Here is a 59,434-nt window from a genome sequence, read left to right as displayed (position 1 = left end):
TAGGAGAACATTTTTCTAGGAAAACCTTTTCCTATAAATTGTTTTCTGGGAAAACATTTTCCAGGAAATTATTTTATAGGAAATTGCTTTCTAGGAAAACATTTCTCTAAAAAGTGTTTTCTAGAAAATGTTTTCTAAGAAAGTGCTTTACAAGAAAATATTTTCCAAGTGTTTTCCAAGAAAGTGCTTTCTTGGAGAACCTTTTCTAAGAAAAGGAAAATGTTTTACTAAGAAAGTGTTTTCTAGGAAAATGTTTTCCATGAAATTGTTTTCTAAGTAGACCTTTTCCAAGAAAGTGTTTTCTAGGAAAACGTTTTCCTAAAAAGTGTTTTCTAAAAAATGTTTTTTAGGAAAATGTTTTACAAGAAAACATTTTCTAAGAAAGTGTTTTCTAGGAAATTGCTTTCTAAGAGAACCTTTTCTAGGAAAATGTTTTCTAGGAAAATGTTTTTTCAGAAAACTTTTTCCAAAAAATATTTACTAAAAAAACTTTTTCCAAAAAATATTTTCTAGAAAATGTTTCATGTGAGAAATTATGTTCTAGATGAAAATATTTTCATATGAAAATGTTTTCTCTATAAAATATTTTCTAAAGAAAACATTTTCTAGAAATCATTGTCAAAAATGTTTTCTAGAAAATATATAAAAATGTTTTCTAAGAAAGTATTTTAATAAACCCAATCACGAGGATAAATATACAGTTTAAGGGAAAAAAAATAATAGAGCATAACTTAATTCATCCACTAAGTGTTGTGAGACAAGACTACTTGACACAATTAGTAACTTCGATGAACATTTCAACTAATTTAATGCCCAAGAACATACAAATTACCGGTTCATTGGCAGCTTGTGACTGTATTGATTTAATGCCCAAGAACGTCCAATTTTTAGAGGATAAGATTTAAGTGTTAGAAAACTCAAATTTCAAATTTGTTTTTTTTTAAATAATCATCCAAAATTTTAGATTGAAAAAATCCTCCTTAGTAGGTCATCTGACCAAGGTTGAAGAAGTAAACTATACTCCTGAGGAAGCACCCCGAAAATATTGTCAAAATAATTTGGATGTTGAGAACTCCAGCAGAGCACTTTAGAAAGAATATACAGAAAAATATTTTTTAATGGTCAAACCATTTCAAAAATCCCCACTAAAGTGTCCTAATAAACTTATCAATTAGGAGCATATTTTTCTTTCGCTCAAAGTAGAAACTATTTTTTTATTTAAAAGTAAAAGAAAATGTTCTGTTTTTAGGTTTTCGATACATTATAATTTGAGAAAAGTTTATATAGAGCCGAGGCTCTAAACAATCAAATTTGAGCCTACCTAAAAAATTTTACTCGAAGAAGTTGTTTTGATGCCCACATATCATCAAATTGATCACCTCGAGATCAAGATGCATGGACATCAAAAGAAAATGAATTTCAAGTTTTGAAAATAGTGTATTCCATAATGCATTTTTGGAACATCAATTTTCAAGATTTTCAAGTTTCATAAATCTAACGCCTACACTATTTTTGAAGCTTTAAACTTTATAAATAAAAATGAAAATATATTTTAAGGCATTCACAAAGATTTTAAGTATTGAAACCCTAGTCTCCATACTATTTGAAGATATGATCTAATTTGATTGTTTAGAGCCTAGGCTCTTTACAAACCACCCCCTTATAATTTTCATAATTATTTTCTAAAACAAATAATATAAGATCAAATATTTCTTGCATCGGAAATTATCAGGGACAAACAGTTCTATGAAAATATGGAGGGCCACTTCTTGCAAGGTCTTTTTCAAATTAACTATGTAGATAGTCTACTTCCCAGTAAAAAAATGTCAAGAAATGGGGAGAAAGAAGGATTTTAAGTAAAAACAACGGGTATTGGCACGAGAGAGAAGAGAGAGAGAGGGAGTTTGGGCGAGAGAGAGGGCGGGTATTGGGATAAAAGAGAAAAGAGAGGAAGGACAGGGGAGAGAGGGAGTTTGGACTGAAAGAGAAATAGAAATAGCAGGTAGAGAGAGGGAGTTTGGGCTAAAAAAGAAAGAGAGAAAAATTGGGTAAAGAGAGGAAATGACAATTGAGTCTTATTTTTTTTTTACTTTTTTATTTGAGAATAAATATAAGAAAAATAATATTAGGTCTGATATTAAAAAGTATTGGATAAACGATGTATAAAAAATTAAAAGCATCAATAATTTTTCGTGGGTGCAAACATATTTGAAATATACACTTCATATGTAAATTAATTTATTTGGCTATTTAAATTTTCAGTAAGCGATTTGGCCATGTGAATGACATTTTCTGTAAAAATGTGTTGTCCGCTTCTGTATCCCACCTGCCACACTCTCTCTCCAACTCTGCCAGCTCACGGACTCTCTCTCTCTAACTTTCCAACCCTTTCCCTCCCCCACATTTCTCATATAACACCCACACTTTCTATCAAGCATCCCCCAAGCCTATAACCTCTCTCTCTCCCTCTCTCTCTCTCTTTCTCTCTGCAAGGAAACTGTGATTGTATCTTGGACGCAGTAGCCACCAGCAATGGCAAGGGAGCCAGAAGCACAAAAGCCGGTGGAGCACTGGTTATCCTTGGCCAAGGCTGCCTTCAAGTTCAAGTCCTTCGACGTGATGGTTGATTTCATGAAGAAAGCAGTGCAGACCATAGAGAAAGGAGGCGACGAGGCCCGGCGCCTAAACGAAGAAGAGCGCAGACTCCTGTGCACTTCGTACATGATGTCTGTGTATGAACGCTTGATTTCATGGCAGAACGAAATGTCAAGACCTCACGGTGAGGTCGATCCAGAACAGTTGGAAGCCATCAAGCACAAAATTTCCACTATCGAGTCCGAGATTGTGTCCATTTGCTCCGAATTTCATGTTCTCATCGACAAGCATTTCATTCTCACCGATAACTCGGTTGAGGAAGATGTCATTGCCTACTCTTTAAAGGGCGACTTAGATTGCTATGTTGCCGAGGTCAGGCCTGATGCAATGCGAAAGTTCACAGCCGCTTGTGAAGCTCGTCTTTCCTTCCAGATTGCCGCTGTAATAAAATCTGATAACTTCTTTCTACTTTCTTGTGTTATCTTTTCTTTTCTTGACGCTCTTTCCCTCTCTATTTTTCACAAGAACGGAAAATTCCTACCAAATTTCCACTAATTCCTACCAAATTTCCACTGTAACAGAAAATCTGATAACTTCTTTTTACTTTCTTCTGTTATCTTTTCTTTTCTTGTTCTCTTTCTCTCTTTAGTTTTCACGAGAAAAGAAAATGCAGAGGATTTCATGGATGGGTGTTCTTTGTTTCTTCAGAATATTGCGACAGCAGCAGGACCCATTATCAGTGGCTCCACGAGCATGTGGCTCGATAACAACTTCTCACTTCTCACAGCCAAGTTCTTCAACACCAAGGATGCCAAGAGGGTAGGGTCAATCATGCGGTGCCCTTCTACGATTCTTTTTACTGAATTTGTGGTTCTAGAATTATATGAGATAGTTGATTGAAAGAAAGCTTATCTGTATTTGGTTGAGCTTTCGTCATCAACCTTATAAAGAAGAAGCAAATTGGAGATACTGTTGATAGCTAGAGAGCTCTGGTTTCTGCCCATCGTGTTTTGTTTCGTGAAATCATTTCTTGGCCTGTCAAGAAAATTATTTCTTACCAAAAGAAAAAAAAAAGAAAATTATGAGATACGCATTTCAAAGACGAAGTTTTTTAGATTTCTGTGGAATTTATTAGAAGTCAGTTTTTGGTTTTCATTTGGAAACGCAGGATTTCCGTGAGTACGTACTTAACTGGTGTGAGATCAACAAGGAAGCCTCCGAGGGCAATGAACTCGACTTGGACAATCTTCCAAAAAGCGAGATAAAACGCAATTTATATCGATTTATGGTCTCGCACTCAAATCTCCATTTGTATTTTCCTTTTTTCTTTTTTAACTGGTTTGGTTACTGTTCCTCAATCTTGTTATAAATTTGTTTTTTCTGTTTGTTTCAGGTGGTAAAGGCTATTCTCGATGAGGTACTGCGAGAGAACGTGTCACCCTCTTTACATTCTCATTACACAAACGTGGAGTGATCCTCCTTTATAACTTCTTTCTTTTGAATGGTTAATGATTTACTCTCAGAATTATGTCGAGGAGGAAGTCCAAGAAGATGTACCAGTGCCAGTGCCACCACCCGAGAATGTAAGTTCGTTACCCACTTCCCTGAATCTTGTTATCTGGCGGGTTATATCTCGTTTGGTGAATCAATTCTTGGCCAGTGAACTAAATTATCTAACATGGATGGAACACTCCTTGATTTTTGTGGAATTCAATAGAAGTGCGTTTTTGGTTTCGATTTTCGAATGCAGGAACTCCATGACTCCATGGCTGAACTGCGAGAGATGGAAAAGGAAGGAAGCGACCGCCTCATGGGCGTCCTTGATGAAAACTTTAAAAAATTGAGATTGGATCCATCTATGGTCTCTCTCGCAACCTCTTTACCCCCTGCTCCATTTCTTTTCTCTTTCATTTTTTTTCTTTTTCTTTTTGGGTGAGTGATCCTTAATCTTGTTATAAACTTCTCACTGCTTGTTTCTCGATTGGTCTCAGGTGCTAAAGAGCCTTCCATCCGCTCCACCTTTTCTTAATTCATTTGAGGATTTGGACTCAGGAGATAAGGGGGACAAAGTCTGAGAAGATTTCACCATCTCTACATATCTAATCTTTTTTGTTCTGTTAGTAACTGTTTAGTTTGCGTCTGGACTGTGAGCATGGTCGATGAGGCACTCCCCGCGTCCACCGATGGCTAGTAGTTGAGCCTTTTTTTTCCTGAGAAATGGTGGCCATTATTCAATGGTCTTCTTTGGTTTTTCTTCTTTGGTGTTATACTTCTCCGTTAGTAACTGTTTAGTTTCCTGATGAGCTGGGTTTCCATGCAACGCCACCATCGAGCTCGGTTACTGTACAAACTCTCATTCACCGTGTCAAATTACAGTGTACATTCATTTTCTGTTTCTGATTGTGTTTGGAGCCTCATGTTTTTTAATTGATTTAGACTCGTTTTAAATGTGTATTTGTAGCTCTGATTACCACACCAGGACACCCGCTTACATCTAGAGAGAGAGAGAGAGAGAAGGAGCAGAGAACGGGTAAGCCGTAGTGAAATTACTAGTTCAATTGTAGAAATGAGGGGTGGATTTGTGATGGTTGACAGTAAGATTGACAAATTCCAGTTTTGGAGAAGAAATAATAAATATGGTAAGAACATCTGTTCGAGTGGAGCATGCATTCTGAATATTACCTCGTGATTTTCGAAATATTGCTGGTATGGAACGGGTTCTCATGTTACAAGGTTGTAATCATCCGGACAATACTTTTTGTTTAGAAAGTGGGTATACTATGTTCCTCAGGAGCATAGTGTGCATCTACTCCTTCGGTTAAAGATCCATTTGGAAGAATATTTTATTATGAAATTTTGGGAACAATTGGGAACAACTGAGAATCATTATTTTCAATAATATCTTCTGAATACATAAGTTTCTTTTCTTTGTTTTTCTTTTTTTTTTCTTTTTTTTTTCTGGTAAGCCAGTGAGGAGCAGGCCCCTTACCTAGACATTCTTGTAATAGGGTTGTTTATGATGTAAAATCTGACAGATCTTCCAATGAAGATCTCTCGGATTTGACACCTTAACATTGATGAAAAATGAAAGAAATGCAGTGGTAAAGAAAGTGGGACAAATCGAATTCAGATTTAAGGTCAAATCTACCTAGAAGCAAGCAGATCTGCTCTCAGATCTGTGGCAGGGCAGCATGATCCAAAATATCCAAAATACGATTTTTAAGCAAATTAACTAAAACATAGCAAAATAAAATTAAAGTAACAAAATAAGAATAAAAAGAAGAAGGAAGAAAGTGATATCGAACTGGGCCAGATGGCCAAGGACGCCCGAGCCCTTTGGGACCAGTGTGTATCATAACCGGTCCTCTGTTCTCTTTCTGATCCGGATATTAGCCAGCAAGTCCCTTCATTATAGGGTGGTTGTGTCCTATAAATGGTTCTAGGCTCTCTCAGGCTTAAGGATTGAAGTTCTAGGAGGCTAGCTCTAGGGTTTCTAATCTTTATCTCTCAAGGTTTTTCTCTCTCTCCCTCTAATCCTTTTCTCTGTCTCTCTCTACTCCTTTTCTTTCTCCTCCCAAATGACCACAAAAAGAGGCCTTATAGGGGTCAAAGCTTGTTGAGAAGGATATGCACACATGCCTCATATAAGCATTTGTGGAAGAGTTGTTCCATCTCTCGCCAGGAGTGGACCGAGTTGGGCGGCAGGCGGGCGCACCATTTGAAGACGGGCCTGATAAGAGTCACCACGAATTGTTAGAGCAACAACCTAGGGTCTGAGGCTGACTCTTGGTAGGCAGACATGAAGTGGGCTATGTGCTGATGACGCGAGTCTATACCGTCAAAGATCGACAATCTCTCTTTTTGGTACTCAACGAGGAATGGAACTCAATCAATAGATGGCGGGTAGGGCTTTTGGTACGGGACATTGTACCGCGTCCTTGACACCTGTAGCTTGTGGATGCTTTTATTGATCATGCGCAACATGTTCTCCTGTGTGAACATCAATGGTGATGCTTGAGGGGCTGTGTTGGGCTGGACGTCAAAAGACGGAAGAGAATCTGGAGATCTCGGTGCTGAAGCCGGAGGGGGGGTTGAGGACTTTCCTCCTCTCTGAGTGGCGGTTCGGGTGTAGAGTTAGTCTCTTGATGGGAGGAGAGCGTTGACAACACGTCCTTGAGCCCTTTGAGTCTGTCCAGGCAATTGTTCAGGACATTCCCGAAGTGAGTCGTGGGGTTTTCGAGCTCCCCTCCTTCCTAGCTCACTTTCATTACCTCGATGGGCCGGTCCGAGCTCAGTGGGAGGGGTGACCACGGTCCTCTTTGTGCTCTGATCGGGGACCCTGTAGAGTAAGGACTGAGCGTGCCCCATCTGAGATCAGGCTTGTTTCATGGACGGGGTGAGCACGGGCTCCGGGTGACGTTGAGTATCATTGTCGAGCTTGGCGCTTGAAGGCCTTGGGACCAAATCTAGTTTGTCAGCTCACAGCCTTGGGGCCGAGGGTCAGGCGAAGCAGGGTCGCCCTCCTGTGTTTCGACTACATTTGAGTAGACGACGTTGTCGTCTTCGGGCTCGTTCATGTCCCGTAGGGGGTGGCACCGATTTTGGTCGGGGAGGTCTTCTGTGACGGAATACGTCACCTTTCGTCAGAGGAGGGGAACCTCTATTCCCCTTGCCTGCTTGAGCCGCAGGTTCCGGTAGACCTTCCCCCAGAATCGAAAGGGGGTCCAGTCCCCTTCCTAGTAGGCCCGTTCTACTGATGCTTCAGATAGCCGGAACAGCCCCCTAGGGGAGGCAACACCGGAAGACTATAAGATTATGGAGTGGTTCCCTCCCCCTTGCTTTCATCACTCATTTTCCTTCCTCTTTTGTTACTACTTCATGAAGAGGCCCGTGCACTAGGTCAACCTTGGGGCTCTTGAGTGCACAAGAAGGGTATTTGGCTTATGCCTAGTAGCTTTCTTCAGATAACAGGAATAATAACCTAGGTGAGGCGACGGCAAAAGGCTGCAAGATCATCAGGTAATTCTCTCCCTCTTTTCCTTCTTACCTTATATCTCTTCTATCCCTTTCTTTCATCTATCCTTTTCTACCCCCGTTTCCCCCATTTAAACTTGAACTTAGCCCCCTAAACCTATTACCTAAACCATCCAAGTGCCGAACTAAGGGCTCTCAACCCCAGATACACATACGAGGGCGTGTGAAACAAAGGCAGTATGTGAGCGGCAAGGGAGCCGGGTCCAAACCAAGCCAAGAGGTCGGGGGGCTTTCTTCATGATCTAAGAGGGATCACAAGCCTAGGTGTGTCTCGACCCCAATCCTGTGAGGTAGGTGCATTCTGCCTCGCCACTAAAATCTTTCTCTCTTTGTTTGTTCCTATCCACACATCGCGCATGCGCCACACACACACACATCGCACATGCACGGGTGTGCGTTTTTTTTGAAAAAGGGATCTTGAGCCGAACCCCACATCAAGCCCCTAGCCGGGACGAGATCTAGGCTGACCACACCTATTAGGAGGTGTGAGTTAGTTCAACTAAAAGGACTGAAAAGGGCAAGGGTAGGCCCAAAAGGATGTGCTTGGAAGTATTCTGAAAAGATATGGGGACATATAGCTTTACTGAGAGTTTGTCTTTTAATATAATAGAATGGGCAAGGATTTAAATAGCCAACCTCAATTAATAAAGAAAAAGCTATGATGATGATGATGATGAGGATGATAGGAGCACTTGATGATGAAGAAGTTTAGGCCAGAAGTTGCAATCATATGGGAATACATAATTAAGGAAAGTTAAAATGTTTAATAAACAATTATTATTTCAATAATAAATATTTTAAATAATAACACTAATGCATATACACATAAATAGTATAATTATATAATGATATAAAATTTCTCGTAAAGAAGTTTAACCGCCTCACATAAATTATGTTGATTTTTTTGGCAAGAATCAATGGATGAAACCATAGTTTTGTTCTTTCGTGGATTGCTTCAATAGATCTATGATTTTCATAATATTATATTCTTTAAATTTTATATCCAAATGGTAGCACGTGAGGTTGAAGAAGTTTAGGCCAAAAGTTGAAGTAAGTGTAGGCCAAAATTTGCAATCGTTTGAGAATACGTTAAAATTTTAAATAATCATTATTTCAATAATAAACACTTCAAATAATAATACTAATACAGGTACACATGAATACTATAATTATATAATAATATTATTATCAAGATAATTAGATAGTATTATAACACTCTATGTTAATATAATACTATAATATTAGTAAAAGATAAAGAAGTATATAATATTATAATATTTATATAATGTGACATTAATACATCAAGATAATGATATTAGGAAAAAGTTTATATTAGTTATCAACTTTATACTGTTGAAGAAAGGTGCACATAAAATATCTACCAAAAAAGATTTTGTCATTGACAAACTCTCCAATTGATCATCTCGAATTTAATATGTATGGACATAGAAGAAAAAAAATGACTTTCAAGCCTTAAAAATAGTATCTTGTAACACATTATCTAGACCATCCATTTTCAAGATTTTCGAGTGTCCATATCTTTAAAACTTAAGTCTTAAAATCCATCTCAAAAATAGATTTATTAATAGGCTCAGTGCATCCCAAAAATCTCTAAAATGGAGATCATGAATATGAATAAATAAATAAATTTTAAAAACTAAAAATAATAATTTTAATAAAAAAACATTTCAACCGTTAATTTTCGTTGTGTTTAGATAAAACACCTGCTTGCATCCATCTTTAAGATGGATGCTTTACTCTTTTTATATTAAGAAATAAGGTCTAGCCCGCGTGAACAATTTTCCTAATAGTAGTTGTGATATTTCTATGTCCTTACGTCATCTACTTTTTAACAAGTGTAGGAATATATTTGAACCCGTCAACCTCATACAAACCTCACCCATAATATTATACTCCAATAATGATATATAATAATTGCGATATTTCTCTCTGTCCTTACGTCATCTACTTTTTAACAACTCTATAAAAATGTTGGAAATATATTTGAGCAGGTCGTCTCTGTCCGTCAGAAATAGAATGCTTCATGAGCAATTTCTGGATTCCTACAAATGAATAAATTTAAAATAAAGTTTTGCTTTACTTTCTACCGCTATACGAGAAGTACGAAATTATATGAACTACCGTAAACGTAAGACTGCCGGGTTCAGTAGAAGTTTTATGATTGATGACCAATCTTGTGATTTTTTATTAAAATTATTGGATTTTGAAGCAAACCAAACCCTTTGTGCGTCTGTTATGTAATATTTTAAAACTCCGATGCTTTGAACATAAAGCATAAATTGCCTGTGATGGATAATTTATGTTTTAAATTGATTATTGGGTTTATGTGGCCATTAAAAACCTGATGAGAGTTTGTATTCAAATATTTGATAAAATAAAACATAAATTCAGTAGGAATATGGTCTTTTGTAAACCGAGATAGGCAAATGTCATTTGCCGATACTTGGACTTAGTTTGACGTGCTAGGCTAGTCAAATTGGAAAACACGTATTGCTTGAGCATAGAGCACAAACGAACAAGGGTTAGCAGGGTCATCCCTTGATGAGGTCAGAGATGTCCAAGAGAGTGAGCTAAGGGACTGTGTGATCCTTCTGCATGATGGTAGGCCTCTAGGGATGAAGGTCAAGGCCTCATCACTGAATCATCACACGACATGTATATGTAATAGCCATATCGGAAAAGCGAGTCATCATTGAGAGTGAAACATATACATGTACGAAAGATTACCCATATACACCATAAAACTGTGGTTGTATCAGGTCTATGTAATCTTGGACTCATCTCTAGGGGAGAACTTGTAATCTATAGACTGTAATTATGTTACCTTGTTTATTGGCTGACTTTAGTGGCCCAATCATAAACTTTTGTAGTGGCCTGTGGATCATGGAACCGCTGGGTCAGCTTGAGAAAACAAGTGTGGACTATGATCCATAGTAAAAGTTGGATTTCTTTAGCGATATTATAATTCCTAAGCATAGTTGGATCTGATTCCCATCAAAATTATTTAGAATTAACTATTTTGATGTTACATGATTTTTAGATTGATTATTAGAATTTTTATCAATCTCTGGATATTTTATTTTTGCAAAATAGATTTATAAATTAAGAGATATTGCACCCCACATAATGGGGGATCTTTCCTTATTGAAATGCCTTGTTAATCAAGTCTATCAAATTTCTTTTGATTTTGGAAAACTTTGACGTTTAAGAAGTTTGAAAAGTCAAGATGGAATGAATGAGAAATCTATTCATGAAAAAGGAAAGTCTGATATTATTTTCATATTTTGATTATTTGATGAGATTAGGTTTAAGAAGTCGATTGATAAAATTCTAACACATTCGTTTGAATCATGATGGCTAATCAAATGATTGGATGACTCAGATCTCTTACCCCACATGTCTCTTATGATCAATGGTTGATCAAATCTTCATAAGAATGTCTAACACTAAGAAACCCTAACCCTTGAAAGTATTTATAAATAAGAGCCCTCCCATCTCTAAATATCTTCGCCTCTCACTATATCTTTCTATCTTAAGATGGAATGCAATCCCCTAGGGCTTCATCTAAGATCTCTCTCTTAGAAGTTTAGTAAGAGAAGGGGCACACACCAACCTAGGCTCCCTCTCTCATCTCTATCTCCATTAGAATGCTGAAAGGGGGACACACCCTACCTAGATTTAAAAGAGGGTCGTGCCCCACCTAGGTAGGTATTGAGATCTAGTGCTAGTACCTTCACAAAGTTCCCCCATTGTTCTCATATGATTAAGGGTTATAGCCTAGGCTTTTCTATACTTCAAGGATCTAATATTGACTATTAATCACGTGCGCCACTGAAGGAGGAGAGTCGGTTTGGGGTGTACTAAGTTTAGTTGAGGTAATATTTCGGCATCTTGCTTTGTGTTTTGCAGTTCTATTATTTTTTATGCTTTCTTATTCCGTGAAGCATTTTTTTTATTGAATAAAAGAAGTTGTAATTAGTGGTAGTAAGTGGGAACCTCTTTTGGTTGTTTAGTTATTTATTTCGAGTTGAATTATGGGAAAATATCTCCATATCCTCTATTTTTAAGTTTCATTTCTTGATAAACTCAATATTTCAAAAGATATCTTATAACCCGCTGGCCACTTTAAACATATTTTTTAACCTAAATAAATGCGAGAAAGACATGTTCTTTCTAAACCCAGTCCTTTTTATCTCTTCACTTATATACCCCATAGTTCTTAATTTCTCTCTCTTCCTGAGTCTTTCACTCTCTCTCCTCCCATGTTTCTCCAAAGACCTCTCTTTCCTCCTGATAACTTCTCACCTCGAGAGGATGGCTTTTAGAAAAAGCATGTCTTTTTAGATTTGTTTTGGCTAAAAAATAAGTTTAAATTAGCTCAAGGGGTTAGAAAAAATAAAATCTATAATTTTTATGGCTTAAGATATCTTTTAAAACCTTGAGTCTATTGTGAAGTGAAACCTAAAAATAAGGGGTATGGAGATATTTTCCCTTGAATTAATTATTTGGATCCATTATAAGTGTTCTAGTCGGTGAGAAAAAGAAAAATTAAAAACTATATACACCGTACTAGATCACTTTATCCAACTTTCATTAATTACATATACATAGATTGAAACTAATTTATGAAAAAAAATTTTATGCGGCCTTGACTGCATTTCTACAATACGCAGTCTAGAGGTATAAAGCATCCATCTTAAAGATAGACACAATAGGTAGTCCATCTAAAAACTCGTAACTAACGGTCCAAATGTTTTCTTAATATAATTATTATTTCTAGCTTTCAAATTTTATTTTTTTCCTATTCATGATGTCCATGTTAATTATTATATATTCTCTAAAAATTAAGATCAAATTATATGGAAAAATATATTTATTTCGAAGCCCATATTTCTACAATATCGGGCTGGTTGCATTCTAACCACGTCCATAATTTATTCATTTGTTTACTGTGATTGTTACATTTATACGAGCCATTAAATATACTAGTTTATTTGTTCTGTGAGGGGCATTATTAGATGGGAAAGATTTGTATAGTCTCCCTACATCATAGAAGTTCTATGTTGCCCCACCTTTTTAGCCGTTGATTTAAAAGGGCAAACATTCAGTCACTCAATTTGTCACAAAATGGGGGCACGGGTCAATCGGCAACCCATTTTGAAATAAGTCCGCACTAGAGAGAGAGAAACCCATTTTTAGGGAGAGAGAGAGCATGCGGGAGAAGAAGGGAACAAAGGGTTTCTTGGAGGAGAGAGAGAACACGTGGGAGAAGAAGGGAACAAAGGGTTTCTTGGAGGAGAGAGAGAACACGCAGATCAGAGGGAGAGAGGGTTTCTTGGAGGAAAGAGAGAGCACACAGATCATAGGGATTAAAACCCACCTCCAAAAAGTTGTTATCTCCATTACCCATTCTCCATTACCAGTACCCCATGGCCTCATTTTCTCTGTCTTGAAGAAATGCTTGAAAATACCCCAATCGAAGGGTTTCTTGGAGGAGAGAGAGCACGCAGATTAGAGGGAGAGAAGGCTTCTTGGAGAGAAGAGAGAGCCCGCACCATTAAAAGAGGGAGAGAGAAGTTCTTGGAGAGAGATTTTTTTTCAGACGATGAGGGCAGGAAGATCTTAGAGAGAGAGAGAGTCCAATGGCAGGCAAGACGGAACACGGTCATCTCGAAAATAGGGTATGCTCTTCGTCGTGCCTAGGCCTCTAGGTCAGCACCCAAGGCTCTCATCTTCGCCGTTATTTTGTAGATCCCAGATTTGATATTTTTCAATTTTCTTTTTTATTTAATTTTAGATGTGTGCTTGCCTGTGTGTATGTTTTAAAGTAATTTATAGCATCATTTGTGAAATTTATAGCTTTTTTCTCTCTCTCTCTTTCTAGCATTATTTATAAAATTTGGAGTTGTTTGTTATCACTCTCTCTATCTTTGTTTCTTGAATGATACTAATTTTGTGAATTTTGTGAAATGGGATTTGAATTCTAAGGTCTTTGTTGGAACTGTGCGGATCGATTTGTACTTAAATTGTAGCGAGATTGGAAATGCTCGTAAGGTGTTTGATGAAATGGAGGTTAAGGATGCAATCACTTTTACCCCGATGATTTCAGGTCATTGCAGAATTGGTGAATTGAGTTTTTCTCAAGAACTCTTTGATGTCATGCCTGAGATAAACACAGCTTCATGGAATGCTTTGATTGATGGCTATTTAAAGGGTGGTGATATAGAAAAGGCCGCTTCGCTCTTTGATGAAATGAGTCATAAGGATTTGGTTTCTTGGACCACCATGACCTCGAGATTTTCAAAAAATGGAAGGTTTAAAGAGGCAGCTGTGTTCAAAGAGATGGAGGCCCAAGTTGTGAGCCCTGATGCAGTAACCATGGCTACAATGATCTAAGCTTGCGCACACCTAGAGGGCCTTGATTTAGGGAGAGAGATACATAAATATGTTAGCTGAAATGGTTTCAATCTTGATGTCTTTATAGGATCCTCTTTGATCGATACGTATGCAAAACATTCTCAGGCGTAAGAATTGTATCTCATTGTCTGCAATGCTAGTCTTTTTTACTTTCTTGTGATCATAATAACAATTATGTTTTTCTTACTTTTAATCTCTTGAAACACCAAGGTGCAAGCACCATAGAGTAGTATTCTACTTTGCATCAGATGATCCCTTACATCCTGACTCATTGCTCTATAAATTTGTGCATGGCGACGACTCATCCGGAATGCATCCTAGGGCTGCTTTAGATTTTATCAACCCCCCAAGTCACTTAAGAATGGAATTTAACACGAAAATACCCCTCCTCAAACAATGATTAGAAATAATTAAAACATTTATTTTCTCTCCATATTGTTTCTTTTTTCTTCTCTCTCTATACTCTCTTCCCTGCATAAGCGGAAGCTTGGGTGATGCTGGTGGTAGCAATGCCTCTTGGGTCTCGCCCATTGTATATTTCTTCTTGAACCGGGGGCTCTGTTTTGAGGGTGGAGGGAAATTTGTTTGAAGATGCTTTTCAATGTTGTACTTTGTATGATTAAGATTAGAGTCATCATAATTTGATTTTTGAGACTGACCAGTTCGTTTTGATTTGGGGAATACAATTTTTTTTTGTTGTAATTTGGGGAAGGGACTTGTGGCGTGTCAATAACATGTCTTCCTCATTTCCCCAAAGCTTGGCGCATCAGTAATGCCTCTTCTTTGTAATTTAAGGAAAGAAGGAACCTATGGAGTCGCAGCAATGCTTCCATCCTTTGTAATCGAGGGAATTAATAGTCAATTGTTGCAGACTTATTTTTTTTCTCTCTCTCTAAAATTGCTCTTTGTATCTGTAAAACCAGCTAGAAGAAAAACCAAAAATTGACTTTTTGACCTATAAGACCTTTACTTTGTTTCTCTCTCTACCATGGCAGTGGTTGAAAATCTCAGCTTTCCTCATTCAAATTTCAAAAAAATATCTCTATGTCTCTAGCTGTCGCTTGCGTAATTGTAATTTTCTCTCTCTATATTTCTTACCATCTAGTTTGGTCTCTCATCACATGACTTCTTCACAAGATGTAGTTGGGAAATCCATTTTTTCTTACCTTCATATCTAAATAAATTGCTCTCTCTCTCTCTCTCTCTCTCTCTCTCTCTCTCTCTCTCTCTCTCTCTCTCTCTCTCTCTCTCTCTCTCTCTCTCTCTCTCTCTCTCTCTCTCTCTCTCTCTCTCTCTCTCTCTCTCTCTCTCTCTCTCTGATGAATGACCTATTGGGTGTGACCATCTCTCTTTCTAAATTTCTGCATTTTCACTCTCTAAATAGGTGGGCACATCAATCCTATTGTGAACCTTAGTCTGTATTTGGCAAAGAGGATGTCCCTAATAGGGGCAATGATGAACATGGTCACCCAATACTTGGATGCAATGCATAGTATCAGCTGGTTAAAGGATTTTAGAAATCATATTATCATGGTTATGGAGGACAGGCTTATGAATTGGCCTCAGGTTGCAATAAGGGAGTTGGGTTAGGAGAGATTACTGGGACTTTCCTGCTGGTTCACAGAGAGAAGAGATATTAGAGAGAATAAAGCTTTGGTTCAATTGGCTCTCAAAAGTATCCTTTCCCATCAACCATTCCACCACAAAGTCCCCACCAAAACTATAATCTGAGTATTGGAAAGCATAGAAACAAAAATATAGATTTCATCAATCAATTTCGCAATGTCTTCATTAATTCCAATTTAAAAAATTGCAAAAGATGTCAAGCCCAAAAAATATCACCCAGATTAAATTTCTTGAATGAGTGGATAGCATGTTCTGGTCTAAGAAGTGTGAGGAACTTAAGCTATACAAAAATTCCATTTGAAGATATTCAACATGCACTTTGAAACTATACAAAATTCTACTTGCAACATGAATTTGCAATATATGGAAGCTATACAAAAATTCCATTCCGAACCTCCATTCCAAGATAAAGTTTTCTCCACTAGCATTGGGGTTACAAAAGATTTCTATGATGATGAGCTTGATTGTTGAGCATTGGGCTTGCAAAAATTTCTAAGATGATGAGCTTGATTGTTGAGCATTAGGCTTGCAAAACATTTCTAAGATGATGAGCTTGATTGTTGAGTATTGGGCTTGCAAAAAATTTTTGAGATGATGAGCTTGAGGGTTAACCACTGGGCTTGTACAAAAAACTCCAGTCTTGTTCTTAAAGTTATGGCCTCTGCTTTGACTTCTTGCATTGTCATCCAAACTGATATAGTCATTGAAAATTTAGGATATATATTAGCTTGGTAACCAATTGAAAATTGAAACCAATTGAAAATAGAAAGAACTAAGCATTTAACATAAAACACATGCCATTATATCCTAATACATTTAATAGATAACAATAAATTAGTGCAAATGTATCAATATACCATCACAAAAGCGAATGGTGTACATAGCGAAGTCTACATATTGTTTCACTCAGCTTCAGGCTCCATTGTGGGAATTTCCATGTCAGACCTGCATAAGTTGCAAAATAGTGATTAGTTGATGGATTATTTCAAATTCACAAGAAAATATTAAAGTATAACAATATTAAATTATAATTGTAAGCATAATTATAATTTTACCCTTGAGTTCTAAATGTTGGACATGTTCGCCTATCATGCCCTACATTTTAGCAAACAGAACACTTCTTCGTGCTTGTTTTCTTTTCCCATTGTGCTTTCTTTCTTACAGTGCTAAGCCGCCCTTTTGTTCGAGCACATTGTGATTCAAGAATAATGATGTTTGGGTTAGTCCATGGTAAGTAATTATGACTAAACATGACATCCTTTAAATTGCTACCTTGATTCGAACAAGTTGCCTCTTTTTCATACTCCAATCTCTTCCTCTCTATTTTTTCGTTACACTCTATAAGAATATTTTTTGTAAATTCTCAGAGTCTTTCACTATCTGATTCGTTTGATACAACTTTAAAGGTGACTCTACTTAAATCATCGTAACGAGCAGTTTGAGACTCCTTATAGTCAGCTTTAATTTGAACACCATCGTCATCTAATACTATCCCTTTGTTTCCTTCCTTAGTCCATCTTCTCATGATGTAGTGCTCGGGGATGAGCATAACATTATTATAATAGAATACATTTAAGACGTGCACAAAGAATACCATCATGTTCATACAAGCAACATGAACAAGTTGTTGTGATTTCTGATTCATTGAATACCACTTTATATTGTGGTCGATTGACATCATATTTATACACCCTATATGTGGTATTTGGTCCCTCAACTTCGAAAGACACTGCAACCATGGGAGGTATCTTTTGAATTTCCTCAACAAACTTCCTAAATACACTATGAGTATACAACTTAGCAGCTTGTTTTTCATAGGGGAATGTCATTGTCATCACTGGAATACCTTCAATGCTCTTGAAGTCCATCATATTTTCTTTCTCATATAGATGATCATTTGATTTATGGCAATGCTTTGCAAATCCTGAAAAATTTGTGTTGAATTGACATACTGTTTAATAAAATTATTCATAGATTCACTCTGTTGACTAGACCGTGCATCAGTAAGAAATGTATCCTACATAGACACGTCAACCCACTGAGAAAGACATCCATATATTGTGTTAAACCATTCATTCCCATCGAGCTCATATTTTTGGAGCATTCTGGACCAACGATCCTCAAAATCATTAATTGTCTCATTATAATCAGTAGTGATTCTATGCAGCTCATGTATGAACCATGGGTGCTTCCGCTCAACATGGCCTAATTTTTCTTAAAACTTTCGTAAAATATGTCATCTACATAATCAATGTCGTGCATTGGAAGAACTTCTTTAATTGCAGCAGTCATGACTGCATCTGGAACAGTAATGATGCAACCCGGTTCTCGACTCTGCATAGCTTCTAGTCAATGCCCAAACCACCAACTAAAAGACTATGTTGTCTCATGCCTAATTAGTGTACAACATAAGACTGTATTGTTTCCATGGTGGTTTGCTCCAATAATGGTGGCAAAAGGTATGTAATATGCATTTGTCTTATATGTTGTATAAAAAATAACTACATCACCAAAATATTCATATGATATCCTTGATCGCGAGTCGAGTCAATCCATAACACATTACAGACTTGACCTACCTCGTCAAGCTGTATTTTATAAAAAAACCATGGATTCGCCTCAATACGCTCACGAAAGTAGGCCAAAAGAGCCTCCTCATCCCTCCCTCTAACACTCACCTTCCTATGGGTGCTATGGATAAAGTTTTCGACATCTACGTGAGTGAAGCCCAGAGCATTTGACCCATTCACATGTTTAGTTAAAATTTGCATAATTTTATGCACACAAAACCTTGCTGAAGACATCGCTTTAATCAAGTTCATGGTAGCTATTAAGATGGCCCGATATGATCTCAAATTATGTATACTTGTGGGAGTGCTCCTCAACAAATTTCGTTACAACCCACTTTCCCTCTTTCATTCTGTGTACCCTTAACATTGCTTTGCATCCTTCCCTTGTTATTGGTAGAGGATGAATTTTTGCCATCTTTTAAACAAACATAATCTCGCTTCCTCAAATTGTTATCCTTGTCCTTCCTTGGCCTCACAAGACGAATGCTAAAGCCTTTTCGTTCGGCATATGCATTGTAAAATTTATTCACAACATCCTCATATTCAAAGTCCATTCCTATAAATAAGTCCTTTTGATGCTCACTATTGTTTTGTTGATCACAAAATAGTGGGACCTCAATGTCTTCACCATCCCCAGTTGCTATGACATTATCATAACTCACATCCATAAATTTGTTTTTATAGAACTCATCCTGGTCCATCCTTATAGAAAAAACAGTATTTGGATGTTATGAAAGAAGCTAAAGAAGTAACATTCAATTGAGCAGTATTAGGCAGTGAATTGAACACTGAGAAAAAAGAATTCGATTAAGTAATTCATTGAGATAAGCAGCCACCATTCAATAAAAAAAGGCCAATTTAACGGGGTGCCGTGTTTTTTCTTTATCTCTTCCTTTTTCTTTTTTTTTTTGAGCAAGGTTTAAAACCAGTAGCCACTTTTGCAAACTCGGAACTTGTGTGCCACTCATTGATCAAAGACAAGAATCCCCTATCAACATGGATCCTTAAAATGGCAAAAGAAATACTATTAGTTCAAAGCTTCAACAAAAAAAATGCAGGAACCACAATTTCAAAGGATTCACAAATTAACTAAAAGATATAGCTTAGCCCTGATATTTATAAAAAATGGCACGGATAATCAGTTCAAAATTCAAAAAAGGAATTTCCCCTCAATGGGTCCAAAAAACAAACGTGAAACCATTACCTCGACTTTCATATTCAACAAAGAATGGAAGCAATCCTATGCCTAATGGATTCTAAAAATTGCATAGAAACACTACTAATCTCCAAATTTCACAAAAAAAACAACAATCCAAAAATTTCATAAAAAGCAACAAGCCCTCCCAAAATGGATTAAAAAAAGTAACATAGAAAACAACACTCAAGTCCAAATTTCCATAAAATGGCATGAACTACTAAGCTCCAAGCAATCTTAAAAATAAAAAAGACACCACTTTTAACAAATTTCACAAAAAAACAGCTATCAAATCTTCATAGCTCTAAATTTCATAAAATTACTATCATTCAAGAAACAAAGATAGAGAGAGTTATAATAAGGTGGGGGAACATAGAGCGTTTTCCCCTTATGAGGGGAAAGCTTTCTATGCTTCCCCTCCATTTCATCAAACACCTTACGAGCATTTCCAATCTCTCTACAAATTGAGTACAAATCAATCAGCACAATTTCAACAAAGACCTTAGAATTCAAACCCCATTCCACAAAATTCACAAAATTAGTATCATTCAAGAAACAAAGATAGAAAGAGTGATAATAAATAGCTCTAAATTTTACAAATAATGCTAGAGAGAGAGAACAAAAGGCTATAAATATCACAAATGATGCTACAGAGATTACTTTAAAACATACACACAGGCAAACACACATCTAAAATTAAACAAAAAAGAAAATTGAAAAATATCAAACCTAGGTTCTGCAAATTAGCGGCGACGATGAGAACCTTGGGTGCTGACCTAGAGGCCTCGGCACGACGAAAAGCAAACCCTGTTTTCGGGATGACCGTATTGCCTCTTGCCTGGCTTTGGACTCTCTCTCTTTAGGATCTTCCTGCCTAATCCTCTATAAAAAAGAATTTCTCCCCAAGAACCCCTCTCTCCCTCTTTTAATGGTGCGTGCTCTCTCTGCTCTCCAAGAAACCCTTTCTCCCTCTAATCTATGTGCTCTCTCTCTCCTCCAAGAAACCCTTCGGTTAGGGTGCTTTCAAGCATTTCTTCAAGAGAGAGAAAATGAGGTCATGGGGTGGTGGTAATGGAGAATGGGTAATGGAGATAACAACTTTTTGGAGGTGGGTTTTAGTCCCTCTGACCTGCGTGCTCTCTCTCTCCTCCAAAAAACCCTCTCTCCCTCTAATTTGCATGCTCTATCTCTCCTCCAAGAAATCTTCTTCTCCCCTGCTCTCTCTCTCCTTAAAATAGGTTACTCTCTCTCTAGTACAGACTTATTTCAAAATGGGTTACCAGTTGACCTCATACCGCCATTTTTTGACAACTTGAGTAAATGAATGTCAGCTCTCCATTTTAAATCAACAACTAAAAAGGTTGAAAACATAAAACTTCTATGAAATCAACATCTAAAAAAGTGGGGGAACATAAAACTTCTCTGATATGGGGAATATAGAAAGCTTTCCCTTATTAGATACCCGACTACACTACTCTTGCTGAAGATAAGGTAACGTATCCGATGCACGTGTATCGCCCATATTGGAAATTTAAGGATAAAGCATGGGCAGTTCTTGATGTTGGTGGAAACTACAACTTCCACATGCATTTAGTAGGGGTTTGGTTGGGGTTCCAAACGCACCACGTAAATCTCTTCCTTTCCGCTCTCTCTTTCCCTCTCTAAGGGGTAAAGAATCTCTCTCTCTAAGGTTCAAGTTCTCCAGTTTGGTAGAAAGCCGAGCCCACCACGTAGACCTCCTCCTCTCCACTATCTCTCTCTCGTAAACCGCCTCTTTCTCTCCAACCACTGCTATAAAACTCTCCCTCTCCCTCCCTAACTTCATCACTGCCATAAAGCCCACGCCACTGTCCTGTCCTCCTCCCCACTACAAAGCTTTAAACAAGGAAGCAAGAGGAGAGAGATATGGAGGTGCTAAGAGTCCAATCCATTGCATCAAGAACCGTAGACACAATTCCCAGCAAGTTCATCAGGCCCGAAAGCGAGAGGCCAGATGTAGGCCGCATCGGCCGGGCCCCTCAACTCCCTGTTATCGACCTCTCTAACCCAGACCAAGAATCCTTGGTCCAAGACATGGCGAAAGCAGCTCAAGAATGGGGCATTTTCCAGATCATAAATCATGGTATTCCACAACAAGTTGTCGAGGAGCTTCAGAGGGTTGGAAAAGAGTTCTTCGAGCTCCCTCAGGTGGAGAAAGAGCGGATTGCTCGCAACTCGGCCTCTCCCTCCCTCGAAGGCTATGGCACCCAGCTTCAGAAGGACCTTCAAGGGAAGCTATCATGGGTCGACTTCCTCTTCCACAACATTTGGCCGCCTTCTCGAATCAACTTCGACAAATGGCCGAAGAAACCTGCCAGCTACACCGCTTCAAATGAGGAGTATGCTAAGCATTTGCAGAATGTCGTTGACAAGCTTCTGGGTACTCTCTCTCTCGGGCTGGGGATCGAGGAGGAAGTTTTGAAGAAATCATTGGGTGGTGATGAGTTCGTATATCTCCTGAAAATCAACTATTACCCTCCATGTCCGAGGCCTGATCTCACCCTCGGCGTGGTGGCTCACACAGACATGTCCGCTCTTACCGTCCTAGTGCCCAACGACGTGCCCGGCCTTCAGGTCTGCAAGGATGACCAATGGTTCATTGCCGACTATATTCCCAACGCCCTTGTCGTGCACATCGGTGACCAGATAGAGGTATCCAAATCTCTCTCTCAAAAGACTTTCAAACAAGAAATCCATGTTTCTTTTCACTTTCTTTTTAGAATTTGGGCCATGGCAAATGCAAGATGATCCCTCCTCCGATCAACCCCCTATTTTTATTTTTGTCAAACTTACCTTTTGTCAACCTGAATTTCATTTTTTTTATTTTTTCGTTAGTAGTAAATTTCAATTTTTTTATTTTTTATTTTTGTTTTTTCGTAGGGCAGTGGCCCAAGTTTTAATGTACTGCCCTTCAAAAAAGACAAAAAAAAAAAAAAAAAACCAAAAATTTGGGTGGACCAAAAAGTAATTTTAAAAAAAATAAGTTGACCAACCATTATAATTTACGCATATAAGCGGAGCATTTCACATTTTACCTAAAATTTCAAGGGGCCGTAAATAAATCGCTCATTCATGAATAGTGATTAGGCTCCTAATGGACAACGTTCTCTAATTTTGTTGTTATTTGGGTGTATAGATTTTGAGCAATGGCAAGTATAAGAGCGTTTTGCATAGAACAACCGTTAACAAGGAGAAGGCAAGGATGTCATGGCCCGTGTTTTGCAGTCCACCCGACGAATGCATGATCGGCCCTCTACCACACCTCACGGACGAAACCAACAACCCGCCCAAGTACAAGACCAAAAGTTTCAAAGATTATGCTTATTGCAAACTAAATAAACTCCCTCAGTAATATTATTTAGCAAAAACTGTTTTGTGTTTTTTTTGGGTAATACAATGAGGATGACTGCCCATGCTTGTTTTTTAAATCATTAGTTGTTTTTTAAGGTACTAAGTGAGAATAAAAGCTAGGGCCACGACCCTAACCCCATTCTCAAACTGTTTTGTGATTGATGCAAAGGGATCCACATGCCTCGCTCCCACGGACATCTGAAATTGGATTTCTTTGAGCATGAGCACTGGAAGTGCCACAACACAATTTCACATTTCACAAGGAAGGAGTAATTGTGCACTCTGTGCGCCATATCTGAACGGTGTTGTTGCGTGATTTCTCTTTAAATAAAGCTATTACTTGCTCATATGTGGAGTAATTGTGCACTCTGTGCTCCATACCTAAACAGTGTTGTTGCGTTATTTCTCTTTAAAGAAAGCTATTACTTGCTCATGTGTAAGGCGGTTGCTGAATTTTAAGATGTGCGCCTTTCACCACACGTGACCGTGTTTATTATTTTAAGGTTCCCTGTTTTTTTCTTTATTCATTGTGTTGTCGTCATGCAACGAAATAATTTAGGTACCATATTTTGGGGCGCATTTTTATGTGTTGTCGCGACGTAGGTTAATAAATTGAGTCCTAATTTTTGTTTTTTTTTACAAATGCGTTAGATTCCCTATGGGCTCCTTGTTACCCTTGTTTTATTGTGTTGTCACGATGTAGGTTAATAAATTGGGTCCTAAGGTTGCGTTAGAATTCCTTCTTATTTATTTATTTATTTATTTATTTAAATTTTTTTTTTTTTTTTAAACAAATGCGTTAGATTCCCTACGGGCTCCTTGTTACTCTTGTTTTATTGTGTTGTCGCGACGTAGGTTAATAAATTGGGTCCTAAGGTTGCGTTAGATTTCCTCTTTTTTTTTTTTTTTTTTTTTTTTTTTTTTTTTTTTTTTTTTTTTTTTTTTTTTTTTTTTTTAACAAATGCCGTAGATTCCCTACTTTCGTAAATGATATATTATAGTTTTGCGAAAGGGAAATGTTTCTATCTTACCCGAATAACATATAAATGACATGTGACCCAATTTCTTAGCCGTTTGATTAAGATTAGACGGCTACGATTGTTCATACTACAATGTCACGGCGAATTTTTTCGACAAAACATTTTTGAAATGAAATTTTGAACGTCGCATCATAAAATTAGGGCAAGAAAAATAATGATCAAAATGTCCTGAAATTTTCAAAGGTATTTTAATAATTTTTTTATCACCAGAAATATTTTTTATTATTGTTATCATGTACGCCCCTGTCAGATCTGTGCATGCACCAAATTTTTTGTTAAAACTATTTATTGAAGAAAAAAAAATATATGAGTTGTATGATCTAGATCTAACAGTTAGACACAAGTCCCCCATCAGGAAGGTTCTGCATATTAAAACCAAGGGCATTGAAACTGAAAAAAATACACATTGTATTGCATTAAACCATTTACTGAGAAAAGAAACCAAACGGGTATTGAGTTACAATTTCATACAAGACTTACTATACTACCTCATGACTTAAGCATGAGAATGCTGAGAATATATATGTTATATATGCTATAATTGAGTGGAAACTGCTACAGTTCCACGATTCTTTTTAGCTACTTAGATATTAATATATATGGGTACTCTATTATAAAAGATCCAGATAAACTCAATATTCCAGTGGGAGCACCCATTTGTGTTTAACAGACCAGTTACAACAACATACTATAATGTTGTTCACCCATAGAACCCGAATATGGGGCACTAGTTGTATAGCTAGAGAAGGGAGTAGCTTGATTGCAGAACTCTTGCCTCTGAAGATACGACCGCATGAGATGAGAATACGTGATGAACTTATACGACAACAGGTCCATGATTCGCGATGCGACATAAAAAATGGACTATGACTACGTTTAGGATGAGATCCAAGCAGCAAAGAAAAAGATGTGTTGTCTTCATAAATCCTTTGTGAAATGATTGATAACGAAAGCCATGATTAATGTAATAAGCGAGAATAAGTGAAAAATACTTGAGAGAGATTGTAATCTGGGGAAGAGAATATCAAGAAGAGAGATTGTAATGCTATCAAATGACAAGTGGGAGATGTTGGGTTTACATGGTCATTAAAGGCCTTATAAGAGTTTGTATAATCATTTTATACAGTGAAACATAAACTCAATGGGAGTGTGGTCCTCTTGTGGACTATATTAGAATTATTATTTGCCGATACTTGGACTTGACTTGACGTGTTAGGCCAATCCAGATGGAAAACCCAAGGTACTTGGGCATAGAGTTAAACTGATGAGGGTTCAGTGGGTCATTCCTTGATGAGATCAAAGTTGCCCGGATAAGTGAGCTAAGGGACTATATGGCTCTTGTGTGTGATGGTTGACTTTTAGAGATTGGGCTAAAGCCTCATCCTTGAACCATCACACGTCATGTATGTAGACAGCCATATCGAGATAGCAATCCACCATTGAGGGTGAAGCATGTACATGTGCGAGAGATTACCCCTATCTATTATGGAGTTGTGGTTGCATCATGGTCTGGGGGACCAAGGATTTATCTCTATGGGAGAATGGTCCATAGATTGGGATTACATCCCCTAGCCTATTGGCTTACTTTGGTGGCCTAATCATGAAACCTTGCAGTGAATTGTGGGTCTTACAGGAACCGCTAGGTCAGTTTGAGAAATCTAGTGTGTATTATAGTCCACAATTGCAGGTGGAGTGCTCCATTATATTCATAATTTATAGACTTATTCTCATCAAAATTGATTAATTTTAATTATTCTTATTTTATATAATTTTTAGAATGATTATTTTCAATGTTTTAAATAATCAAAGAGAAATAAATTTTATTCTAAATTATAAAAATCAATTTAAATATTCACTAAACTATGAGGGACCCACGATAAGATATGAGGCTTATTTAAATTGTCGTCACATGATAGAATTGGATAGGGCCCACTTGGAGCCACCTAGGGTGGCACACCCCACCCATAGGAGGTTGGCTTTCTATTTTGTGGATTGAAGTCTCATGCTAAGTTGACTTTCTAATTTTATGTTAAGCATTTTTTGATTTATGAATTAAGATAATAAAATTTGATGTCTCGTGAATCAAGATATTTTGATTGAATGAATAAGAAATAAATATTCATAAAAAAAGAATGTATGACTATATTTTCATTATTTGAATATTTGATAGGAATAGGTTTAAAAAATGGAAGATATGGTTTTAACACATTCAATTGAATCTTGATGGCAGATCTAAGGAACGGATGGTTCACATCTCTCACCCCACAAGTCTCTTTAGATCAATGATCTATATTTGATCTCACTAAAGATGACAAAGCTTAATAATTAAAAATATTAATAAGTAGGAGCTCTCTCTCCCTAAATCTCTACCTCTATCCTCTTCTCTCTCCTCTCTCTAAAAGTATCATTTATAGAAGGTAGAAAGGGACACACCCCACATAAGAAAGAAAATAAAAATTTAAAATTCATATAAAATTTAAAATTTATATATACCGTCCTTTATCACATAGTCTAACTTTTATCCATATGCATGCAATTATATCAATCATAGTTTTAAAATTCGACGATCTAGATTGGAAAGAATCCATCGGGCTGATTTGGATCCCAAAAACTATTGAAACATGGCAGGATCTCCCCACTGGCCACTTGGTTCCTACCGGTTCTCTAATAAACAGGCTTCCAATAGAACCGGCCGGTTCTCGACCGGGTTTGTCAAGAGAACCAACGACTTCGTCCTAAACCGGTGGCACAATATAATATTATTTTGTTATTTATTTATCTAATTTTTTACTTAAGAGCAGCAGCCCACCCCACCATGCAAATACATGGTCCCAGCCACGTCATTGACTCACACCTTTAAGCCTTTCACACCTCATACCTCAATGCCCTCAACATCTTTTTTATAGCCCCACCCAACCTCGTTACTCTTGAATTTGCCGGGTGTGGGACTAAGCAAGATTTCCCCACGTTTAGACTTCGAGATATAAAAAAAATCATCTCCAACGCTTTCTACCATGAAACATTATGGAAATTTCAAAAAGGGTAATCTCAAGTCATTGATCATTCACAAGTTTCTAAACCCTAAAGCCTAAAACCCCAAAACCCTAAACCCTAAACCCTAAAACCCTAAACCCCAAGAAAGTGCTTTCTAGGAAAACCTTTTCCTGAAAATTGTATTTTATTTTCCAGAAAAGTATTTTCTGGGGAAATCTTCTCCTGGAAATTGTCCGTTTTCCAAGAAAGTGTTTTCTGGGAAGTCCTTTTCCAGGAAATTGTTTTCCTTGAAAGTGTTTTCTAGAAAATGTTTTCTAGAAAATGTTTTCCAGGAAAGTATTTATCTAAGAAAGTGCTTTCTAGGAAACCCTTTTCCAAGAGAGTGTTTTTTGGGAAAACCTTTTCCAGAAAATTTTTTTTTTAGGAAAACCTTTTCCAAGAAAGTGTTTTCTTGGAAAACCATTTTGTAGAAATTGTCTAGGAAAATGTTTTCCTTGAAAGTGTTTTCTAGATAATGTTTTCTAGGAAAACATTTAGAAAAATATTTTTCTAAGAAAGTGCTTTCTAGGAAAACCTTTTCCAGTAGAGTGTTTTCTTGGAAAACCTTTTCCAGGAAAATATTTTCTGGGAAAACCTTTTCCAGGAAAGTGTTTTCTGGGAAAACCATTTCCTGAATATTGTCTAGGGAAATGTTTTCCGTGAAAGTGTTTTCTAGGAAGTGTTTTCTAGATAATGTTTTCTAGGAATACATTTTCCAGGAAAATATTTTTCTAAGAAAGTGCTTTCTAGGAAAACCTTTTCCATAAAAGTGCTTTCTGGGAAAATCTTTTCTTGGAAAGTGCTTTCTGGGAAAACGTTTTCCAGGAAAGTGTTTTTTGGGAAAACCTTTTCCAGGAAATTATCTAGGATAATGTTTTCTAGGATTATATTTTCCTAAGAATTTTTTTTCTGGGAAAACCTTTTCCAGGAAAGTTTCTTCTGGGAAAAAACTTTTCCAAGAAATTGTCCCTTTCCAGGAAAGTGTTTTCTGGGAAAAACCTTTTCCAAGAAATTGTCTCAAAAGATGTTTTCCTTGAAAGTGTTTTCAAGAAAATGTTTTCTAAGAAAATGTTTTCCTGGAAAATATTTTCCTAAGAAAGTGCTTTCTAGGAATACCTTTTCCAAGAAAGTGTTTTCTAAGAAAATGTTTTCCAGGAAAGTGTTTTCTGGGAAAACCTTTCCAAGAAATTGTCTTGGAAAATGTTTTCTTTAAAAGTGTTTTCTTGAAAATATTTTTTAAGAAAATGTTTTACTAGAAAATGTTTTCTATGAAAACGTTTTACAGGAAAATATTTTCTTTTTCCATGAAAGTGCTTTCTAGGAGAACATTTTTCTAGGAAAACCTTTTCCTATAAATTGTTTTCTGGGAAAACATTTTCCAGGAAATTATTTTATAGGAAATTGCTTTCTAGGAAAACATTTTCCTAGAAAGTGTTTTCTAAAAAATGTTTTCTAAGAAAGTGCTTTACAAGAAAATATTTTCCAAGTGTTTTCCAAGAAAGTGCTTTCTAGGAGAACCTTTTCTAAGAAAAGGAAAATGTTTTACTAAGAAAGTGTTTTCTAGGAAAATGTTTTCCATGAAATTGTTTTCTAAGTAAACCTTTTCCAAGAAAGTATTTTCTAGGAAAATGTTTTCCTAAAAAGTGTTTTCTAAAAAATGTTTTTTAGGAAAATGTTTTACAAGAAAACATTTTCTAAGAAAGTGTTTTCTAGGAAATTGCTTTCTAGGAAAACCTTTTCTAGGAAAATGTTTTCTAGGAAAATGTTTTTTCAGAAAACGTTTTCCAAAAAATATTTTCTAAAAAAACTTTTTCCAAAAAATATTTTCTAGAAAATGTTTCATGTGAGAAATTATTTTCTAGATGAAAATATTTTCATATGAAAATGTTTTCTCTATAAAATATTTTCTAAAGAAAACATTTTCTAGAAATCATTGTCAAAAATGTTTTCTAGAAAATATATAAAAATGTTTTCTAAAAAAGTATTTTAATAAACCCAATCACGAGAATAAATATACAATTTAAGGAAAAAAAAATAATAGAGCATAACTTAATTCATCCACTAAGTGTTGTAAGACAAGACTACTTGACACAATTAGTAACTTCGATGAACATTTCAACTAATTTAATGCCCAAGAACATACAAATTATCGATTCATTGGCAGCTTGTGACTGTATTGCTTTAATGCCCAAGAACCTCCAATTTTTAGAGGATAAGATTTAAGTGTTAGAAAACTCAAATTTCAAATTTGTTTTTTTTTAAATAATCATCCAAAATTTTAGATTGAAAAAATCCTCCTTAGTAGGTCATCTGACCAAGGTTGAAGAAGTAAACTATATTCCTGAGGAAGCATAGTATACGTGCTCTTCATTGAATCCCCTTCCACCGCAATGGAGGGGCCCCATCTCTAATCATACAATTTCAGCCCCTCCAACAGTGCAAAGACTTAGCTTTGTAGAATTTGTATGGTCCAATTCCAATCCAATAACCTCTCATGGTCCATACCTATTTTACATGAATAATACATTTGCCCTTCAGAAATTGCGAAAACAAAACTTTTACAATGTTCATTGCTATAGAAGCAAATTGAACATCAACAACTAAAAATTTAAGAGACATTCACGCTCATCAATCACAAAAAAAGATGACACATCTTATATCCCTTACTTTTAAAATTTATGCTACCTTCATAAAAAACTCATCCCATTTCTGTGGCACCATCTTATATCCAAATAGAGGCCATAACAGCTAAAAATAAAAAAACCATATCGAAATAAGAGGAAATAAATATGGCAAATTGAGCTACAAACCATTTTCCAGGCATAGCCAATGCATGTTAAATGAGAAGGATGTTAGAATTCAAATTTGATTTAGAAAAGTATTAACATGGCTACTCCATAGTTGACTGCGAGCACTTCAGCTAAGCATGCATAAGAATTGTTTAGATATTGCCTGGTGTAAATAGAAATTGCCTAGGTACATTCAACTCTTTATCTTTTCTTTTTTTTTTTAGGAAGTTTATATCGAAAGAGAAAGATAAAACAAAGAGAAAGAGAATGAATTTCAAAAACTCATCCCATGTCTGTGGCATCATCTTATATCCAAATAGAGGCCATAACAGCTAAAAAAAAGAAACCATATTGGAATAAGAAGAAATAAATATAGCAGATTGGGCTACAAACCATTTTCCATGCATAGCCAATCCATGCTTAAATGAGAAGGATGTTAGAATTCAAATTTGATTTAGAAAAGTATTAACATGACTACTCTATGTTGACCGCGAGCACTTCAGCTAAGCATGCATAAGAATTGTTTAGATATTGCCTGGTGTAAATGGAAATTGCCTAGGTACATTCAGCTCTTTATCTTTTCTTTTTTTTTTGAAGAAGTTTATATTGGAAGATAAAGAGAAAACAAAGAGAAAGAGAATGAATTTCACTCAACAAAATGCAACCATGCTAATGCAAATAAAAAATGAAGAATGTATATAATAGAAAGAAACTCCACCTTAATCCCAGAGGGACTCTCTATAAAGCTCAGTATGTATGTATTTGTTCGAAAGCTATGAAAAGAGCATCCATGACCTGGTAATGGGGGGAACCCAAGATTTCCTTATTTAGCACTGCAAGAAAGAAGTTGTCAAATCCCAATTCACAAAAGCTATCTTACAAATATAAATAAAAATTAATAATGATAAAAAAATGCAAGAGACACACTATCTACTATAATTGAAAACTAAATAAAAGCTATGCCCCCAAACAGTCACAACATTTGGCGTTAAAACCAATACACATCAGAATAACATAAGCCACATTGGAATAAGAGGAAATAAATATGGCAGATTGGGCCACAAACCACTTTCCATGCATAACAGCTAAAAAACAGAAGCCATATTGGAATAAGAGGAAATAAATATGGCAGATTGGGCCACAAACCACTTTCCATGCATAACCAATCCATGCTTAAATGAGAAGGATGTTAGAATTCAAATTTGATTTAGAAAAGCATTCACATGGCTACTCCATAGTCGATTGAGACCAATACACATTAGAATAACTTAAGCCATATTGGAATAAAAGGAAATAAATGTGGCTGATTGGGCCACAAACCACTTTTCATACATAACAGCTAAAAAACAGAAGCCATACTGGAATAAGAGGAAATAAATATGGCAGATTGGGCCACAAACCACTTTCCATGCATAGTCAATCCATGCTTAAATGAGAAGGATGTTAGAATTCAAATTTGATTTAGAAAAGTATTTACATGGCTACTCCATAGTCGACTGAGAGCACTTCAGCTAAGCATGTCTAAGAATTGTTTAGATATTGCCAGGTGTAAATGGAAATTTCCTAGAGACATTCAGCTCTATATCTTTTTTCTTTGTTTGAGGAAGTTTATATCGGAAAAGAAGGAGAAAACAAAGAGGAGAAAAAGAATGAATTTCACTCAACAAAATGCAACCATGTTAATGCAAATAAAAAATGAAGAATGCATATAATAGAAAGAAACTCCACCTTAATATTAGAGGGACTCTCCTTAAAGATCAGTTTGTATGTGCTTGTTCGAAAGCTATGAAAGAGCATCATTGACCTGGTAAAGGGTGGAACCCAAGATTTCCTTCATCAGCATTACAAGAAAGAAGAAGACAGAGATTGTCAAACCTCAAATCTCAAAAGTTATCTCAAATATAAATAAAAATCAATAATGATAAAAATTACAAGAGACACACACTATCTACTATAATTGAGAAATAAATAAAAGCTATGCCCCCAAACAGTCACAACATATGGCGTTAAAACCAATACACATAACAGCTAAAAACAAGAAGCCATATTGGAATAGGAGGAAATAAATGTGGCAGATGGGACCACAAACCATTTTCCATGCATAGCCAATCCATGCTCAAATGAGAAGGATGTTAGAATTCAAATTTGATTTAGAAAAGCATTAACATGGCTACTCCGTAGTTGATTGAGAGCACTTCAGCTAAGCATGTCTAAGAATTGTTTAGATATTGCCTAGTGTAAATGGAAATAGCCTAGGTACATTCAGCTCTTTATGTTTTTTCTTTTTTTGGGGAAGTTTGTATCGGAAGAGACAGAGAAAACAAAGAGGAGAAAGAGAATGAATTTCACTCAACAAAATGCAACCATGTTAATGCAAATAAAACATGAAGAATGCATATAATAGAAAAAGAAGAAGACAGAGATTGTCAAACCCCAAATCTCAAAAGCTATCTTACAAATATAAATAAAAATCAATAATGATAAAAAATTACATGAGACACACATTATCTACTATAATTGAGAAATAAATAAAAGTTATGCCCCCAAACAGTCACAACATATGGCGTTAAAACCAATACGCATAACAGCTAAAAAAAAGAATCCATATTTGAATAGGAGGAAATAAATATGTCAGATTGGGCCACAAACCATTTTCCATGCATTAGCCAATCCATGCTTAAATGAGAAGGATGTTAGAATTCAATTTTGAATTAGAAAAGCATTCCCATGGCTACTCCATAGTTGACTGAGAGCATTTCAACTAAGCATGTCTAAGAATTGTTTAGATTGCTTGGTGGAAACGGAAATTGCCTAGGTACATTCAGCACTTTATCTTTTTTCTTTTTTTGAGGAAGTTTATATCGGAAGAGAAAGATGAAACAAATAGGAGAAAGAGAATGAATTTCACTTAACAAAATGCAACCATGTTAATGCAAATAAAAACTGAAGAATGCATATAATAGAAAGAAACTCCACCTTAATCCCGGAGGGACTCTCCATAAAGCTCAATTTGTATGTGTTTGTTCGAAAGCTATGAAAAGAGCATCCTCGACCTGGTAATTGGGGGAACCCAAGATTTCCTCCACCAGTACTATAAAAAAGAAGAAGACAGAGATTGTCAAACCCCAATTCTCAAAAGCTATCTTACAAATATAAATAAAAATCAATAATGATAAAAAATTGCAAGAGACACACTATCTACTATAATTGAGAAATAAATAAAAGCAAAGCCCCCAAACAGTCACAACATTTAGCGTTAAAACCAATACACATAACAGCTAAAAAAAAGACGCCACATTGGCATAAGAGGAAATAAATATGGCAGATTGGGCCACAAACCGTTTTCCATGCAAAGCCAATCCATGCTTAACTGAGAAGGATGTTAGAATTCAAATTTGACTAAGAGCACTTCAGCTAAGCATGTCTAAGAATTGTTTAGATATTGCCTGGGTACATTCAGCTCTTTATCTTTTTTCTTTTTTTGAGGAAGTTTGTATCTAAAGAAACAGAGAAAACAAAAAGAGGAGAAAGAAAATGAATTTCACTCAACAAAATACAACCATGTTAATGCAAATAAAAAATGAAGAATGCATATAATAGAAAGAAACTCCACCTTAATCCCAGAGGGACCCTCCAAAAAGCTCAGTTTGTATGTGTTTGTTCAAAAGCTATGGAAAGAGCATTCTTGACCTGGTGGTAAAATGGGGAACCCAAGATTTCATTCATTAGCACTGCAAGAAAGAAGAAGACAGAGATTGTAAAACCCCAATTCTGTAAAGCTATCTTACAAATATAAATAAAAATCAATAATGATAAAAAATTAAAAGAGACACACACTATCTACTATAATTAAGAAATAAATAAAAGTTATGCCCCCAAACAGTCACAACATTTGGCGTTAAAACCAATACATATAACAACTAAAAAAAAGAAGCCATATTGGAATAAGAGGAAATAAATATGGCAAATTGGGCCACAAACAGTTTTCCATGCATAGCCAATTCATGCTTAAATGAGAAGGATGTTAGAATTCAAATTTGATTTAGAAAAGCATTAACATGGCTACTAAATAGTTGACTGAGGGCACTTCAGCTAAGCATGTCTAAGAATTGTTTAGATATTGCCTCCTGTAAATGGAAATTGCCTAGGTACATTCAGCTCTTTATCTTTTTTCTTTTTTTGAAGAAGTTTATATCGGAAGAGAAAGATAACACAAAGAGGAAAAAGAGAATGAATTTCACTCAACAAAATGTAACCATGTTAATGCAAATAAAAACTGAAGAATGCATATAATAGAAAGAAACTCCACATTAATCCCAAAGGGACTCTCCATAAAGCTCAGTTTGTATGTGTTTCTTCAAAAGCTATGAAAGAGCCCAAGATTTCCTCCATCAGCACTGTAAGAAAGAAGAAGACAGAGATTATCAAACCCCAATTCTCAAAAGCTATCTTACAAATATAAATATAAATCAATAATGATAAAAAATTGCAAGAGACACACACTATCTACTATAATTGAGAAATAAATAAAAAGCTATGCCCCCAAACAGTCACAACAATTGGCGTTACAACCAATACACAAAACAGCTAAAAAAAAGAAGCCATATTGGAATAAGGGGAAATAAATATGGCAGATTGGGCCACAAACCATTTTCCATGCATAGTCAATCCATGCTTAACTGAGAAGGATATTAGAATTCAAATTTGATTTAGAAAAGCATTCACATGGCTACTCCATAGTTGATTGAGAGCTCTTCAGCTAAGCATGTTTAAGAAATGTTTAGATATTGCCTGGTGTAAATGGAAATTGCCAAGGTACATTTCAGCTCTTCATCTTTTTTCATTTTTAGAGGAAGTTTATATTGGAAGAGAGAGAGAAAACAAAGGGGAGAAAGGGAATGAATTTCACTCAACAAAATTCAAGCATGTTAATGCAAATAAAAACTGAAGAATGCATATAATAGAAAGAAACTCTACCTTAATCCTCGAGGGACTCTCCATAAAGCTCAGTTTGTATGTGTTTGTTTGAAAGCTATGAAAAGAGCATCCTTGACTTGGTAATGGGGGGAACCCAAGATTTCCTCATTCAGCACTGCAAGAAGTAAGAAGACAGAGATTGTCAAAGCCCAATTCTCAAAATCTATCTTACAAATATAAATAACAATCAATAATGATAAAAAATTGCAAGAGACACACATTATCTACTATAATTGAGAAATAAATAAAAAGGTATGCCCCCAAACAGTTGCAACATTTGGCGTTAAAACCAATACACATAACAGCTAAAAAAAAGAAGCCATATTGGAATAAGAGGAAATAAATATGGCAAATTTGGCCACAAACAGTTTTCCATGCATAGCCAATCCATGCTTAAATGAGAAGGATGTTAGAATTCAAATTTGATTTAAAAAAGCATTAACATGGCTACTCCATAGTTGACTGAGGGCACTTCAGCTAAGCATGTCTAAGAATTGTTTAGATATTGCCTAGTGTAAATGGAATTTACCTAGGTACACTTCAGCTAACCATGTCTAAGAATTGTTTTGATATTGCCTAGTGTAAATAGAAATTGCCTAGATACATTCAACTCTTTATCTTTTTTCTTTTTTTGAGGAAGTTTATATCGTAATAGAGAGAAAACGAAGAGGAGAAAGAGATGAATTTCACTCAACAAAATGCAACCATGTTAATGCAAATAAAAAATGAAGAATGCATATAATAGAAAGAAACTGCACCTTAATCCTAAAGGGACTCTCCATAAAGCTCAGTTTTTATGTGATTGTTCGAAAGCTATGAAAAGAGCATCCTTGGGGGAACCCAAACTTTCCTTCATCAGCACTGCAAGAAAGAAGAAGACAGAGATTGTCAAACCCCAATTCTCAAAAGCTATCTTACAAATATAAATAAAAATCAATAATGATAAAAATTTGCAAGAGACACACACTATCTACTATGATTGAGAAATAAATAGTTATGCCCCCAAACAGTCAAAACATTTGGCGTTAAAACCAATACACATAATATTACAATTAAACACGAACAAAATTACAAAAAGGAGATGTGTAAATTTGTATACCTCTCTCTCTCCAATCATATATTAATGAGCACATAGCAAGGTTAAGTGTATCTCAATCTCTCACCATCCATGCTATCTCCTATATAAACAATTAAAGATAAATTTTATGGGCTTTTTGAGACCAAGACTACATACAACTAGGTTCATCGCATCTACAGAAAAATAATGGAATTTTTTCACCCTAAAAAGGAAAACTTAGAAAGGCAAAGACACCTTGGTGGAACCTAGTTGATAAACTGGATAGACATAAAGTGAAATACAATATTGCATGACTGTCAAATATTTAACAAAATATGGTGATGTGTTCAAATGGTTCGAGATGCTAGGGACAGGGTACTTGATTGAGGCCAATCTAATAACATTCATTGAAGCCAAAAGATATTCTACTCCCTCAGGAGTATACAGTCCATTTACTCCCTCGGAAAAAACCCCACCTAAGACTAGTTTTAGGGAATATAACCTCTTTAACACATAGATTAGCATCAATAGAAGAAATTTCCTAATTGCACCATCAAAGCACTTGAAAAAAAAAAATGTCTCAAGCTTGAATAGAAACCGTCTAATTTTTAGAGGATGAGATTTAAGTGTTAGAAAATTCAAATTTCAATTTTTTGTTTTTAAATAATCATCTAGTGATTCTAAGGTGGTTATCAAAATTTTAGATTGAAAAAATCCTCCTAGTAGGTCATCTGACAGAGGGAGAAGAAGTAAACTATGCTCCTGAGGGAGTGTAGTATACGTGTTCTTCATTGTATCCCCTTCCACTGCAACGGAGGGCCCCATCTATAATCATACAAATTCAGCCTCTCCAACAGAGCAAAGACTCAGCTTTGTAGAATTTATATGGTCCAGTTCCAATCCAATAACCTCTCAAGGTCCATACCTTTTGACATGAAATACATTTGACCATCTATTAAGGATCTGATACCCTTCAGAAATAGCGAAAACAAAACTTTTACAAAGTTCATTGCTATAGAAGCAAACTGAACAGTGGCACATCAAAACTAAAATTTGAGAGATACCCCTATCCCTTACTTTGAAAATTTATGCCACTCCACAAAAAACTCATGCCATGTCTGTGTCTATACCCAAATAGAGGCATCCATAACAGCTAAAAAAAGAAGCCATATTACAATAAGAGGAAATAAATATGGCAGATTGGGCCAGCAAACCATCTTCCATGCATACCCATCCATGCAAAAGCTTAAATGAGAAGGATGTTAGAATTTAAATTTGATGTAAGAAATGTGGAGAGAGAAAGTAGGAGAAGAGAGAGATTAGGTTTTCGATCTTACGTGACGGATCCATCTTGGTAGTGAAGGACTTGACGAAGAAAACGAGACCAAACATGAGCTTGTGATCTTGTTGTGGACTAAGGGTTTTGAGGGGATGAAGCCATTCCCTGTAAAAGAGGCAAAGGCCATTCCGATTTGATTTAGAAGGATACAAGAACATGCTAAAATACAATAATTAAATTCTCGATAATTTTTAATTTATACTTCAAATATATTGGACGAATTACCCTTCAACATCATCACAAGAAAAAAATCAACACCACACTTCATACATATTAAAAAAATGGGGAGCGTAGAGAGAGAAGCAAACACAATTATCAGACAAAGATCAAGCAGAGACTAATGACAACTAAGGATACAAGAATTAAATTCTCGATAATTTTTAATTTATATTTCAAATATATTGGACGAATTACCCTTCAACATCATCACAAGAAAAAAATCAACACCACACTTCATACATATTAAAAAAATGGGGAGCGTAGAGAGAGAAGCAAACACAATTATCAGACTAAGATCAAGCAGAGACTAATGACAACTAAGGATTATGTTTAAGTTTTCAAGTTTTCAAGTTTCTAAGAAAGTTGAGAAGATTGCTTCCCTGCTTGTGTTAGAGTGAGAATTGGGACCATCTTGATCTCGATGAGCTCTTCTCTTGTAAAAGCCACATAAATAGTTTCTTCTTTTTGGGTTGCTCTCGTTGTTGAGCTCGTCATCTTCGCTTGAAGTACCCTGCGCCATTTTCTTGATTGTAAAAGTAGAAGAAAAAGATTAATGGATTTCTGATCAATGACTAATGAAGCCTTATGGTCTAAACTACAGCAAGATATTTGAAAAGATTCATGCCTGCTAGCTCTGTGATCAAGAAATGCATTGAGAGATATAGATCGGTTTATGATCAAGATACACAGAGAGAGAAAAGAGAGTAGATCAGTAGATTGTTAATAAGGACATGAATCAATGAAATATGGATTGGCCCTCATCGAGAACTTGAGTAAGGAGTAGTTTTGAGATTTATCTAGAGAAAAATTTGCGAGTGAGAACCCCTTACAATATATATATAAGATTATGGCTATATATATATATATATATATATATATATATATATATATATATATATATATATATATGTATGAATTCGATTATTTCAAATCAAAAATATCTATTTCTAAAAAAAAGAAGCCATATTGGAATAAGGGGAAATAAATATGGCAAATTGGGCCACAAACAGTTTTCCATGCATAGCCAATTCATGCTTAAATGAGAAGGATGTTAGAATTCAAATTTGATTTAGAAAAGCATTAACATGGCTACTAATTAGTTGACTGAGGGCACTTCAGCTAAGCATGTCTAAGAATTGTTTAGATATTGCCTCGTGTAAATGGAAATTGCCTAGGTACATTCAGCCCTTTATCTTTTTTCTTTTTTTGAAGAAGTTTATATCGGAAGCGAAAGATAACACAAAAAGGAAAAAGAGAATGAATTTCACCCAACAAAATGTAACCATGTTAATGCAAATAAAAACTGAAGAATGCATATAATAGAAAGAAACTCCACCTTAATCCCAAAGGGACTCTCCATAAAGCTCAGTTTGTATGTGTTTCTTCGAAAGCTATGAAAGAGCCCAAGATTTCCTCCATCAGCACTGTAAGAAAGAAGAAGACAGAGATTATCAAACCCCAATTCTCAAAAGCTATCTTACAAATATAAATATAAATCAATAATGATAAAAAATTGCAAGAGACACACACTATCTACTATAATTGAGAAATAAATAAAAAGCTATGCCCCCAAACAGTCACAACAATTGGCGTTACAACCAATACACAAAACAGCTAAAAAAAAGAAGCCATATTGGAATAAGAGGAAATAAATATGGCAGATTGGGCCACAAACCATTTTCCATGCATAGTCAATCCATGCTTAACTGAGAAGGATATTAGAATTCAAATTTGATTTAGAAAAGCATTCACATGGCTACTCCATAGTTGATTGAGAGCTCTTCAGCTAAGCATGTTTAAGAATTGTTTAGATATTGCCTGGTGTAAATGGAAATTGCCAAGGTACATTTCAGCTCTTCATCTTTTTTCATTTTTAGAGGAAGTTTATATTGGAAGAGAGAGAGAAAACAAAGGGGAGAAAGGGAATGAATTTCACTCAACAAAATGCAAGCATGTTAATGCAAATAAAAACTGAAGAATGCATATAATAGACAGAAACTCTACCATAATCCCCAAGGGACTCTCCATAAAGCTCAGTTTGTATGTGTTTGTTTGAAAGCTATGAAAAGAGCATCCTTGACTTGGTAATGGGGGGAACCCAAGATTTCCTCATTCAGCACTACAAGAAGTAAGAAGACAGAGATTGTCAAAGCCCAATTCTCAAAATCTATCTTACAAATATAAATAACAATCAATAATGATAAAAAATTGCAAGAGACACACATTATCTACTATAATTGAGAAATAAATAAAAAGGTATGCCCCCAAACAGTTGCAACATTTGGCGTTAAAATCAATACACATAACAGCTAAAAAAAAGAAGCCATATTGGAATAAGAGGAAATAAATATGGCAAATTTGGCCACAAACAGTTTTCCATGCATAGCCAATCCATGCTTAAATGAGAAGGATGTTAGAATTCAAATTTGATTTAGAAAAACATTAACATGGCTACTCCATAGTTGACTGAGGGCAGTTCAGCTAAGCATGTCTAAGAATTGTTTAGATATTGCCTAGTGTAAATGGAATTTACCTAGGTACACTTCAGCTAACCATGTCTAAGAATTGTTTTGATATTGCCTAGTGTAAATAGAAATTCCCTAGATACATTCAACTCTTTATCTTTTTTCTTTTTTTGAGGAAGTTTATATCGTAATAGAGAGAAAACGAAGAGGAGAAAGAGATGAATTTCACTCAACAAAATGCAACCATGTTAATGCAAATAAAAAATGAAGAATGCATATAATAGAAAGAAACTCCACCTTAATCCTAGAGAGACTCTCCAAAAAGCTCAGTTTTTATGTGATTGTTCGAAAGCTATGAAAAGAGCATCCTTGGGGGAACCCAAACTTTCCTTCATCAGCACTGCAAGAAAGAAGAAGACAGAGATTGTCAAACCCCAATTCTCAAAAGCTATCTTACAATTATAAATAAAAATCAATAATGATAAAAAATTTGCAAGAGACACACACTATCTACTATGATTGAGAAATAAATAGTTATGCCCCCAAACAGTCACAACATTTGGCGTTAAAACCAATACACATAACATTACAATTAAACACGAACAAAATTACAAAAAGGAGATGTGTAAATTTGTATACCTCTCTCTCTCCAATCATATATTAATGAGCACATAGCAAGGTTAAGTGTATCTCAATCTCTCACCATCCATGCTATCTCCTATATAAACAATTAAAGATAAATTTTATGGGCTTTTTGAGACCAAGACTACATACAACTAGGTTCATCGCATCTACAGAAAAATAATGGAATTTTTTCACCCTAAAAAGGAAAACTTAGAAAGGCAAAGACACCTTGGTGGAACCTAGTTGATAAACTGGATAGACATAAAGTGAAATACAATATTGCATGACTGTCAAATATTTAACAAAATATGGTGATGTGTTCAAATGGTTCGAGATGCTAGGGACAGGGTACTTGATTGAGGCCAATCTAATAACATTCATTGAAGCCAAAAGATATTCTACTCCCTCAGGAGTATACAGTCCATTTACTCCCTCGGAAAAAACCCCACCTAAGACTAGTTTTAGGGAATATAACCTCTTTAACACATAGATTAGCATCAATAGAAGAAATTTCCTAATTGCACCATCAAAGCACTTGAAAAAAAAAAATGTCTCAAGCTTGAATAGAAACCGTCTAATTTTTAGAGGATGAGATTTAAGTGTTAGAAAATTCATATTTCAATTTTTTGTTTTTAAATAATCATCTAGTGATTCTAAGGTGGTTATCAAAATTTTAGATTGAAAAAATCCTCCTAGTAGGTCATCTGACAGAGGGAGAAGAAGTAAACTATACTCCTGAGGGAGTGTAGTATACGTGTTCTTCATTGTATCCCCTTCCACTGCAACGGAGGGCCCCATCTATAATCATACAAATTCAGCCTCTCCAACAGAGCAAAGACTCAGCTTTGTAGAATTTATATGGTCCAGTTCCAATCCAATAACCTCTCATGGTCCATACCTTTTGACATGAAATACATTTGACCATCTATTAAGGATCTGATACCCTTCAGAAATAGCGAAAACAAAACTTTTACAAAGTTCATTTCTATAGAAGCAAACTGAACAGTGGCACATCAAAACTAAAATTTGAGAGATACCCCTATCCCTTACTTTGAAAATTTATGCCACTCCACAAAAAACTCATGCCATGTCTGTGTCTATACCCAAATAGAGGCATCCATAACAGCTAAAAAAAGAAGCCACATTACAATAAGAGGAAATAAATATGGCAGATTGGGCCAGCAAACCATCTTCTATGCATACCCATCCATGCAAAAGCTTAAATGAGAAGGATGTTAGAATTTAAATTTGATGTAAGAAATGTGGAGAGAGAAAGTAGGAGAAGAGAGAGATTAGGTTTTCGATCTTACGTGACGGATCCATCTTGGTAGTGAAGGACTTGACGAAGAAAACGAGACCAAACATGAGCTTGTGATCTTGTTGTGGACTAAGGGTTTTGAGGGGATGAAGCCATTCCCTGTAAAAGAGGCAAAGGCCATTCCGATTTGATTTAGAAGGATACAAGAACATGCTAAAATACAATAATTAAATTCTCGATAATTTTTAATTTATACTTCAAATATATTGGACGAATTACCCTTCAACATCATCACAAGAAAAAAATCAACACCACACTTCATACATATTAAAAAAATGGGGAGCGTAGAGAGAGAAGCAAACACAATTATCAGACAAAGATCAAGCAGAGACTAATGACAACTAAGGATACAAGAATTAAATTCTCGATAATTTTTAATTTATATTTCAAATATATTGGACGAATTACCCTTCAACATCATCACAAGAAAAAAATCAACACCACACTTCATACATATTAAAAAAATGGGGAGCGTAGAGAGAGAAGCAAACACAATTATCAGACTAAGATCAAGCAGAGACTAATGACAACTAAGGATTATGTTTAAGTTTTCAAGTTTTCAAGTTTCTAAGAAAGTTGAGAAGATTGCTTCCCTGCTTGTGTTAGAGTGAGAATTGGGACCATCTTGATCTCGATGAGCTCTTCTCTTGTAAAAGCCACATAAATAGTTTCTTCTTTTTGGGTTGCTCTCGTTGTTGAGCTCGTCATCTTCGCTTGAAGTACCCTGCACCATTTTCTTGATTGTAAAAGTAGAAGAAAAAGATTAATGGATTTCTGATCAATGACTAATGAAGCCTTATGGTCTAAACTAGAGCAAGATATTTGAAAAGATTCATGCCTGCTAGCTCTGTGATCAAGAAATGCATTGAGAGATATAGATCGGTTTATGATCAAGATACACAAAGAGAGAAAAGAGAGTAGATCAGTAGATTGTTAATAAGGACATGAATCAATGAAATATGGATTGGCCCTCATCGAGAACTTGAGTAAGGAGTAGTTTTGAGATTTATCTAGAGAAAAATTTGCGAGTGAGAACCCCTTACAATATATATATAAGATTATGGCTATATATATATATATATATGTATGAATTCGATTATTTCAAATCAAAAATATCTATTTCTAAAAAATATCTATTTCTATTTTAATATTTATATTTTTATCCCATATACATGTGTCTCTTCCAAAATGGATCGGTTTCTGATCAAGATACACAAAGAGAGAAAAGAGAGTAGATCAGTAGATTGTTAATGGGGACATGAATCAATGAAATATGGATTGGCCCTCATCGAGAACTTGAGTAAGGAGTAGTTTTGGGATTTATCTAGAGAAAAATTTGCGAGTGAGAACCCCTTACAATATATATATAAGATTATGGCTACATATATATATATATATATATATATATATCTATATATATATATATATATATATATATATATATATATATATATATATATATATATATATATATATATATATGTATGAATTAGATTATTTCAAATCAAAAATATCTATTTCTAAAAAATATCTATTTCTATTTTAATATTTATATTTTTATCACATATACATGTGTCTCTTCCAAAATGTAAACCATCCACATCTTAGTCACGTTTTTTGTTTTTCTCTCAATTTTTATGTGGTTTTTTCATTTTTGGGCTTTGGTGCTAGCCGATTGTGAGCTTAGCTCGGCTTATTTTGGTTTGACTCAGCTTTTTTCGGCTATAATCAACTCAGCTCAGCTTAGTCGGCTCAGCTCAACTCCCATCCGATCGGTTCATAATAAATTCTCTTGAGTTGAGCTGAGCAGATATAAGTTGAGCCTAACCAAAATAAGAGGAGCCGAGCTAGCCAACTCTAGCCAAAACCGAGACCAACCAAAAAAACCCAAGGAAAAACAGAAAAATTTTAAAAAATCAAATAAAAAAAAAACAATTTGTAAAAAATAATAAACAAATTCCTATTAAATAAAAAATCAAATAAAAAAAACAACCAATCAGCCACAATTTACCGGTCAGGGGTCAAACCGCTTCAGGGCCATGTCCAATTAACCAATCTGAAACACTGAGTTGTAGTCAGTCTATTTGAGAGAGTGAAATGAAGGGGAGAGAGATGACTCGTATCAGTTCACATTGTAAAGCAAAGAATTGGGATATAGAAACCCTAATTAACTTCTAAAAATTTGAAGCTTGTCAGTTTGTAATTTTTAGACAACAATTTGTAGCTGAAACGAAAAAAGATAGTTTAATTTGGGAATAAAAAATGATGTCTAAAATTTGCCTATGTTATAAAATTCCACAGTTTTGCTATCGTTAAAATTTCACTGAAATTCTACAAATTTCAGTGAAATTTGTTTTTTTTTTTTTTTTTTTTGTATTTTCACTAGTTTATTTTTTCTCAATACCTTGGCTCGGCTTATATATACTTGGCTCGGCTTGTATCGGCTCGGCTCGACTCGACTTACATCGGTCAAATTGTGTCTAAGTGTCTAACTATTTCAAATTGTGTCTAAGTGTCTAACGATTTCAGGTAGTACCTGAAGATCAACGCAGGGCTCTCTATCCAACTCATTATTTCAAGATTTTATTCTTTTGTTGTCATTCTATTATATTCTTCTGCTATCAGGCTCGACTTACAGGCTCAACAGAAGAATAAAATAAGTCGAGCCTGACAACAGAAGAATGACATATATTCACATAGAATGGCAACAGAAGAATATATTCACATAGAATGACATATATTCACATAGAATGACATATATTCCACATAGAATGACATATATTTACAATATATTCACATAGAAGAATGTATTCACAATATATTCTATGTGAATATATTCACATAGAATGACATAGAAAGGCAACAGGAGAATATATTCACGTCTAACTATTTTATTCGTTTGTTGTCATTCTTCTGTTGTCAGGCTTGACTTACAGGCTCAACAAGACCTGATATGTTATTGCAAAAGAATATAGGCTGATTAAATTTTTCATCATGCACATAAAGCTACAAAGGTGACACATCATAAATCATTGAGGGGACATGAACAACCAAACAAACACACATGAGTTCATCATTATTCCTTTTTCAATGACTATTTAACTCATGATTATGATTAGGTATAATGACATATCAAACAATAGATAATATCAAAGGTTGTAACATAAGGAACTGTCAAAACATACAAACATTTTAATGGAATTACATGAAAACAGATATTCTAACTGCTGTGTGTCTTTTTTTTTTGGCGAGGTCCACAGTTGTGCATTATGAACATGGGCAACCCATCTTAAAAGGAGACTGAGTTACACTCCAACTAAATATATATAAAACTTAACAGTTCAGATTCACTACTCATGAAGAATTGTGAGAATTTAATTGATCCAGACATTTACTGATCACATATTCGTCGTGCACTACTGATGATGAAACCATGATCCATCCAAAAAAAGATTCAAGTATATAGGAAGTTGCAGATCCAGAACAAGAACATCAGAAGAAAGCTCAAAGAGTATATGAATCCAATTCTGCATTGATAGAGAGGAATTGGGCTTTTAGCAATTCATAGTCGACATCATATATGGATTTAAAACAATTCTCGTTAAATGGGAAACTCAAAGTGGGTGACAGAGTTCCTTCCCCAGACTTTAGTTACCTTGCAAAACTCCCTAAAGGAAAAATTTGAGCATAAGTTAGCAATAACAATTCAAATCCCAACCAAAACACACTAAAGAACATAAGAAACAAGACTCAACTCCCGAACTTCCTCTCAATGATAATTACAAAAGGGATAATTGTGAACAATCTCATATCAATGGCAGAAGCCCAGACACTACCGTAAACGCATTAAGCAGCAAACAAAACCAATAAAAAATGTATCCAACCTAGGACACTGACCTACAACTGTTAGATAATGGTCTCCAACATGGACAAGAATGACAAATTCAACTGTGAATTTTTTGAATATGAACTATCAATCTGTTAGAGGCATGATCCAAGCAAAAGGGAGAAAACAAAAAATCACATACTAGTTGATATTTTAAAAAAGTAACTATGACCTCAGGGGAGGGAATTTAAATGAAAACCATAATCAATATAAAAGGAAAGACCAGCAACCAAACTTATAAACTGCTTTACATACTTGAGGTCAACTCCCATAATTTGTGGATTCAATAGATACCCAGTCACCTATACAATGAATCAATGACAACATCAAAATCAAAATCAAAATTTTTTCCTTAACCAAAAATAACTAATAAGTAAAACTCAAGCAACAAAAGGACTGTTTCGATGTATGTAACTCAGAAACAGCAACCATCATTACAAATCACAGAATTTGGACAGAATATATATGGATAAGAGGCGAAGTTACTCCATCTTATCAATCCAAGAATCCCAAACATAAATATTGATGATTAATCTGGAAGTTTACGTAAGGCCAAGTGTTTTAATCGAAGTGGCGAAGATGGTTTAGGTGTCCAAGTGTTTTGATGGCTGCTATGTCAAAAAATGGTGCATGGAACCCCCTAAACAAGCGCTCAATTAGCAAAAAAGAACGAAAAAATAGCTAACCAACACTCTCCAAATAACCTCCCATTCTAATATGCAGAATTTTGTGAAATAAGCTATAAAGCATAGAATTGTCATGATGGCAGATACCATGCCCTGATTTTTACCATATTTGCAGCATCAATTGACATTGTAGAGACGAAAAACTAAGGCAGTTATACTAGCAAAGTAGCGACTGGAGATTAATTTTTCTTTCCATCCCTCCTGCATCTACGCACAAGAATACGATTTTCAAAAGCCAATGGATTTCAACATGAAGTTGTACCTTAGTGAGCGGTGAACTTAATTTCTGAATGACATCAATTATGTGATCGGACTTCACAGCCTAAAAAGAAGAAAAGGCACAAAAGCAATTTAGTGAATAACCGAAAACCTAAACATTTCAAATCTTTTGAGCCTATGCCCAATCTAGCTAAAAATCTGCAATTCACCAAATACAATACAAAAAAGACAATACCCATGTCTGGTTCTTAACTCGATCAGAAACCGATGGATCCAATCCAGGGAATCTAGCATTCTGAAACACCACGCATGCACATCAAATCAAAGTGCTATTCCATCAAGAAAATGCATCTAGATCAAACGCACGCACTAAATCACTCTCTATCTTTCAATTATAATACGAGAATGAAATAAACATCCCACTAAGGAATTGAACTTACCAGCAAGGGAGATTCTTGAAATTTGACTTCTCGCTAGTATCTAATTTCAAGGCATACATATAGTTGACCCGAAAACTTTTGCAAGTTAGACCCAGAGAGTGCAGCCATCAAGTGGATTTTGCATGCCAAGACCATGAAGGATCAAAGTGGCGAAGATGGATTAGAGGTGTCCAATTGTTTTGATGGCTGCTATCTCAAAAAATGGTGCATGGAACCCCCTAAACAAGCGCTCAATTAGCAAAAAAGAACGAAAAAATAGCTAACCAACTTCTCCAAATAACCTCCCATTCTAATATGCAGAATTTTGTGAAATAAGCTATAAAGCATAGAATTGTCATGATGGCAGATACCATGCCCTGATTTTTACCATATTTGCAGCATCATTTGACATTGTAGAGATGAAAAACTAAGGCAGTTATACTAGCAAAGTAGCGACTGGAGATTAATTTTTCTTTCCATCCCTCCTGCATCTACGCACAAGAATACGATTTTCAAAAGCCAATGGATTTCAACATGAAGTTGTACCTTAGTGAGCGGTGAACTTAATTTCTGAATGACATCAATTATGTGATCGGACTTCACAGCCTAAAAAGAAGAAAAGGCACAAAAGCAATTTAGTGAATAACCTAAAACCTAAACATTTCAAATCTTTTGAGCCTATGCCCAATCTAGCTAAAAATCTGCAATTCACCGAATACAATACAAAAAAGACAATACCCATGTCTGGTTCTTAACTCGATCAGAAACCGATGGATCCAATCCAGGGAATCTAGCATTCTGAAACACCACGCATGCACATCAAATCAAAGTGCTATTCCATCAAGAAAATGCATCTAGATCAAACGCACGCACTAAATCACTCTCTATCTTTCAATTATAATACGAGAATGAAATAAACATCCCACTAAGGAATTGAACTTACCAGCAAGGGAGATTCTTGAAATTTGACTTCTCGCTAGTATCTAATTTCAAGGCATACATATAGTTGACCCGAAAACTTTTGCAAGTTAGACCCAGAGAGTGCAGCCATCAAGTGGATTTTGCATGCCAAGACCATGAAGGATCAAAGTGGCGAAGATGGATTAGAGGTGTCCAATTGTTTTGATGGCTGCTATCTCAAAAAATGGTGCATGGAACCCCCTAAACAAGCGCTCAATTAGCAAAAAAGAACGAAAAAATAGCTAACCAACTTCTCCAAATAACCTCCCATTCTAATATGCAGAATTTTGTGAAATAAGCTATAAAGCATAGAATTGTCATGATGGCAGATACCATGCCCTGATTTTTACCATATTTGCAGCATCATTTGACATTGTAGAGATGAAAAACTAAGGCAGTTATACTAGCAAAGTAGCGACTGGAGATTAATTTTTCTTTCCATCCCTCCTGCATCTACGCACAAGAATACGATTTTCAAAAGCCAATGGATTTCAACATGAAGTTGTACCTTAGTGAGCGGTGAACTTAATTTCTGAATGACATCAATTATGTGATCGGACTTCACAGCCTAAAAAGAAGAAAAGGCACAAAAGCAATTTAGTGAATAACCTAAAACCTAAACATTTCAAATCTTTTGAGCCTATGCCCAATCTAGCTAAAAATCTACAATTCACCGAATACAATACAAAAAAGACAATACCCATGTCTGGTTCTTAACTCGATCAGAGACCAATGGATCCAATCCAGGGAATCTAGCATTCTGAAACACCACGCATGCACATCAAATCAAAGTGCTATTCCATCCAGAAAATGCAACCAGATCAAAAGCACGCACTAAATCACTCTATCTTTCAATTATAATACGAGAATGAAATAAACATCCCACTAAGGAATATAAGGGGTTTTGGCCAATCAGGAAAACGGCAAAATATTCATCAATTTGTTTCACAGTATTCTCCGTCTCTTCTTGTTTTGGTGGAAACCAAGCTTCCTTCTCCCTGTCTCTCCCAAATTCGGAATATTTGAGGTTTTCCCCTGCCAGTGGTTAGCTGTGGATGCAATGGGACCTTCTGGCGGTATCTGGGTCCTCTGGTACCCATCTCAACATGCCTTAGTTGCCTCTCACATTGGCAAGTTCTCTGTCACAGTGACCCCTAGCTAGGATCATAGATTTCCTCCATTGGAAGTGTATTGTGGTCTATGGACACATCAAAGCGTGTGAGACTGGCCTGCCATGTTAATAAAAAATCCTATTTCTTTTATTCCTTGTTTCACACACATGTAAATGGACAAACAAACATTTATATTATTTGATCACATCCGCACCCACAGACTCACCATGCTTCAGATGGTAATGAAATCCAATAAACAATTCTTTATCAGACGAGGGGTGCTCCATCATGATAAATTCATGCTTGGTATCACGCTATTGAAGGTTTACTTGAATACTTCTACTTCTTGATTCTAGAACAACTAAAACTAGCTATACTAATATATAATGTCCTTTAGTCATTTAACATATACTTGAAACAGGTTCCATAAGATTTGTTTCTTGTTGATCAATTTTCTTTAGAAATCTCTACTAATGATTTAGTGCAAAAGATATGAGTAAGAGATATCTCAAAAAGATCTAAGGACATTAGGTGATCTCTCCTGTTATTGCATATTTCACATTAACTGTGAACTGTGCACAATAAATTATGTATAATTTAATAGTGCTCTAAATGAACATTCAGATATTTCCATATTACATGTCCATGCATGTGCTTGTGTGAACAATGATCCTATGATTTCATAGAATGTTAATTCTCTATGTGTGTATCTTTCACAAGACATATACAACAGATACAAGAACTAGATTGTAAAGGATCAAAGGTATTTGTATACTAAAGAATAGGGATTACTCGTGTAACATTTCCATTGGCAAATATTATGACAGCATGTTGCAAAGGCAACACCTCTCAGGCTGCAATTGTCTCCTGGTCCATTATGTTGCTGAGTGAGGCAGCACCTTATGGGAAAGTCTGCAAGCACAATTTAAATATGAAACAAAGAATGCGGGGATTACCGAAGCCATGAATGCTGAGAAAGTTATCTTCACATGCATTCCCTAGTTAATTATTGGGTGACAAACTGAATTTGCTAACCTGTGGCAGGACCACATAGTTGTTTCCCAATTGCCAGGTAAGAAACACCCCGTAAAAGTCTACACATTATTCAAGTCCAAATCATCAACTGCAATAGTTAAGTTGGACATTAGATGCGCAAGGGGGATGTAAACTGACAATATTCAATAAATACATCCATACATGTAATGCTAAATATTGTCTGCTTATCATGTTAAATGTGTTAGAAAACCAAATGAGCTCCCATTGAAAATAGCCTTCATTAGTTTAATAGTGATTATGTATGGAACTCAAGGCCCCTACAAGGTCCCTGAGCACTGGGGCCTCTAGCACTATTACAACGCAATTGTTTAATGAACTTTCAACATGCATGAGCAATTTGAGGGTGGACCAATGCGACCCATGGAAAAATCATTCTGCCATTACTGACCTGGTTATAGTATAAAAATTCAACAGTCCTCTTAACTTGATGGTGAAGCCTTTCAACAGATTGCTATGAAAGGTAAGGGACCATACCTAATGGATTATGGATGATTGAAGTACTTCATGAACCCACATCTTAAAAGGGAGCCATGCCTCAGCAGTTGGAGCTCATTGCAAAAGAAATTCTTTCACCTTTGTATATGATATTCCATCATTTCACGGAGACAATTAGGTATGTTGTCTTTTGATGAGTTCTTTTGTGCTTTGAATGGATACAAGTTGTATCATAGCATAGTGGCTAAACTTTTCAAGATGAATGTTATAGTTTCTACTGTTCCAAGATGGGTTGAATCTGGAGGGTGAGAGAAACCATTATCTCTCTCATAAATGTGGCTGGATTTGAACTACTATGAGTTTAAATAGTGTATTATGTACAGTCATGGTAATATTATGGATGGGAGGTTTCCTAAATACTGCATGTTTATGTTCTTATGCAAAATATTTTCATTATTATACGATATAGGTGTTATGTGTATATGACTTCTATTCGATAACTTGAAATATATTTATATCATTATACATAGATTATACATATCATTCCATAAATAAAAAATCTACAAAGAGAATCAAAGTCGCACGTAAAAAAAAGTGACTTCAAAAGCACATATTTCTCGGAAACTTAAAAAAAAAACCACAAACAGAAACAAGAAAAGGTCCATTTAACTCAAGGAAGGGACCTATGTCAATGGAAAATAAATCTTGACTCGACAAGAACAAGACAACATGGAATTGGCCTCCAGAAATAGATTGAAATTATAAAATCTTACTCAGAAATTGAAGAAAGAAGCCACGAACAGAAACAATAAATCTTGACCCAAGGAAGGGACCTATGTCAAGGAAAAATGAATCTTGACTAAACCCCAAGAGGCCCTTTACAGCTAATAGCCTAATATGGCAAATAAAACAATCAAGTGGCAAAATCCTCAAATAGAGGATTAGAGTCCCCATCATCTCATGTGCGTTGCTAAGGGAAGACTTTATTGGATAAAAATGAACAACATGGAATAAGTCTAAGGTACCAAATGTTGTTATCAAAGAAAAATAAATCAACGAAGAGAAAAACAAGAAATATGAACAGAATTCTAAACTCCATTAAAATCAGATACCTAAATTTACAATTTCATCAAGAATCACAAATAACTACAGAAATCATAAAGAAGTGTAGGAAGGTTAATTTGTGGTTTATCACAGAGATGGGAAAATGGAGAAATCAAGCATGGATAAAAGTTAATACTATAAAGTATCACCCAAGAAATAACGAAACAAGATCAAACCCTTAAACAAGTGAAACCTTAACTTCCTAATTCCTGGAGAGTTTCAAAATAAAGAGGCTACGAAGCACAAATTTCTTACGTATTGTTGCCATGAAGAAGGTCTTCTTGGAACCATCTGCTCACGAAGAGGGCGATGCCTCTCTTGCTTTCATTGAAGCAGAGGAAGAGCAAAGAAAAAGATGTAGCCTGCAAAACAGAAAAAAGCAACAAATTCACATAACACTTACACTTGGTGATTGATAGAGAAAGCGAGAAAGATTGAGGCTCCTTCTCACAGAGCGAATGGTGATCGAGAGAGAGACAGAGAGAGCATAGAAGGGTTTTTCGAAAAAATAGGGTACCGTTTAGGAAACTAGGCGTTTAGGATGTAGCCGTTTAGGAAAGAGCATAGAAGGGTTTTTCGTAAGACTAGGGTACCGTTTAGGAAACTAGCCGTTTAGGATGTAACCGTTTAGGATGAGAGAAGGAGAGCATGGGATGTAGCCGTTTTGGAAAGTAGTCGTTTGATAAAAAGCTAAAGGAAACATCGACTTAACGTTCTGTAACGGATGGTGTTTTTTAGTGTAATTAATGTGTCCCCGCTGTTACTTTAAAAGTTTATTTTTTATTTTTTTAAGTTTCCAATTTGTTCATTACTTTCGAAAATGATAAAATAGCTATAGTATTTTGAAGGTCGATGTTTAAAAAAGTCCCCCAAGTGAACTTTTAAAATCCAAAACTAAACACATTTGGAATTAATTTTTCTTAAAGTTTGATATTCGAAATCTGAAATTAGTTTAATTCTTAATTTTGGATTTTAAAAATCCAAAAAATTAGGAAAAACATTAATTCGAGATCTTTGGGTTTTGAATATTTATAATTTTAAAAAATGTGTGGTTTTTATCAAGCTGAGGCTCTAAACAATCAAAATAAAGCGTACCCTCAATTTTTGTGATAGCCTTAAAATATATTTTTCATCTTTAATTATAAAAGTTAAAGCTTCAAAAATAGCGTAGATCGAACAGATCTATGAAAGCTTTAAAAACAATGAAACTAGACAGTAAAAAAATGTGTTACAATATACGTTATTTCCAAAACTTGAAATACGTTTTTATCTCATGTACATACATCTTGATGTCAAGATTATCGATTTGAGAATATTTAGGTATCAAAACAACCTCTTTTAGTGGAAATTTTGAGGTGGGCTCCAATTTGATTCTTCATAGCCTCAATTCAATATAAACTTTTTCCTTTTAAAAATAACTTAATCTGGATTGGCAATTTGAAAATAATTCATTGTTTTGTTGTAGTAAAAAAGGTATTCAAATATTAAATATAAATGTATATTAAAGCTAGAATTTAAAGCTCTTGTGTGAATTGTTTGATTAAAATTAAGTGGTTCTCTTAAAAAATTAGGTGATTTTGTCGTGATAAATTTGATACCCGATTCTGCAAGGGATGACCTAGTTGCCATCAATTATTATTCAAACAAACAATTTCAAACTTAAAATCGACAATTTCTAAAACCATGTGTAACGCTTTCAAGGGAGAGGGAGGGAGAATGACAGACTCGAAGGTTGCTTTTATATTGAGGAAAGTAGATGGAGCATTATGATGTCTACAATACAATATATTACCTTTACGGGGGTGTTTGGCAATTCAAATTTTGGGTACCAAAAGTTGAAATTTTCCAAATCGCTATAGTTATTCTATGCTTCTCACAGTCACAAATTTGTAAAAATTTTTAAAAAACTTTACATTATAGTTCACTTGAAGGAATATCAATCTCATTTTGATAAATGCATATTCTTTTTTACTTTACTTTGACTAGGAATAACTATGGTGAATTGGAAAATTTCAGCTTTTGGTACCCAAATTTTCAATTGCCAAACACCCTAAAGGTAATACATTCAATAATCGAAGGCATCGATACATTTATCAGCGAGTCATGGAAGGACCCTCTTCTGCAACATGGAGAGCTTGCTCTTGTGCGCATGTTTTGCTCGATTTGCCAAGGTTCTCATTTGAAACTGAAAGAATTAAATAGGCATTAGCAATTGCTTTTTATAGAGCCACATTTTCACGTTCTCTTGACATTCGAAGCAAGCAGGGGCTTTGTAGAAGCCTCTTTTTCTGTTTATTACGTCTTGTATATATTTTGCCTTGATTATATAAATAAGTTTTTGGAGAAGGATGAGGATGAAGATTTCACTGTGTGCGTGTGTTGATCGGCATGTATTTTTGCTCATTTGTTTCAGCCTGGTCTTTCCTTTGATTTTTAGATATGAGTTTGGTTGCTTTGCTTTAGTATCAAATGGGCCATGAATATTCCTGTATGTATCTTTATACACACATCTTATTTCTGATTGGTGATTTTAGAAACCTATAATCCAAAATTTTGGACAACCTTTTGCCCTTATATTTATTAAAATACATGTTTTTTACTTTCTATAAAACCAATAGAGGGCACTGAATATAATTGTGCATGCTCCAAATTATCTTGAAATGATGCAATGAGATTCTCATGTGCTTAACTAATGTAGCATTGCAAGTGGCACCCTTAGAACAATGACTTTCCCATTTGATATTCTATCCTTGTCCAAGAACAAGAAGAGAGAGAGAGACTGTAGATTTTGTAAAGAGAAAGAAGCTTGAGCGCAATTTCACGTCTAGGAAGTAACCAACAAAATTGGTGCCATTATTAAAATAACTGCATAAGTGAAAAATCCTATGCTAACAACAATAGAGAAAGAAGATTGGTCTCATGGCAAACAGAGCATTTTACAAGATGAGAGAGACTTTATGGAAAGGAAGGACTTGAAAGAAGCCATACTCTCTGCCTCTATTGCAAGAGATCATATTACATCTTCTGTCTCTCTAGAAAAAAAACATACTTCAAAAGTTACAGGGAAGAAGTTTTTTTTTATAAAAAATGAAGTACGGATATATATATATATATTTTTTTTTTTTTTTTTTTTTTTTTTATTTAAATATGATTTTTTGAAGATTTTTTGAAAAAACTCGGCATTCTTAAAAGATTTAAAAAATTAGAAATTTTTTAAAACTCGTGTTTTAGATGAGGACTTGCTAGCTTGGGGGTTGAAGTTTTGGCCTTGTAGGTTCGGGGTTAAGGAAATTGGGGTTTCTAATTTTTTATGATCAATATTAGAGCATCCAGGAACTGAGTTAATTTTTTATGATTAATTTTTTATGATCAATAATAGAGCATCCAAGAGGAGGAGAGAAAACTGAGGGCTTTAGAGAGACTGCGTGAGAGCCAAGAAAAGAGTTAAAAATATTAATATATTTTTTAATAATGTAGTGGGACTCAGCTCGTATCGGCTCGGCTCAGCCAATAATGACAAATATTGGCTCGGCTCGGCTAAATTCGGTTTGTTGTTGATCCCCTTAGGCTAGAGGAATATCTAAATAACTGATTAAAGCTCAGTTCGTGAAATTGGGAAATGCTCTGCGTATTATAGTCTCTGGTGGTATTTGCCATTATAAGTAATCTTGTAACCATTAATCATCATTTCCTCTTATTCTTTCCATCCTACTATGTATGTGATTAAAGCACCTATTCATTGTACATTCTCTTATATCTATATTTTTTTCATCACTTTTATCCCATTATTCCCCTCTCCTTATCCCCAGCAGCTAGAGCAAAACTATATCCATATTCCTAATATTACTTTGTAATTGTGCAAGAGCCCCTCTCTCTCTTTCTCTCTCTCCCCCTACATGCCGACACACACGTGCACGTGCACATTTGCACAAACAAAATGAAAAATAACTATTGCTACCCATGAAAGAAGTATTAAGCACATTTACATGTAGAACATTTGTTTATGGGCTTTTCAGTTAAGCATATATAAAACAATAAAAAGTATACAAAGAGACTGTTTACTCTTTGTACAATGAGGTCACAATTATTCATGTCCCTTAGATTTCAAATTGGATGGTTGTAGGAGTGTCATTAGATAAACTTAAAGTTTGAAAAAAAAATTCTCGGACTTTGTGACCCACTCTAAGGCAACAAATTTGACATCCAATGAGTAAAAATAATTGTGACCTCCTTATACAAAAAGTAAATAGTCTTTTTGTATACAATCCCTAGAAGATTTGCTCCTTGTGTGATCAATAAGATCTATTGATATCAATTTAAAATTTGACTTGGGCATAGGTGTCTCCTATTTTGTCTAAATATGCATAGGAATTTTTTTTGTGTTTTTCATATTACCGAAGTGTTTTTCAAATTTTCAAATTTTCAAATTTTCATATTTTGTCTAAATATGCAAGAGAGAATATTACCGAAGTGTTTTTCAAATTTTCATATTACCGAAGTATTTTTCAATTTTCAAATTTTCAAAATTTCAAATTTTGTCTAAATATGCAAGAGATCATATTACCGAAGTGTTTTTCATACAAACATGAAGTACATATATATATTTTTTTTGTTAAAAAATATGATTTTTTGAAGATCTATAGAAAAAATTCAGGGTTCTTAAAGGATTTCAAAACTCAGAGATTTTTTAAAAACTCGTGTTTTAAATGACGACTTGCGAGCTTGGGGGTTCAAGTTTTGGCCTTGTAGGTTCGGGTTTAAGGAAATTGGGGTTTTAAATTTTTTATGATCAATAATAGAGCATCCAGGAGGAGGAGATTGAAACTGAGGGTTTATAGAGAGAAAGAGCCAAGAAAAGAGTTAAAAGTTTGAGCTTACCTAAGAAAATTTATTTTTATAATATCTAAATAGTTTTTTATATTTTTATTGATAGCTTTTGATGCTAAATATTAATATATTTTTTCTTCTAATTTTTACCGAATTTTTAGAAATGCTTTTTGGTTTTTATAGGGCTAGTTTGGGCTTAAATATAATGGGGTTAGTTTTACTCAACTCGTATCGGCTCGATGCAGCCAAAGATGAGTATCGGCTCGGCTCGGCTAAATTCGGCTAAAATCAGCTCATCTCGGCTACATTCAGCTCGGCTCGGCTATATTAGGCTCAGCTCGGCTAGATTCAGCTCGGCTCGGCGGACTGTACGTAAATTTATAAAGAAATTGAGCAGAGCCGAATATATAAGCCGAGCCGAGCCGATACCAGCTGAGCCGAGCTGATATCAGCCGAGCCGAGCTGATATCAGCTGAGCCGAGCCGATATCAGCCGAGCCGCGCCGACCAAGCCAGCCAGTTCGTCCACAACCTCCGTTTATATTAAAAAAAAAAAAAAGTTGGCTAAACCAATCACGTTCACCTGTTTTTTCCGCTCTGCGTCCCCGTGTAAAGTGGAAGATTAGTTTGAGGATTGGGATTTTGAGAAACTTCTTCAGTTTTATGTGTCATGAGAAAGTGATTGTGGTTTGTTTCTAGACCACTATGATAATAAATAAATGGAATGGCAGCTGCTTCAATTGTTGAGAGAAAGAGTACATTTGTACCAGTTAGAGAGAGAAAGATTTGCATTCTTTCAGAGAGAGAGAACATAAAGAGATTGCAGAAAAACACATTGAAGAAGGAACAAGTGGAAAAATAAAAGATGCGGTAGTTCTCTTTCTAACTGATCATCGATTAAGAGGATAAGGGGTTTGCATTCCTTTGCCTACATCTGTGTAACTCTGATATGCAAGAGAGAGAGGGAAATGCCTGGCCAGAAAAGAAAGGAGCAAAAGGGCATATGCTAGCATCCTGACCTCTACCACTTCCTTGGGCTCACTCTTTAATAAAGGTGTATCTGATGCGAGAGGAATTTGAGTTGCTTGACCTCTTGTTTTCATTTCTTTCTGATTCTTAATAAAGTTTTTGCTTTTAGATAAATACAACCACAAGAATTAGAATGAAAGATATCCATCATAAAATTGCTTTTAGATAAATACAACCACAAGAATTAGGATGAAAGAAATCCATCACAAAATTACATAAATAGAGTACACAATGCAGTGGACAACAAAAGCAACCCTAGACAAAACCAAACTAAAGTTTGGTAATTTGGATACAATTTATGAAGAAACTGTTGATGCCCCAAGTAGTTCAGCTGGAAATATGCAGTATATCACATTGCAAATAGAGGGGGACAACCAGAGATTGCCACTTCCTGTGCATTGGTTCCTGAGTCCTTTGGCAACTGTCGATGCCACTGAGAGTATAGATTTTGCCAGGAGTGGGCATTTCTTTCTGTTGGGTTTTGAAGCTATGTCTGCATTATGCTCTGAAAATCCAAGTTCACCAGTTTTACATGTTCCTTTGGTTTGCAAATTACATGCACTGTGCATGGTTTTCCTCGAAAGAAATGACATTCTTGAAGAGAAGAAAACCAGAGATACCTTCAAAACTTTACACGACATGTATGGGCAAGTAGTTTTATAGAGTCAATCTTGGTCGGTACCCATGTCATAAAAAAATTGATTTCTCACTAAAAGTTCAATCAACCCTAGCCAGGGGTCATGAAATCGTAGTAGAGAAGTGAGGATATCGTTATTTGATGGAGCTTCTTATGGTGTCTTTATTGTGTTGTGGCAACCTTGTGAATAATGAGTACATAAGTATGTTTAAGTTGGTATGTAGCTATATATGTAGCTATATGCTTTCTATTTCATTTTAGGTGCACATTAAGAAATAACCAACATCGTATGACGCTGCTTGTAGACATGAATTTTGTTTTGGTCATTTATGACTTGCTTGTTAGATTTATTCATAAACTGATGAGCAATTGGTAAGCTGGATAATAGCTTTTATTTTAGTTGGAATTCTTATTTCCTCTTCCCAATTCTATCTTGATAAATATTGAATTTCTCATTCAGCCCATTCGATCATTGGATTTGGAGGCATTTTATTTTGATTTTTCATATGCATGATGAAATTATGCGTCTCATGAGTTTGGCAGTATTTCATTTGGTCATAGAATATGTGAGTAGCTGAATGGATTAGATGAATGAAAGGTTCAGTTTTTAGACATGTCGTGGTGTGTGGCTCTACCACTGTATGCAATTAATGTGTTGTTGCTTCTGACATACTAGTAGACAATCTGATGAGCCTCACCAAGCATGTGTCATTTTTTGGTGTCAAACGTGGAGGCATGTTCCAGTTCACATCTTGAAATTTCAGACATGAACACCTATGGTTTGACATGTTTGCCCCCATTAGTTTTGACATGGGTCTAGACGTTGAACAACGATATTCATATATAGGAAGCATGTATTTGCTTTTTTATGTTAATTTTTCTTATTTATTTGTTACTTTAATTATGTATAGAGAACTTAGTACCCAACAACTACAAGATGTTGAAGCTTAGATGTTGAAGCTTAGTAGTGTACAAACATGTCGTGCTTGATACCCTATTTTTTGGGGGTCTTGTTAGACGCCATTTGTCCATGTCCTCGTGTAGGCTGGGACTGATTGGTCATTTGGTTCTTTTTCTCTAGTCTGATAATCGGAACATGTATATTGCTCCACTCTATGGGGTTAACTTCGTATTGATTTAAACTTTCGAGGGTTTGAACAAGCATTTTATGATTTTTCTTGTGTAGTATCAGAGAAACGTTTCTCTTTCCACTTCAAAACCCTAAGAGCAATGCAAACTCCATCTAACTACCCAAAAAAAAGTTACAAACTTGATCGTCTTCTCTCTTTCTCTCTGATTTTTGTTGGGTTATCCTAATAGCAATCAAAACCCTATCCTCTTTGATGAGGGTCATAA

The 59,434-nt window shown here is 35.4% G+C and overlaps 2 protein-coding genes and 4 long non-coding RNA genes across 10 annotated transcripts; 3 read left to right on the top strand and 3 right to left on the bottom strand.

Annotated features, from left to right (window-relative positions):
* Nucleotides 1-2,493: 2,493 nt before the first annotated feature.
* LOC110006543 (14-3-3-like protein G-BOX factor 14 lambda) lies at nt 2,494-5,043 on the top strand. Of its 2 annotated transcripts, XM_020662291.2 has the most exons (7): nt 2,494-3,036; nt 3,304-3,414; nt 3,764-3,883; nt 3,989-4,012; nt 4,119-4,178; nt 4,346-4,456; nt 4,587-5,043. In XM_020662291.2, the coding sequence occupies exons 1-7, from the start codon at nt 2,533-2,535 to the stop codon at nt 4,668-4,670; spliced, it is 1,014 nt and encodes a 337-aa protein (XP_020517950.1). In that variant the 5' UTR covers nt 2,494-2,532; the 3' UTR covers nt 4,671-5,043. The 2 variants fall into 2 exon arrangements, with proteins under 2 accessions (XP_020517950.1, XP_088712793.1); XM_088856667.1 differs by lacking the exon at nt 3,764-3,883.
* An 8,134-nt stretch (nt 5,044-13,177) lies between these two features.
* LOC110006544 (uncharacterized) lies at nt 13,178-14,260 on the top strand. Of its 3 annotated transcripts, none has more exons than XR_002279584.2 (2): nt 13,178-13,331; nt 13,760-14,260. It is a non-coding gene; the product is annotated as an uncharacterized LOC110006544 (long non-coding RNA). The 3 variants fall into 3 exon arrangements; XR_002279583.2 differs by having other exon boundaries at nt 13,178-13,361; XR_002279582.2 differs by having other exon boundaries at nt 13,178-13,361; nt 13,639-14,260.
* Nucleotides 14,261-15,974: 1,714 nt separating this feature from the next.
* Nucleotides 15,975-20,871, bottom strand: LOC110006545 (uncharacterized). Its single transcript, XR_002279585.2, has 3 exons — nt 20,188-20,871; nt 16,551-16,638; nt 15,975-16,384 (listed from the first exon to the last, which is right to left on the bottom strand). It is a non-coding gene; the product is annotated as an uncharacterized LOC110006545 (long non-coding RNA).
* A 184-nt stretch (nt 20,872-21,055) lies between these two features.
* On the top strand, nt 21,056-23,195 carry LOC18426066 (flavonol synthase/flavanone 3-hydroxylase). Its single transcript, XM_006830592.4, has 2 exons — nt 21,056-22,149; nt 22,634-23,195. Exons 1-2 carry the CDS (start codon nt 21,364-21,366, stop codon nt 22,847-22,849), a joined length of 1,002 nt encoding a protein of 333 aa, XP_006830655.1. The 5' UTR covers nt 21,056-21,363; the 3' UTR covers nt 22,850-23,195.
* Nucleotides 23,196-34,680: 11,485 nt separating this feature from the next.
* Nucleotides 34,681-38,723, bottom strand: LOC148779340 (uncharacterized). Its single transcript, XR_016047725.1, has 4 exons — nt 38,639-38,723; nt 37,082-37,813; nt 35,446-35,548; nt 34,681-34,802 (listed from the first exon to the last, which is right to left on the bottom strand). It is a non-coding gene; the product is annotated as an uncharacterized LOC148779340 (long non-coding RNA).
* Nucleotides 38,724-40,092: 1,369 nt separating this feature from the next.
* On the bottom strand, nt 40,093-52,187 carry LOC148779339 (uncharacterized). 2 transcript variants are annotated; one of them, XR_016047723.1, is made up of 13 exons: nt 52,104-52,187; nt 51,842-51,948; nt 50,027-50,114; nt 49,784-49,903; nt 48,580-48,639; nt 48,388-48,447; nt 47,863-48,080; nt 47,658-47,717; nt 46,941-47,525; nt 46,736-46,795; nt 46,544-46,603; nt 41,702-42,433; nt 40,093-40,167 (listed from the first exon to the last, which is right to left on the bottom strand). It is a non-coding gene; the product is annotated as an uncharacterized LOC148779339 (long non-coding RNA). The 2 variants fall into 2 exon arrangements; XR_016047724.1 differs by lacking the exons at nt 40,093-40,167; nt 41,702-42,433; nt 52,104-52,187 and adding an exon at nt 52,038-52,069 and having other exon boundaries at nt 46,429-46,603.
* Between the last annotated feature and the right edge of the window lie 7,247 nt (nt 52,188-59,434).

The sequence above is a fragment of the Amborella trichopoda genome, chromosome 13 (assembly GCF_054954075.1).
Source record: "Amborella trichopoda isolate Santa Cruz 75 chromosome 13, AtrichopodaSantaCruz75HAP2 v2.0, whole genome shotgun sequence".
In the NCBI taxonomy this organism is placed as follows: domain Eukaryota; kingdom Viridiplantae; phylum Streptophyta; class Magnoliopsida; order Amborellales; family Amborellaceae; genus Amborella; species Amborella trichopoda.
The sequence above is the reverse complement of the archived record's forward strand: the minus strand, read 5'-3'. Positions and strand labels throughout refer to the sequence as shown.

Excerpts from the sequence above, each read along its gene's own strand:
- LOC110006543 (XM_020662291.2), top strand. The coding sequence starts at position 2,533 with ATGGCAAGGGAGCCAGAAGCACAAAAGCCGGTGGAGCACTGGTTATCC. Across the intron at positions 3,415-3,763 it reads ACACCAAGGATGCCAAGAGG|GATTTCCGTGAGTACGTACT; the intron begins GTAGGGTCAATC and ends TTGGAAACGCAG. Across the intron at positions 4,179-4,345 it reads CAGTGCCACCACCCGAGAAT|GAACTCCATGACTCCATGGC; the intron begins GTAAGTTCGTTA and ends TTTCGAATGCAG.
- LOC18426066 (XM_006830592.4), top strand. The coding sequence starts at position 21,364 with ATGGAGGTGCTAAGAGTCCAATCCATTGCATCAAGAACCGTAGACACA. Across the intron at positions 22,150-22,633 it reads ACATCGGTGACCAGATAGAG|ATTTTGAGCAATGGCAAGTA; the intron begins GTATCCAAATCT and ends TTGGGTGTATAG.